At 38.5% G+C, this 72,089-nt stretch overlaps 2 protein-coding genes and 2 non-coding genes across 4 annotated transcripts; 2 read left to right on the top strand and 2 right to left on the bottom strand.

Moving 5' to 3' along the window:
- Positions 1-628: 628 nt before the first annotated feature.
- Positions 629-712, top strand: LOC142169347 (small nucleolar RNA Z159/U59). Its single transcript, XR_012699055.1, has one exon. It is a non-coding gene; the product is annotated as a small nucleolar RNA Z159/U59 (small nucleolar RNA).
- Positions 713-17,353: 16,641 nt separating this feature from the next.
- LOC107782490 (protein LIKE COV 3-like) lies at positions 17,354-20,567 on the bottom strand. The gene is made up of 6 exons (XM_016603372.2): positions 20,373-20,567; positions 20,059-20,111; positions 19,403-19,512; positions 18,741-18,908; positions 18,429-18,653; positions 17,354-17,828 (listed from the first exon to the last, which is right to left on the bottom strand). The coding sequence occupies exons 1-6, from the start codon at positions 20,520-20,522 to the stop codon at positions 17,722-17,724; spliced, it is 813 nt and encodes a 270-aa protein (XP_016458858.1). The 5' UTR covers positions 20,523-20,567; the 3' UTR covers positions 17,354-17,721.
- A 17,388-nt stretch (positions 20,568-37,955) lies between these two features.
- On the top strand, positions 37,956-38,027 carry TRNAE-UUC (transfer RNA glutamic acid (anticodon UUC)). The gene has a single exon. It is a non-coding gene; the product is annotated as a tRNA-Glu (tRNA).
- A 1,187-nt stretch (positions 38,028-39,214) lies between these two features.
- On the bottom strand, positions 39,215-45,918 carry LOC107782491 (proline-rich receptor-like protein kinase PERK4). Its single transcript, XM_016603374.2, has 9 exons — positions 45,809-45,918; positions 44,715-45,612; positions 43,982-44,530; positions 43,591-43,677; positions 42,504-42,574; positions 42,076-42,152; positions 41,116-41,263; positions 40,483-40,644; positions 39,215-39,496 (listed from the first exon to the last, which is right to left on the bottom strand). Exons 2-9 carry the CDS (start codon positions 45,502-45,504, stop codon positions 39,215-39,217), a joined length of 2,166 nt encoding a protein of 721 aa, XP_016458860.1. The 5' UTR covers positions 45,505-45,612; positions 45,809-45,918.
- Positions 45,919-72,089: the final 26,171 nt, after the last annotated feature.

The raw sequence follows: 72,089 nt of genomic DNA, 5'->3' as shown, positions 1-72,089 counted from the left end.
GTTTGAAAGTTGCAAAGGTGAAAGTGCTCAAATTTTAACCCCCCCCCCCCCCCCCAAAAAAAAGAAATCTGAAACATAAAAGGAGATGAAAGTGTTTGAAACTTAAAAAATTAATGATTTTTCCGTGTGTCATAACAAACTAACAAACAAAAAAATTAATCCTAAAATCTAAAAGAAACTTTTTTATAGACGTAAAAGGAATTGAAGATTAGGCGGCCGCTGGTTTTTTAGTTGTAATTGCTAGCCCTTGTAATTGATTTTGAGCTATAAATTGTATGGTGTATTTTGTGGCTACTGATTGTCATTAATTTTTTCCGGATGGCTAGAAGTGATAATTGCTCAAAATACACGGTGGTAGCCAAGGATGGGCCGAAATAATAGTAAAGAGCCCAAACAAAGTGTAGCCCAACCTGCCTAGGGCTCTAATTCTATAATTTCGCTCACTTTGCCCTTATAAATAAAGCCACCATGTCTCTGTATCTTTGCTCCTTCTAATGTCAATCAACTCTCTTCTCAAATTGTGCAGCTTAAGCTTTCTTATAATTTTCTTATATGAAGTGGATCTTTGGTTTATAGTTATTTGTTTTTCTTTTATTTTGGTTGCTGTTATGAAATAAAGACCTCTTTTGTCTCTGATGATGAACAAAATATAACTTTCGTTCTTCTGAGATTAACTATGCGGAAAGTTTATGGAGACCTGAACTGAAGAGACAAAAGAGGCATTAATTTTATTTTGTTTTAAATTTTCATTGCTAAAACGAGGTTGCTATTTTTCATATTATCAAAATTCTCCTATTTTAATAAAACATGTTGAGGTTCATTTTGATGCTATATAAAATGTGATTCACTTATAGTTATTATTATTACATATTTAAAAAGATGAAAATATATTTACTACATAATACCAAATTTATTTTATATATATTTTGGCAAGTGGTTAGGATAATCATTTTGGGTTAGGAAGGGATTTTCATCCTTTCATACCACATTAAAAAGTTTTTTTTTGTAAGTACTAGAGCTAATGGCCTACAATTCACATTTTGAACATATTCGAAATTGTAACATTATAGAGAAACGTTCCAAAGGTTCTCTGTTCAAGATTTGCTATGAAGCAATAAATAGATAAATATAATTAGCAAAAATAAAATATACGGACAAAACTATGTACAGTATGCTGTTTTTAACTTGTGTACCAATTAATATTTGTGGAAGATTGAAGCAATTTTAGCAGTTCAATTATCTCCGAAAAAATTTGGACAGAGTAACCCGTGGACTTGTCGAGTGAAATTTATATGGTTTATATCATGACGAACTGCAAATTTGTACAGTTTAATGTAGGAAACAATAATGTGAATTAGGTCAACGATCAAGTTATAACCTAACCTACAAAAGTAGCCAGTATTGTTTCCCAAAAAGCATGAATCCCATGTTTTTGTGGTTCAAATCCAATCAAAATTGAGTATAATAATAGTTAGTTTCTGCTTTCCTAGTCTTATGAGTATATGGGGAGTTGTGTACTTAATGGACAAAGTATCAAGAGCTAGGTTAGACCTTTGAGGGAGGGAGAGTATACCCAGTACTTTGTTCATCTATGACTTAAGAGAATAACTTTGTGCAAGCATCCATTCCTCGTTTTGATGGTCATTATGATCATTGGAACATGCTCAAAAAGGTCCAAAGAGTTTTGGGCAGTCGTTGATGATGGGATTCAAGAACCTGGAGCGTATGTTGTTCTAACAAATGCTCAAAAGACAGAGCTTGAAGCACACAAGTTGAGAGACTTGAAGGCAAAGAAATATCTTTTCCAATCCATTGATCGTTCGATGTTGGAAACAATTCTTTGCAAGGATACGTCAAAGCAAATCTGGGACTCCATGAAGAAGAAATACCAAAGGAATGCAACAGCAAAGCGAGCACAACTTCAAACTCTACGCGGTGAGTTTGAAACCCTGCGTATGAAGTCGGGAGAGTCGTCTCACGCACAATGGCAATTGCCGAATTCATGGATAGAGGCTTGCAGATGTTACCATCGTCTAGAAGATCCATGTTGCCTAAATTTAATTTTGTTATCTACTCCATTGAAGAATCGAAAGATTTTGATACTCTTTCGCTTGATGAACTACAAAATTCTTTGATGGTTCATGAGCAGAAAATTGTTAAGCAAGATACGGAGGAGCAAGCCTTGCAAGCAGTGGAAGGGAAGAAACTCAAACAAAGCTGAAGAAGAAACTCACAAAAAGAATGGTCAGCATGGTCGTGATCAACAACACTCATCAAATGGGAAGCCAAGGTCTGCAAATAAGTCCCACATTGAGTGTTATAGGTGTCACATGTATGGCCATTATCGTTCTGAATGTCGTACAAATTTGAAAAATGTACGTGGAGAACTCTAATTTTACAGAAGTAACTGAGACGTAGGAGGAGGTTTCTTTGTTGATGGTGTATCAATCCACAGAAAATCGCCACACGGATTTATGGTATTTAGATACAGATTGTAGTAACCATATGTGTGGAGAAAAATCTGCATTTTCTGAATTAGATGAAACTTTTCGCACAACAGTCAAGTTAGGTGACAATTCCCGACTTGCTGCCAAAGGTAAAGGGAAGGTAAAAGTTCAAACAAAATCTTCATCTGTGCATATTATTTCTGATGTGTTCTTTGTACCGAATTTAAAGAAAAATCTTATTAGTGTGGGTCAACTTCAAGAGAACGGCTATGATGTGTCTATCAAGCATGGAATTTGCAGAATCCTAGATTCTAATCTTGGGTTGATTGCTGAAGCTAAGATGACTGCAAATAAACTTTTCCCGCTTCATGTGCAAGATATTGGCTCTACCAATTTTTGTTTTTCGACGAAGTTGGATAGTCAAGCATGGCTCTGGCATTACAGATATGGACATCTAAATTATGGAGGACTAAAACTATTGCAGCAGAAGAAGATAGTTTCTGGTCTTCCTGATTTTGATATTCCAGCAGATATTTATGAATATTGTGTCGTTGGAAAGCAATCTTGCGATAGCTTTCCTAAAGGAAAAGCGTGGAGAGCTAAAGGCAGTTGGAACTAGTTCACTCAGATATTTGTGGACCAATAAATCCAATTTCCAATGGAGGAAAACGTTATTTTATAACGTTTATTGATGAATTTAGCAGGAAGAAATGGGTTCACTTTTTGCAAGAAAAATCTGAAGCTTTTATAGCTTTTAGAAGCTTCAGAGCTCTTGTTGAAAAGGAGACAGGATGTTCCATACAGATTTTTCACACGAATCATAGAGGGGAGTTTCCTTCACAAGAATTTATAAGTTTTTGTGAATCTCATGGGATACGTCGGCAACTTACAGCAGCTTATACTCCTCAACAAAATAGAGAATGTGAGAGGAAGAATCGGACAATCGTGAATGTTGTGCGGAGCCTTTTGCGAAAGAGTCATGTTCCTAGAGTTTTTTGGCCTGAAGCTGTTTTTCTGGAGTGTCTATGTTTTGAATAGAAGTCCTTCTCGTGCTATTCAAAACATGACTCGAGAAGAAGCTTGGAAAGGATAGCAACCAAGTGTTCAACACTTTAAAGTGTTTGGTTGTGTTGCACTTGCTCATGTTTTAGATCAGAAAAGAACAAAGCTAGATGACAAAGCCAACAAGTGTGTTTTCCTTGGTGTTAGCAAGGAATCAAAAGCCTACAAGTTGTACAATCCAGTTAGCAAGAAGATAATTATCAGTCGCGATGTGGTGTTTGACGAAGATAATTTCTGGCCATGGGAAGAAAATCCAAGCAACCGACAACTTTCTTTAGATCTTGATGACGGAGTCAAGGAGCAAGAGCAACAAGTAACTGAAAACGAAGGTTCTTCTACCTTGGTAAATCAAGAAGGCATCAAATCCCGACCTCAACGAGATCGAAGAACACCAGCATGGATGGCGGATTATGAGGTTAGTGGAATTCATCAATCTGAAAATGAAGATTCTCTTACCTATGTTGCTTTATTTTCTAATTGTGATCCAGTAAGATTTGAGGATGCCTATAAAGATTTGAAGTGGCAGAAAGCAATGGATGTTGAAATTGTATCAATCGAAAAGAATAATACTTGGGAGCTTATTGAACTTCCTAAAGGGCAAAAGTTGATTGGCACTCACTTGAGTGATTTTGATAGTTTTAAAATTCATTGCTCGCTTTTTCGTCACGAGATCCTTCATAAACTTTGCATAATCGGGTATTTGTTCCAAAGTTTCAACTAATGGCACATTGATTGAGAGACTCTTCGTCATTTTAATGAACTTTTTGAATTGATTCTCGCCATTTTGCTTGGCAAGTCTTTGAGGGTATGGAGGTGGAGGCTTAAGCAATGGTGCCTTAATCTTTTGCACTACCGCCTCCGGTATGTCAATAATGTGATTCCTAGACGGGTTCACCTCCTCTTAAGTATCTTCCACACTATCATCAATATCAATCCGAACTTCATCATTTGATTGCACCACATTGTTCAGGACCTCTTCATCTTGTACCACTTGTTCTCATCATCCACAAGTTGCTTGACTTGAGGTGGTGGGTGTATTCCCACCTCTTTCACTTCTTGTAGTTACGTCCATGGTATGCCCCGTGTTATTTTTACCCTTTGGGTTTACCACCGTGTCACTTGGTAGTGCCCCATTAGGACGAGAATTTAGAGCTTGAGAGATTTTCCCTATTTGAACTTCTAAGTTGCGGATTGATGTGTTGTGTGAGGCAAGTTGGGCATCCGAATCGGCATTCTTTTCCATCATTTGTTTGAATATATTTGTAATATGCCCCATATCGTTGTTTGAAGAACTTAAACCATGGGAAGGATAAAGAGGCCGATTGCTCGGTTGTTGATACATCGAGGACCTTTGAAAACCCGACCCCCGATTGCCTTAATTTTTGTTCCATCCGCTTTGCTTGTTATCCCCCCCCCCCATTTTCCTTCATTATTTCTACTCTAATTTCCTTAATTGTTGTTGTTATGCCAATTCCCTTGATTGTTGTTTCCGCTCCAATTGCCTTGATTGTTAGAATTCCAATTCCTTTGATTGTTGTTTCCGCTCCAATTGCCTTGATTGTTTTGAGGTCATCATTATTGTTGGTTTGGGCCTTGGAAGGTTTTTCTTTGCCCTTGAAAGTTGTTCACATATTGCACTTCCTCCTCTTTTTCATTATAGGAAGCATCTTGCTCAAAACCACTATCTTTTTGCACATAATTCTTCACTTGATTTTGTACTTGTGGACCCTTGGTCCTCCTCTTGTTCATCATCATGTTCACTCCCTCCATGGCATTGACTTGCTTAGGATTTTACACTTGATTTAGTTGGGCCTTTGCTAGCTGCGTCATGGTAGTTGTCAACTCGGAAATGGCTTGCCTATGGTCTTGCAACTCTTTGTGAAGGTGGATCATGTTTGGGTCACCTTGTGGAACATTGGCCCGGGATTGCCAAGCCGATGACGTTTCCTCCATTCAAAATCTCACACGCCTCCGCATAAGGCGTAGTCATGAAGTTCCCCATTAACAAGTTGATTCACTACACATTGGTTGGTTGTGTTAATCTCACGATAGAAAGTTTGTTGAATCATGTTCTCCATATCATATCGTTGTTGGTACATTCCTTAACCATTGTTCTATAACATTCCCATATCTCGTGTAGTGCTCTCCCAAACTTAAAATATGGAAATTTACTTGAAAACTTGTCTTGCTCCTAATTTGATGTTTTGGTATTGTTTAAGGCTCCCATTGATTTTATGATTGTCCTTCCTTGTGTTATCATTTGTTCTCTTGAGAGGGTGTTTAGTCATTCATACTAGTACTATTCTATATGTACTAACGTCCCTTTTGTCGGGGGCGCTGCATCTTTAATGGATGCAAGTGGTTCCGTAGCAGGTGACAGTGATTATTGATAGCAGTACGCCCTCTTCTCAGCAGATTTGGTGAGCCCCACTTCATTCGAGTCATGTATCTTTTGTCCCATATGTATTATATTTTGAAGTATAGTCGGGGCCTTGTTGCCGACATTACCATAGTATTTTTATCCGTAGAGGCTCTGTAGACACAGTGTGGATTGTATATGGGTGTTGGAAAAGTCAAACTAACCTTGTTGTATTTGAATCAATTTTGCACTTTAACTATGATTGTGTATGTATTTTGAAACTATAAAATGAAGTGACTAATGGTAATGGGATTAGCATTGTTCATGGAATCCACTAAATGTTTAATTAATGATATAAATGTATCTTCTCTTTATTCATGGGTGAGTTGGGTAGAAGACATTGTAAAGGCTTGCTTGACCAGGGTATCTTGGTTGAGCGCCGGTCGCGCTCCCCAAGGTCCGGGCATGACACAACATACTGCATTGAGTGACATGATATGTCTAGAAGCCTTTATTGATGGATGTACTTTGGTTGGAACAGGGGGCCGACCAACCCATAATATATATATACACACACACACAATATATGCTCAAAACCCTTGACCCGACAACTCTGAAGGACGTGAAGCTTACCAATCAAGCTGAACTCGGACAACACCTACTAAGGAGGTATACCCGTCTATCTATCTGAACCTACATGCATGAAATGCAACATCCCCAGAAAAGGGAAGTCAGTACGAAATAATGTATCGAGTATGTAAGGCAATAGAATAACTTAAAGCTGAAACTGAACTAATAATATAATAACTGAAAGTAACTAGGATTCAAAGAAGATCTGGAGGTATACTTACCTTCTGACACTGACTCAACTCTCTCAATATAGTAAGTAAAATAGTTGTCCGACCCTATAAGGCTCGGTACGTGTAACTGCTCGGCTTTAGAAGGCTCGCTCATAGGCGATTGGCCATACTACGCTCGGTATCTCGACCATTCTGAGCTCGCTCATAGGCGCTCGGCCATAATAGGCTCGGTATATAAATTACCATCTTATTAGAGGTTGCCCAATAGGGGCCTGCCCACCGATTATAACTCGATGGTGGTGAAAATACTGTAATATTGTATATGTATATATAGACCCTCTGCTCTCTTGACTGGAAAAAGACAATAATTAATTGAATATAATGTTTTGATAAGGGAGAATACTGTACATAAATTCAGGAGTATGAACTTCTCTTTATGTCTCGTTATCAAACACATGTAGTTATGAGATCATGCCAAAATGAAGGAAGGATTTAGCCTTAACATACTTTATCACAATCATTCCAATAACCACGTTGAATGCGTCTCTCCACACCTTAATCCACAACAACGATAATACTACTATCATTAAGTTACGAAAGGTACAACTATCGTACAACGAACGACACGCTTAATTTATATTAAAACGGGCATCATATTCCTCCCAATTCGAGACAACACCAAAAACATAGGAACACAAAAATAACAACATATATGCATCATTTTACAACCTTATATCCATCACAAAATACTACAAAACAGCCAACATACCCCTATAATTTCATGCACAAAACGATAATCATAGTAGTGTCAAACAATCCGAAAATGTTACGACGAATGACCAGCCCACCACCCCGACATTAAGTGGTGTTTCTCCGCACCCTTTCTCCTCCAAAACTGCATAAAACAGTAGCAAAATATGGAAATTTGGTAAAGGTCTACTTTTCTTTGTTGCAATGATATGTGTACTTGTGTAGGCTGTTTGGTATATAAGCTAACAAATGAAATAATAAGAACCAAAGAAAATGATGATGATTCACCCAAAAATTGAGCAGCCAATCTTTGTTTCCGGAGAAGGGACAGTACTCAGATGCCAACTTCCTATGAGCATAAGTGAATAGCACAAATCGTATGGATAGCGCAAGTTGTTGATGCGCTATGCAGTCCCATATTCTGAGTATATCGCATATATTATATGCGCTATATCTTAACGAACAAATGTGTCGTTATATAATAGCGCGGTTATTTACTGCGCTATATATAAAGTGGTAGTCAGTTGTTTTTTCACCTATTTTCATCGTTTGAGTCCAAAAATACCACACTTTAGTTCCTGACTCGTACGAGAAATCACCCTCCGCGAATGCACTATATAGGTTGCAAACGTGGAAGGCCAATTGTTGATCGCTTTCATGATAGCATATATAAGTATCTCGATCGCCATATATATCGACTGGTGAAAGGATAGATTGCATGAGCTAAACCGTGATAACAAAGGCCTCGTGACAACTGACAACAACTATTTTTGACAAACATGTGGATGGACCTGTCGATTTTGTTAGAAATCTGGAAGAAAACTAGATAAACACAAAGCTATTTTGGGAGATAAAATTACTGCTTTATAATTCAACAACGAACAAGTCTTTTATAAAGACAATACAGTTCCTACATTATTTGAAGCAGCAAGCCATAAAGGCAGTTAAAACAAACCCACTTAGTTAAGTACGTACACAACTCCCCATATACCCATAAGACGAGGAAAGCAGAAACTAACTAATTAAAATATCTAACAAACCCTCCCTTAAACTGAAAGTCTATGACTTTCAGCTTAATCACATCAATCACAAGAGCCCTCCCCTAACTTGCAAACTCCAAGTAGCTTCCTTAATTTTCTGAAAGTTGCTAGCTTGAGGGATTTGGTAAAGATATCAGCAGCTTGGTCCTCACTTCTGCAGTAGACAACATCAATGACTTTATCCTTTGTGAGATCTCTTAGAAAGTGAAATTTGACATCTATGTGTTTGCTCCTTCCGTGCAATACTGGATTCTTTGAAAGTTTAATAGCTGAACCATTGTCACAGTAAATTGGAATTGGTTCTTGCTGCGGGAAATGAAGTTCAGTAAGTACCTTCTTCAACCAAATTGCTTGAGTAGCACACACAGTTGCAGCAACAAACTCTGCTTCTGTGGTGGATGACGTAACAATTGGTTGTTTCTTGGAGCACCACGAAACAGCTCCTGATCCAAGCATAAACACATAACCCGGAGTGCTTTTTCTGTCTTCTTTATCTCCAGCAAAGTCACTATCTGTAAAGCCAATTAACTCTGACTTTCCTTCTTTCTTGTACAAAATACCATAATCAATGGTACCCTGCAAATACCTGAAAATTCTTTTAGCAGCCAACAAATGAGTCTCTTTTGGGTGCTCCATGTACCTGCTAACAAGACTAACAGAATACATTATCTCAGGTCTAGTGACTGTTGCATACATTAAACATCCCACGATCTGCTTATAAAGAGTGTTGTCAATTTGCTTTCCTGCAGAATTCTTCTCCAATTTCAGTCCCAATTCTTCTGGTGTAGTGACAGAATTGCAACTTTGCAATCTGAACCTCTCTAAAGTTTCTTGGACATATTTCTTTTGTGAAATAAAAAATCCACTGGCAGATTGCTTAACTTCACTACCGAGAAAATAGTGCATCAAGCCAAGATCAGACATATCAAACTCAGTCATCATTGATTGCTTAAACTTTTCAAGTAATGCAGAATCATTCCCGGCATAAATCAAATCATCTACATATAAACATACAATAACAAGCTTTTCATCTTCAATTTTTGTATAAAGTGTATGCTCATATGGACATTTAGTAAAACTTTCCATATTGAAATTTATCTTTCCCCTAACTTGACACCTTGATACTGATTGAATCTCTTATTGATTTCATGTTTTATTCTCTTATTGATTTCATGTTTTATTCTCCGTCTATTATTGCTCGTTCTATTGAGAGGGTGTTTAGTTTTACATACTAGTACTATTCCATATGTACTAACATCCCTTTTGTCGGGGGCGCTGCATCTTTAATGGATGCAGGTGGTTCCATAGCAGGTGGCATTGACCAGTGATAGCAGCATACCCTCTCCTCTGTTAATTTGGTGAGCCCCACTTCATCTCGGGGTCCTATGTCTTTTCCTTGTTGCCGGCACTGTCAAGACTCATTCGCCTCGGTCATGTTTGCACAAGGGTTTCTCGACTTTAAAGTCATCTGCAATTTAGCAGCCCCCGATTGAGCATTAGTCGCGCTCCCCGAGGTCGAGGCGTGACACACCCGGGAACTAAAGCCTCTCTTGGGCTTGCGGAGCACCCGCTTCTTCGATTTCTTCGCCTCAGAGCTCGGGGAGCCTGAGGGTTTTATTTTCCTCTTTTTTTCCCCTCTGTGGCAGCAACGTAGGGATCAACGGGCGGGAGCACATCTTCATCCACTTCTGAAGGCCTAAGTTCAGTGGTCTTAGGCAAACCTGCAATAACCAAGAAGGAAGAGGAGTTAGTATAAGAGAAGGTAAATAAATAGTGTTGGCTACTCGAAAATAGGCCTTACCATGAGAATGAGCCTCTCATCGGCCTTTCGAGAGTCTGCGCCATGTGCGCTCGAAGTAGGACATCTGAGTACAGATGCCCTCGATCCACTCCTTTAACCGGGGATCCGCATTCGGAACCCGGGTGACATCTGCACAGCCACAAGCATAAATAAGAAGATAGAAATTAAAGGAGAAGAATTATTTATGTTGAGAGAGGGAGTTGCACTTACGAGATGCATTCCACTTCTCAGGGAATGACATGTATTCCGGAGGGATCAAATCCTCGGTCTTCACTCGGACAAAGCGTCCCTGCCAACCCCGGTCTCGGTCTTCGTCGATATTGGAGAAGGACACCTTGCTGGCCCGATGAGTAAGCTTGATCAGTCCACCTCGAAACATCCGGGGATTGTATAGTCGAAGCATGTGGTTGATCGTGAACCGACAAAACTCGGTCTTGTTCACCAAGTAACGAAGGAGGGTCACGATCCTCCACAATGATGGGTGGATTTGCCCGATGCACACCTCACACCTCTTACAAAAATCTAGAACGATCGGATCCATCAGGCCCAACCTGAAGGGATAAGTGTAAACACTTAAGTATCCCTCCACGTGGGTAGTAACGGCGTCCTCGGGCCCGGGGACTACTACATTCTTGCCTTCCCAATTGTAGTTCTTACGAACTATGGGAAGAACTTCTTCGGTCACAAAACACATATATCTCTAGACTCCTTCGCCTCGATCATGTTTGCGCAAGGGTTTCTCGACTTTAAAGTCATCTCCAATTTAGCAGCCCCGGGTTGAGCGTTGGTCGCGCTCCCCGAGGTCGGGGCGTGACACACCCGGGAACTAAAGCCCCTCTTGGGCTTGCGGAGCACCCGCTTCTTCGGTTTCTTCGCCTCAGAGCTCGGGGAGCCCGAGGGTTTTATTTTCCTCTTTTTTTCCCCTCTGTGGTAGCAACGGAGTGATCAACGGGCGGGAGCACATCTTCATCCCCTTCTGAAGGCCTAAGTTCGGTGGTCTTAGGCAAACCTGCAATAACCAAGAAGGAAGAGGAGTTAGTATAAGAGAAGGTAAATAAATAGTATTGGCTACTCGAAAATAGGCCTTACCATGAGAATGAGCCTCTCATCGGCCCTTCAAGAGTCTGCGCCATGTGCGCTCGAAGTAGGACATCTGAGTACAGATGCCCTCGATCCACTCCTTTAACCGGGGATCCGCATTCGGAACCCGGGTGACATCTGCACAGCCACAAGCATAAATGAGAAGATAGAAATGAAAGGAGAAGAATTATTTATGTTGAGAGAGGGAATTGCACTTACGAGACGCATTCCACTTCTCAGGGAATGACATGTATTCCGGAGGGATCAAATCCTCCGTCTTTACTCGGACAAAGCGTCCCTGCTAACCCCGGTCTCGGTCTTCGTCGATACTGGAGAAAGAGACCTTGCTGGCCCGACGAGTAAGCTTGATCAGTCCCCATCGAAACATCCGGGGATTGTATAATCGAAGCATGTGGTTGATCGTGAACCGACGAAACTCGATCTTGTTTACGAAGTAACAAATGAGGGTCACGATCCTCCACAAGTGGATTTGCCCGATGCACACCTCGTGCCTCTTGCAAAAATCTAGAACGATCGGATCCATCAAGCCCAACGTGAAGGGATAAGTGTAAATACTTAAGTACCCCTCCACGTGGGTAGTAACGGTGTCCTCGGGCCCGGGGACTACTACATTCTTGCCTTCCCAATTGTAGTTCTTACGAACTATGGGAAGAACGTCTTCGGTCACACAACACATATATCTCTAGACTCCTTCGCCCCGGTCATGTTTGCGCAAGGGTTTCTCGACTCTAAAGTCATCTGCAATTTAGCAGCCCCCGCTTGAGCGTTGGCGCGCTTCCCGAGGTCGGGGCGTGACTGTCGCGACCCAAAACTAACCCCCTGTCGTGATGGCGCCTATCGTGGAACTAGGCAAGCCGACTCATTTCCAAAACAAAATGATATTTTTATTTCAAGGTTATCTAACATAAAAACCTCCATTTAAAGAGTTCAAATCAAAGAAAAACAGAAGTGCGGAAAAGAAAAGCCCGACATCGGGGTGTCACTAGTCATGAGCATCTACTATGATCCGTCTAATAATATCAAGGCTAACTCAGCCTGGAAGAATAGCTAAATATTACTAGAGGAAGATAAGAGGGAGAAGAGCAGGGGCTGCGATCGCCAAACAGCTACCTTGCTATCTCCAAGAAAATCTGCAACCAGAACACTCAATAACTGCTACCGTGTCCAGCCACACCTGGATCTGCACACAAGGTGCAGGGAGTAACGTGAGTACGCCAACTCAGTAAGTAACAACAATAAATAAAGACTGAGCAGTAGTGACGAGCAATAAAGCATATAACGTTCATATCAGAAAATCTCAGTAAAATACCACATGCCCTTAAAAATCAGGATTTGAATCAAACATCTCGTTTAAACCCATTTCCAATAAAAATCATTTTTTTATTTTCCAATAGTTTTTCAAACAAAGGATCAATGCAAAGGTGATAAAAAAAAATGATGAAATCATAAACATCCACTCGGGCAGACCTCACAGTCACTCGTGCTACTCGGGCATATCTCACAATCACTCTTGCCACTCGGGCATACCTCACAATCACACTTGCCTCCCAGTCACTCAGCACTCGGCACTCAGCACTCAGTAGGTACCTGCACTCACTGGGGGTGTGTACAAACTCCGGAGGGGCTCCTTCAGCCCAAGCGCTATAATCTGCACGGATAACTCACGTGCGATAATAATAAAGTATGCTGCAGGCGGGCAGCCCCGATCCACACTCATCCTCACAAATCAGGCCCTCGGCCTCACTCAGTCATAAGTAACTCAAGCCTCTCGGGCATTTCAGTAAAATAGGGCATTCGGCCCAAAACATTTATATACATCAAAATAGAGTCATTAAACTGAGTTATGCGGTAAACAAGTATAAATATGACTGAGTATAAATTTTTAATCGAAAATAATGAGAGGATGGTAAGAAACAGCCCCTAAGTGTCCAAATAGCATTGGCGCAAGGCCCAAACATGGCATTCAGCCCAATTTACAAAAAATCTTTCTAAATCATATAAGTATCAATGGTTTCAACAAAGTATGCAACTTTACAGTGGCTACGGGATGGACCAAGTCACAAATCCCCAACAGTGCACGCCCACACGCCCGTCACCTAGCATGTGCGTTACTAAAAATAGTAGAATGATACAAAATCCGAGGTTTCATACCCTCAGGACTAGATTTACAATCGTTACTTACCTCAAACCGGCCAAATCTCTACCCCACAATGCTCTTGCCTCTGGACTCGGCCTCCAAATGCTCCAAATCTATTCACAATCAGTATAATACCATCAATATATGCTAATGGAATGAATTCCACAAGAAAAGCTTCAAAATTAGACCAAAACCCGAAATTGGCTCAAATATCGCCTGTGGGGCCCACGTCTCGGAACCCGACAAAAGTTATAAAATCCGAAAGCCCATTCAACCACGAGTCTACCCATACCAATTTTACCAAAATCCGACCTTAACTCGACCCTCAACTATACAAATCAAAATTCCAAATTTCTAAGTTTCAATCTCTGATTTACACCTCAAAATCATGTAATCTAGTCGGATTACTCGATGATAATTCACTATTATGGAGTAGAAATGATCACAAGGGGCTTACCTCAAGTTTTCCTTGAAAATATAACAAAAATCGCCTCTCCCCAAGCTCCAATTTGTCAAAAATGGCAAATGGGACGAAGCCCCCATTTTTATAATTCTGCCCAGACATCCTCGGTTCTGCCTCGATCTTGGCCTTCGATCGAGGTCCTCGATCCTGGTTCTCGGTCCTGGCCCTCGATTATGTCTTCTTCCCAGCCTTCGAACGTGACCCTCGACCCTGGGCTCGATCGTGGCCCTCGACCTTGAGTTCGATCTGGGCTTCGATCGTGGCCATCGACCATGAGCTCGATCTGGGCTCGATTTTGGGCAGAAGCAAATTTCCAACAGAAGGAAATTGCAGCAGCTGTTCTAGTTCAATTTTTGATCCGTTAACCATCCGAAACTCACCCGAGGCCCTCGGGACCTCAACCAAATATACCAACAAGTCCTAAAACATCATACGAACTTAGTCGAATCCTCAAATCACCTCAAACAACGCTAAAACCATGAATTACACCCCAATTCAAGCCTAATGAACTTTGAAATTTCTAATTTCTACAAACAACTCCGGAACCTATCAAATCACATACGATTGACCTCAAATTTTGCACACAAATCCTAAATGACATAACAGAGGTATTCCAATTTTTAGAATCAGATTCCGACCCCGATATCAAAAAATTAACCCCCCGGTCAAACTTCTCAAAATAAAACTTTCGGCATTTCAAGCCTAATTCCTCTACGGACTTCTAAATAATATTCCGGACACGCTCCTAAGCCCAAAATCACCATACGGAGCTATTGTATTCATCAAAATTCAAATCCGAGGTCGTTTACATATAGGTCCATATCCGGTCCACTTTTCTAACTTAAAGATTTTCAATTATGAGACTAAGTGTCTCATTTCACCCCGAGTTTTTTTCGGACTCGAACAACTAACCCGATATAACATAATATAGCTGAATAGCACAAAAAGAAATAGGAATGGGGAAAACAGGGTTATAACTCTCGAAATGACCGGCCGGGTCGTTACAGTGACACACCCAGGAACTAAAGCCCCTCTTGGGCTTGCGGAGCACTCGCTTCTTCGGTTTCTTCGCCTCAGAGCTCGGGGAGCCCGAGGGTTTTATTTTCCTCTTTTTTTCCCCTCTGTGGTAGAAACGGAGGGATCAACGGGCGGGAGCACATCTTCATCCCCTTCTGAAGGCCTAAGTTCGGTGGTCTTAGGCAAACCTGCAATAACCAAGAAGGAAGAGGAGTTATTATAAGAGAAGGTAAATAAATAGTGTTGGCTACTCGAAAAGAGGCCTTACCATGAGAATAAACCTCTCATCGGCCCTTCGAGAGTCTGTGCCATGTGTGCTCGAAGTAGGCCATCTGAATACAGATGCCCTCGATCCACTTCTTTAACCGGGGATCCGCATTCGGAACCCGGGTGACATCTGCATAGCCACAAGCATAAATGAGAAGATAGAAATGAAAGGAGAAGAATTATTTATGTTGAGAGATGGAGTTGCACTTAAGAGACGCATTCCACTTCTCAAGGAATGACATGTATTCCGAAGGGATCAAATCCTCGGTCTTCACTCGGACAAAGTGTCCCTGCCAACCCCGGTCTCGGTCTTCGTCGATACTGGAGAAGACGACCTTGCTGGCCCGACGAGTAAGCTTGATCAGTCCCCATCGAAACATCCGGGGATTGAATAATCGAAGCATGTGGTTGATCGTGAACCGACGAAACTCGGTCTTGTTCACGAAGTAACGAAGGAGGGTCACGATCCTCCACAATGATGGGTGGATTTGCCCGATACACACCTCGTACCTCTTGTAAAAATCTAGAACGATCGGATCCATCAGGCCCAACATGAAGGGATAAGTGTAAACACTTAAGTACCCCTCCACGTGGGTAGTAACGGCGTCCTCGGGCCCGGGGACTACTACATTCTTGCCTTCCCAATTGTAGTTCTTACGAACTATGGGAAAAACGTCATCTGCAATTTAGCAGCCCCGGTCATGTCTGCGCAAGGGTTTCTCGACTTTAAAGTCATCTGCAATTTAGCAGCCCCCAGGGATGAACGCTGACAAGGGAGGCTCGACGGCCGGTTCGTTAGCAGCCATGACGGGGGAAGCTGTTTCGAGGGCAACCACCTCAGGGTTAACCGGTTCAGTACCAGCGGCCGGTTGAGAAGATAAAAAGGCAACTTGTTAAGGAACGGTTTTCGATGTTTTGCCATTGTCATGTGGGGGAGTGTTTAAAAATTTGAGAAATCTGGAAATTGCTATGGAAATTGAAGAACAAGGATGAAGATATGAAGGTTTGAAGAAGGTTTGATGATGGCTAGAAAGCTCGAAGGTAGTGATTTGTTCGAAAAGTAGAAAAAGGATAAAAGGAGGAAGCTTTTATAGGGAAATAGCCGACGCTTCGTATTCGGATGCAACCTGCCGGTGAGCGACACGTGTCCGAAGTCAGAACGACGTGATTGATGGGACGTTTCGGCTCCCTCGTCATAACGTACGAAGGAAGGAACCAGAGTCATCTGTCGTTTCCCATCGTTTCGGCAAACTTACTCTCTGAGAAACGGGGGGACTATCTGTATACGGGTAAAATAGGACCCGTTGAACACCTCGATCTCCCGGTAAACCAAATGGAGCAGGAACGTGACCGTAATGAATCGGAGTCAGAGCGAGGAGCCCTCGTATCGGGTCTCGGGCAAAACATCTGCCCTTGGGGGTATCAGGGCTATGTCCTCCGGGTCCGGTTCGAGGATTAAGACTTCGGAGGGCATTATCAAATAGCTGCACATAACTAACAGAAGAACGTGATGTCCATGCCCAACCGGATATCACGGCATGAATCTCGGCCCGTATCGGCAGAAAATCAGTAATTAGCGAAATCGAAGATTTTTACCTTCTTAGAATTGTACTTAGGGTAAAACTCCTCTACTATATAAAGGGAAAAGATTATTATTCAGGGGACACATTGTAACACGCATATCAAGATAATTTATTTTAATTCTCTTTGTTGTTCAAAGTTCTTATTATTGTTCTTAAGTTCTTCATAAGTATAAGCTTGGAATCGAGGGCGGGTTCTTCATCGAGCCATCAAACGAGCTCGGAATCACCCCTATCATTGGTTTGGTCATCTAGTACATTTTTCATTTGCTTAGTCTAACGACATTAATCACTCGTATTGAATTAATCCACATATCATTAAAACCACATATAAATTCAATTGTTATCTATTTTTTAGGGTAAACACGCAAATAGTTTATTGGCACTGATGATGAAATTAGATGATCGATATAACAAATAAATAAACAACAAGAATATTAATTGCGCCTCAATTTCAAGTAAGTTGAAATTGGCCGTATGAATCTTCACTGTTCATATTGCTCCATTTAAGCCCATCAAACTCCAATAATATCAAAAGACTTATTTGAAGGGAGAGACAAAATTTACAAAACAAAGCTTCTAATAAGCATTGTGTATTTAAGTTAAGCTTTCAGTTCAAAATACATTGCAACTCGCACTCTAGTCGATGTGGTATATTTCTTACTCATTATATGCTAGCTCTTAAAAGGGCAAACGATGCACAAAACATTATGCATTCACGTAGGGACCACAAGAGAATCAGGAGAAGCAGAGCTAAAAGTATTATCTACTGGGAGGCTATCTATTAAATAATATTAACAGCAAGTCAAGGTAGCCAACATCCAATTTACTGGTCCAGTTCATCCTCCCCAACTCTAACATTTGTCAACGGATACTGATGTAGAAACAGTTTGATCATCAAACTTGAGGAATAGCAAATTTTCCAACTCTTGGAGATAGAATAGATTGCACATCCACTATGGTCAAAATCTTGGGTACAGACATGCCTCCAGAGATAACAATTTCTGCAACATTTAAAAGTAAAGGTGACCACTACATATATCATCCTGAGATATAATTGAACTGTTTGGTATGACATAAGTTATTTTCTAAGAAAATAATTTTTAGAAAATAATATTTTCTGGTGTTTAGTTAAAGGGCAATCCGATGCACAAGACATCTCATATTTTTTCAAGGTTCAGGGAAGGCCCGCACTCCAAGGAATATGATATAAACAACCTACCATAATACAAGCACTAATGACTGCTTTCACTGTTCTAACCTGCGACTTATAGGTCACACGGAGCCAACTTTACCGTTGCACCAAGACTCCCCTTCCATTTTGTGGTGTTTGGTTATTAGAAAATATTTTCTACATGGGCGCAAGTCATTTTGGTTACAATTTATTTTAACTTTTAACTTCTTAATATTAGTTATAACTAATATCTAGACATTATTGTTAATACTCAAAAATTCCATCAAAAAATTGGTAAATTCTTTCGAAAGTATTTTGCACTCACCAACGAAAAGCCTAATATGTTTCCAAAAATTAAATTTTACAAATAAAAAATGACTTTTGTTTTACCAAACAGACTTCACGAGAAAGTTGAAGTTTAAACTCTTACCTATCCCCTCCCTAACAGAGAGATTGGGCCTCATAATATCCTTAGAATTGACAAGGAATATATCTCCAAGGTAAAGGTGATTAGTGGGAACATAAACACAGCAAACTTCCTCTGCACCTGTACTCTTACGAAGAATAATAGTTGAAGTAATGAAGCCAAATGCATATTCCCCAAGTCGTGGATGCCTTATGATGGCCACTTCTTTAAAGGCATGTGAATCCTCATCTGAAACAATTTATTTACTGCATTCTGTTTAATATAATTTGGAATATTCATAATCAACTTTTAATTAAAAAAAATTGGTTTAATTACCTGGTGAAATTGCTCGACTAATTTGCTTTGAAGCAGTGTAGATATAACTCATAAGGGGCATTTTTTTGATGAACCATTCTCCTAAACTAAGAAGAGAAGAACCTAACCATGAGGACATGGACACCCCAACCAAGAATATGAAAATTAAGGAGGTCAAAAATCCAAGACCTGTGAATAGAAATAGTTATGTGAGATACAGCACTTGTTCATAAAAAAAAATAAAATAAAAATCAAACTATTCAAGTATTGAACAAACGTACAAAGCATCTCGTGTTCACACAAGGTGCGGAGAAGGACCGCACCGCAAGGGGTGTGATGTAGACAGTCTCCCCTAATGCAAGCATTAGAGGTTGCTTCCACGGTTAGAACTCGTGACCTATAGGTCACACGGAGACAACTTTATTGTTACTCCAAGGTTACCCGTGACCTTGTGACCTATGGGTCAACTGAACTATTTTCCCTCAAAATTAAACAAGTTAAATACTCCATTCATTCAAATTTATGTATCACTATTTTTTTATTGGTCTGTCCTAAAATGATATTAAAACAATTTAACTTTAACTTCACGTTTTATGCTTAATATGTAGTTTTTATAGTTATGCACATATTATAACATGTTTAAGATCTTAAATTTCTAAAAAGAATAGGAAAGTAGTACTGACCAAATACATCAATTCCAAGATGATTATAGATTGGAGAAAAGAAGCCATCCACAAAATTAATGAGTTTCCAAGTAAGGTAGAAGGTTATGGCTATGGGAAATAAGATGACACTGCAAAAGACAATAAAAGACAAAATAAGATTTTTAAGAGTTTATATTTCTTATTCATGAAAGAAGTTAAACATAAGACAATAATACAGCATTTATCAAAATTATGTCAATATTTCAAGAATGGAAATCTGTACAATATTCTATCAGTATAGAGAAGATTAGGTGATGAGAGATAAGAGAGTTCACAATATAAAATGTGGCCTACCTCATTTTACCTATCCTACTGCTATTTATTTATTTTCCCCTAACTCAATTCATGTCTAACATGCTCCTACCTGAATCCCACATAATTTGATAACTTCCAAATGTTGTGGTATTTGCTATGAATAGTAAGAAAAATAAAAGAATGTTTCTTCACTTTCCCAATTCTCTCCAGAAAAATAAAAGAATGTTTCTTCACTTTCCCAATTCTCTCCATGTAGCAATAATGCAACATCTACAAAGTAATACATTATGCGAGTATGCACAAACAAAACCAAAAAAAAAAAAAAAAAAAAGAGACTTTAAGGAATTAAAGAGATATTTTAGCAGAATTAGGGAACTAACCATCCGCTAATAAATTTTTTTGAAATCCAGCTATGAATTACTTTGCCAAATGCCTGCCAAGAAAAACAATTTAGAGGAAAATTAAACACAAAAAACAAACTTAACGGAAGGGTCCCATGCATATCATACCAATCCATGATTAATATTTATAATCCAACAACACATAATTATAGTAGCTTACACTATTTTCGATAGAATTAGATATACATTTTAGAATCACTGGCTCAACTCAAAATCCACAACGTCTAAATTCTGAATCCGCTACGTATATTTATTATGTGTTCGAAAGGGTGAGAAGAGAGAGATAAAGCGACCTCTTTGCCGGAGGAATGAGAAAGGGACGAGGAAGCTGAGGGAGATTCAGAAGGCGAAGAGGATTTAGAACCATTGATCTCTAAGGCTAAGGTTCCCACCGGAATCAGACGTTCCAGATCTCTATCCTTCTCTGATCTCATCGTTCCCATCTCCGGTAGTTGGGATGTACTGTTGGTAAAATTGCCGAGTATAAGAAAAATATTATTATTCCATATATCGTGCTAATAAAAAAAAAAAAGAAGGAAATAATTCATATCGGAAATTGGAAACTTTGAAACTTTAATTAATTAGTAAACATTAATTCTTGTGTAAAACCGTAAATAACATCTCTTGTGACACTAACCCTCTTTTGTAATGCAATTTATAAAATATTGAAGGACCACAGCAATATAAAATTCCTCTTTGCATTGTACAAAAAATTTATAATTAATTTGAAATACAAATTTCAGCACAATAGATGTCTCTGAAGCTTTTTTATATTATTAATATGTTATAAAAAAATTAACCCCTCATTTCTAGTATTTGTGATTTATATTTGCGTTTCGAGCATATACATAAGTTGGTATAACTGTTTGAGACTTGTCTGAATGGTTTAGTTGAATCCCAAGACTTAAAGGTATTTCAGCATACATTAAACCCAAAATGAAAATGCATATTTTTGGTGATATTTGGTGTCTCGTGATCACGGGACACTAGCTTGTGTAACGACCCGATCGGTCGTTTTGAGTATTATAACTCTGTTTCCCCATTTACTGTTCAAATTTTAATTTACAATTGTTATTTGACTTGCCAAGGTACTTGGTTCGGGTCCCGTGAGGTTTTGGAATGATTTAGAACACTTAGTTCCAAGGTTTAGAATTTAAGTTGAAAAGGGTTGACCGGATGTTGACTTATGTGTAATGACTCCGGAGAATTTTTGCTAAGTAAATTAAGGTTTTGTGGTGCCGAGGTGGATCAATTGGTACAAAGGTTATAGAAATTTCTCGCGGCGAGCTTGCTCGCCGCGGCTCGAACTTTTTGGGTTGAACAATGGCACTGAGGAGTAAAGAAAAATTTTCGGCAGAAGAGGACATTTCTATGGCCTACTATGCGGTCGTAGAATCACTTTGCGGACCGCATAATGGCTGCAGAGTGAAGCCGATGTGAGGCAAGATTTCAGAAAATATGCGGTGCATTATGCGACCACAGACCTGTTCTGCGGTGCCACATAATCACCGCAGACCTATCCAGGCGACCCTCGTTATGGAGCTTCAATTATGCGGTTAGTTTGCGGACCGCATACGTGTTATGCGATCGCAAATTTGCGTCGTGATTTCAATTCTTTCTAATTTTTGACCCGACCCAACTTCGATTTATAGCCCTTGAAACTCATTTTGGAGCAAAAAACCGACATTTTTAAAGAGAAGGGAGAGTGTTCTAGAGAGAGGAAGAAACTCAAGTGCTTTGTTCATCAACATCTTGTTCAAGCTTTGAAATCCAACAAGGAAATATCACAAGATCTTCACCCAAGAGAAAAGGTTTTAATCCCTAGTCTTCAATTTCGAGTTTGGGTAAAGATGGGTGATTAAGAGTATGATTCTTGGGTATAAGAGTATTATTTATACGTATCAATAAGGTTTATGGAAAGATTGTTGAGTTCAAATGGGTAAAGATTGGTTTGAAAATGGTAGAAATCTTCAAAGACTTTAATTAAAGATTTGAGGGTCGAGTTGATGTAGGAATTTGGTGAAATTTGTATGGTTGGACTCGTGGTTAGATGAGCGTTCATATTTTATAACTTTTGTCGGGTTCCAAGATGTGGGCCCCACGGGCGATTTTTGAGTCAATTTCAGTTTTTTATTGAAAAATTAGTATTTCCTTATGGAATTAATTACAATAAATGGTATTGACTGAATCGGATTAATTGTGACGAAATACGAGACTTTCAGAGACCAATTCTCGTGGCAAGGGCATAGCAGAATAAAGAATTACACGAGTTGAGGTAAGTAACAGTTTTAAATTTGGTTATGAAGGTATGAAATCCCGAATTTTTGTGTTATGTGATCGGTTTTGAGATGAAGCACATGCTAGGTGACGGGCATATGGGCGTGCACCGTAGAAAATTATGACTTGGTCAAATTTCATGGAACTGTGTAGTTGAATAATCTGTTGTTATCTATACATTCTCCATGTAGTAGAGAAATTGCACCACAAATCATGTTTAGATTATATGTTGGCACTGTAGAGATCCACAGAGGTCGTGTAAATGTTGAACTATCTGCTTAATTATTATTTTGTACTCAGTCACAGTTTACTTGTTTATTTTATTTCAGTCTCTATTGTTCATTATTGATGCATCATATCATTGTTGTTTGGGTTGATTCCATGATTATTGAGAGCCCGAGAGACTAGAGAGATTTATGATTGAGTGAGGCCGAGGGCCTAATTGTGAGATATTGATACTATAGCACGTGAGTTGTTCGTGCAGCACGTGAGTTGGTCGTGCGGATCCAGATATTGATACTATAACACGTGAGTTGTCTGTGCAACACGTGAGTTGGCCGTGCGGATTATAGCGCTTGGGCTGTAGGAGCCCCTCCGGAGTCTGTACATCCTCAATGAGCGCAGGTACTTACTGAGTGCGAATGTGAGTGCTGAGTGAATGAAATGACTGAGTGACTGTGGTCCTGAGAGGATGCATATGATTTCATGCTTATTGCACTACAATTGTCATATATTACTATGTTGAAAATTTCTGAAAGATATTATCTTCTTTTTCAATCGAACTTGATATAAAATTACTGTTGAGGGTTAAATGTTGAACATGAAAGCATGCCCTAAATCTTATGTTGGAAATTACTGTAATTGGACTCAGCTGTGAAGCTCGTCACTATTTTCAACTCTTTATTTAATTTTGTTACTTCCTGAGTTGGTTGTACTCATACTACACCTTGCACCTCATGTGCAGATCCAAATACCTTCGGACACAAAGTTGCTAGTTTTTTTTTGGAGCTTTATTTGTGGAGACTATCGAGGTAGCTACTTGGCGTCTGCAGACCTTGACTCTCTTCTTTTCAGTTGTTGTACTGTTCTACTTTTTTTTTCAGACAGTGTTTTTATCAGTTAGTCTTTGTTATCATTTAGATACTCATGTATTAAGTGACACCAGGTTTTGGGAATGTATTTTATATCAGTGATTTGTGTGATTTTCTAAAAAATTCAAATATTATATTTTCAAACTTAAGAGAAAATGTGGCTTATTGAGGTTGTCGGCTTGCCTAATATTGAGATAGGCGCCATCACGATATGTTAGGATTTTTGGGTCGTGACAGGTTGCGATCGTGCTGATCTAGGAAGTCTTTGCAAACACTAAGCGCTTGTCGCGATAACTAGGGGTGTACAAACTGAACCGAAAAACTGCACCAAGTCGATTAAAAACCCCGATTAGGTTTGGTTTGATTTGGTTTGTTATTGAGTAAAAAAAATCCGAATCAAACCGACATATAAATATATAATTTTTATATATGCTTGAAAGATTTTTATAGAATTTTCTTTTAAAATGACTAGAAATATTTGTGATTCTCTTATGGAAAGTAATATTTAGTTAAATATGAAGTGCTCCATATTTATTAACTTTAAATAATGGGTCGTATAATCACTTTCTTATCAAGTGTTAGTGAAATGCGTCAATCTCTTTGTTCTTTCATATTTATATGTCAATATCTATTAAATTCTTATATCTTTTTCGAGTTTGAAATAGTTTTTCGATAATTTAAAATTAAATATAACATATCATTATATAAGTTCATATTTATTTTTATGTTTAATTATTAAATTCGGTTAACCTTGAAAATGTACATCAATGTAAAATTATTGTTAGACGACTAAAAAATAACTATCATATGTTACTAAGAAAATTCTTCCATAATACTCCCTCCGGTCCACAATAAGTTATCAATTTGCCTTGGACACACCCATTAAAGAAATACAAAATTCTAGACAAAAATAGTTAGTATGACTAAACTACCCTTAATTAAATATTGCAGCATAGTTAATGTGAGGAGTAAAAGACTTTAGGGATATGTACATAAGAGTAATTTTGAAAAAATAAATTGAATTTTTTCTTGATTATATAAATGGACACTTATTTTAGACAAAAATAAAAGGGCAAATTGGTCACTTATTGTGGACCGGAGGGAGTAATATTTTAATATATCATATATTTGTCATTTTTTTAATTTTTACTGAATAATATTTACTTATAAAAAATTTATCAAAGTAAGATTGAAATAATATTCACATAACGAAAAAACCCGAAAATCCGATAAAATCGAATCAATCTAAACCGATATAGTTGGTTTGGTTTTGATAAAAATAAATCAACCCGATCCATCTACACCCCTAGCAATAACGATGAGTTGGTGGGTTGGCCAGTATGAGGAAGAGTCCGGAACCCAAATATTGTCTAATTAGACTCAAGCGACCAAACTATGGCAAAAAAAAGAGAGACAAAAATAGGTATAACGTATCTATTTAATGCGCTATGTCCCTTTCTTTAAGGACAACGTTAATGCCCCTCTTTCTTTATTCTTGAAATCCACATGGCGCCGGTAAACAATAAAGAAAATTTAATGTACAAATAGAGGAGCAGAGTGTTAGGTGGTGCAATGGTTAAAGGTTAGATATGAAGTTGGTTTTGGCCTTGAGGTCTAAGGTTCGATTCCTTCCACCAACAATAATTTGTTCTTCTCTTTTCTTTTTATTTTCATTTCTTTTCATTATTTGGTTTAAGTATTTAGATATAAATACTTTAAGATTTATAATTACTTTTCAGGTAATTAAAATAATTTAATATTTATTAGAAAATTATGATTTTTGAATTCATTTAAAGTAAAAAAAAAAAGAGAAGCCTTTTATTATTTCGTTAAAAAATCTACAGATATTTTTAATAGTTGTTATTTTTTATTATACGTAAAACAAAATTATTTTTTTCTCTTTTTATTTTCAAATTAGAATTATGAGTTTTATTTTATAGTTAAAATTTTCATAAGAGAAATTTAATTAATATATACTGTTTAATCTATTGCTTCAATATTTTTTATTTTTTGATATTTTTCTCTTTAAATTTAGTTATTTTTACACTATATGAATTTTATTAATCAAAATTTTGATTATAAATCTTATAATTTTGGTAAATAACAACTATTAAAAATATTGCTATTAAAAATAGCATTTATTTCAAGAGACCACACTTTGGTTCCAGACTTGTAATTGACGGGTTCTAAAAGAACTATGTTAATACTATCCTAGAAGGAGTAAAAATATAAAATTCATGTTAAAATCAGAATTACAATTTATTCTTTCAATCAAATTTCATGAATTTAGTTTTTAGTTTTGTTGTGTATGTATAATACATACTCATTTAAATTGAAACTTTTTAAAAGTAAGTCTGATTTAATTAAAAGAATATTTTAATTTTTTATATTTTTTCAAAACATTTTATGAGAAATAATTTACAAAAATACTTTTCATGTTTATTTTCTAAAAATATTTTTGTATGATTTTTTTATTGTAGGCGAATGTTTACAGGTATTCCGTTAAACTTTAATAACAAAAAGGAATGTGTTAAACTATGAGGAAAGAAAAGACTTCAAAACATAAAAGGAATAGAAGGAAATCCTAAATAGTAGGGAAGTAATTAATTATTTATTCATAAATATAAGAAAAATAATTAAATATTTATTCTTAGATATTAGGATTGGATAAAAGTTCTTAATAGCCTGCTTCCTACCCTATAGAAAAAGAGTTGTTGCTGGAAAAATTTAAGTTGCGATATCTTAGCACCGATACACCATCATGTTTTAGCACGGAGTTCGATCTCAACCCGACCGGCTAAGCCGTCTCACCCTGAGGTGTACACTCACAATACCACCATGTGCGCGGCATGGCGTCCGATCTCAGCCCGATCGGCTAAGCCGTCTCACCACAATACTGTGTGGGTTGACATCACATCACATCTTGCTAGGAATAATCTCATCCTATTTAAGGGAAAATATCTCAATACACCAATCTCATCCCATATGAGGAAAAATAGTCTCATCACATTAACACGGGGATTTAACCCTCAATCACTCCTACACCGGCACATGTAGTTTTGGGGTTAGGTTGTTCCGACCTACCCTTCCTCGGTGGCTAGAAGATACACCCAAGGCATTTATTATCAAAAGTATTTACCACTCAGTTCATATTCTTTTACAAGTCATTCATTTTATTGGCATCATTGGCCATAACACAATAACATTCTTGGCACATTGGTTGTACTTCATAATTCATGCTCACAATTCCACTTTCAATCATTATCATGGATAATCAACAACAAGGCCTTTCAAATTAAGACTTTAAACACATACTTGAGCAAATTAGGGTCTTATACAATTTGATGTGATCACTTTTATTTGGACTTGACTTGAAGTCACAACATTTTAATACATAGTCATACTTTAAATACTCTCTCGAAGAATAGCACAATATGATAAGAATATTCAAGAACGCTTTTTGAAAATATTCATATATATATACATCATCCGAAGCCAAACTTATTCAGAAAAGTCAATTCATAATGGACAACTCAGGACTTACAAAATCATCGTAGGAATTCAATTCTAAGAGAGGAGTTTAGCCAACATACCCTGCCTTGAACTTTTTAATTTACTATAATGTTCTGAAAATCCTAGCCACTTCGATCTATTTAAAGATATAGCAAAATTAAACATAAATTAGGAAGGAGTTTATAGTTCCAGCTCACTTGAGTATTTTATCAAATACTAGGTGTGCATTAAGGTTTCAAGGTCCTCCTATGGTGGATTCTTTCACCTCACTACCCAAAGTTCACCCAAAAGAACTCAATAATCCTCCTACTACCCTAGATGGTACATGCATATAAAATAAACAACTCCTACATCCAAGAATTGCTTTACTAATTGCCCATTTTTAGTTAAATTCTAAAATTAAGGGTTAGGGTGTAGAATCTTAACTTTTGGTTGAAGACCTTGTGAGTTACCCTAGAGAAATCTTTAAGGTTTGAGCAAAGATTGATGAACAAATGACTTAGAACTCCTCTTCTCACCCTACACCACCTTCCTCTCTCTCTAAAATTTAAGTTTGAACCTTCTAAAATGACCCTTAATATTGTTTTATAAGGATGGGGTCGAGTTTATAAAACCATAAAAATGAAGCTCCAAAACACAATCTGCGGTCGCAGAGTGATCGCATAATGGATATGCGGTTCGCAAAATGGGCCGCATAATGGCCCTCCGGAACTGGGCATAACTGATCCACTCTGCGACCAGTGTGTGGTCCACAGACCAATTCTGCGGTCGCATAATGCGCCACAGAACTCCCTTCCGGAAAATCCCATGCTGGATCCGCGGTCGATGTGCGGCCCGCGAAATAATTTTGTTGTCGCATAGTTGATCGCAAAATATCATCCAAACTTGCCCAATTACCTGTTTCACTTTGCGGCCATTCTGTGGCCCACAGAGTGATTCTGCGACCGCATAGTGGGCCGCAAAATGTCTTTTTCTGCCAAACATTTTCCTGTACAATCGTCAACACATAAGCCTACTTCGGCACGATGAAACCCCGGGTTTTTAGGCCAAATTTTATGGGGCCTTGCATTCTCCCCCATTTAAGATCATTCGTCCTCGAATGAGGGCTAAAATCTGCCATTAGAAACCAATGCGACTCAGCTGCTGTGACACACACCAATAGTTCTCAAATTTCGACTAACTCTCAAAATTTTCAAAATTTTTGCCAGAGTTTCCCCTGTAACTGGGCCTATCTACCTGTCAGAGAATCCCAGAAACCAATCCTAACATCACAACCACAACACAATGATGCAAAATAATACGGAAACAACACCCGTAACAACGCCATAAATATTGCTTTACCAAGAGGGAGTATTCTTAATATAAGTTGTACAGGGAAAATTATGATTTACAGAATACAATTGCATAGCTATTCAAATTCTTAGGGTACTTCTTCTTAATTTCTTCCTCGGCCTCCCAGGTGGCCTCTTCGGTACCACAAAACCCCAGATTTTTAGGCAAAACTTTACGGGGCCTTACAAGGTGCCATCCTCCGACTCCCTTCTCTGGCTTAGGGACGAGCCACAGGAGGATGAATCTATTTTCGTAACCCACAGGACGACCTATCATGGGGATTGGGATTGATCCGAGGGGAGAAACGTGAGATCGACCCCCCTCAATCTCAAAAAGCCATCATGGATACCCGGGGTGAAACTTCCCAGGATGCCGGTTATACACAAAGAAAGTGCCCGGCATAATTGAGATCTCAGGGATGTCCTCCTACACCGAGTCTATGCTCGAAGAGGCCCAAGAAAAGAAGGAGAAATTAAACGATAGGGGCCAGGGTGCGGAAGATCTCCTTCATTCCTTTTTTAATGGAGTGGATTCGTCCGCTTTGGAAGACTTCTTCGGTCTGGGTGACCTGGAAGTTCTGAAGAAATACACTTTATCGGAATCAGGCGGGTCGAGCTCGAGCCCTAAATTAGTCAATCAGTTCCCCGCTCCAAGCGTGGACCCTGATTGCAAGAGGTCGATTATACTGACCGTCCCGGAGGATGCCCGAGTTTTGTCCCCTCCTGTGGGGGTAGCTAGCTACCTCCAATTCCTGGTGACCGAGGAGGACCAGACAAAAATAAATGCGGTGAATGTGCCATGCCTTTTCAATGAGGCACATCAGGCACTGAATCGGGTAAGGAATTATTTTCTTTTATCTGTCTATAATTATCTGTGCTTGATGTTTCTCACGTTTTCTTTGTCTTTTTGCAGGCCTCGGTACTTCACCACGGGAGTTTCCACTGATACCGGGTTGAAGCCAATCAACTCGAGCTCGAGATCAAGGAGCGTTCCCAAAAAAAGGACATGTACAAGCTTCTTAGCGAGCAGCAGGAGGGGGTCGCCAAGAACCTCCAGGCCAAGCTGGACACAGCTCAGAAAGAGGCATCGACCTTAAGGCAGGAGCATGCCGACTTGGTGGAAAAGGTAAATGTTTTCGAAGTTAGAAAAGAAGGTCCAGTCGTAGAAGCTAACAACAATACTTCGCAGGTCCAGCAAAAGATCGACTAGATCGACCAACTCCGCAAGGAGATAGAGGAGATCCAAGTGATGGCCGACGGGTGAAAAAATAAGGTGGACTTGTTGCCCTCAGAGAAGGAGACTGCCCAGGCCAAGCTGTCTTCGATGGAAGTTTAGCTTTGGGTGGCGAAGGAGAAGGCCGATGCACATGCTCAACAAAATGAGGACCTCCAAGCTCAACTGGGCTCGGCCATCGCTGAACGGGATGCCCTTGGCAGGGAGCTCAAAATAACAAGGTCCAAGTTGGAAGCAACCTCGACTGATGCTGATGAGATAGTGGCCCGATATAAGGCCGATGTTGAAGAGCCCGAGGCTCGCCTGAAGACTACTGTTGAGTATGCGAGGCAGCTTTCCCGAAATGAGACCCTCGAACAAATACATGCCCGAGGCTTCGATCTATCAGCCGAGATTGAAGAGGCAAAAAGACTCGAGGTCGAGGCTAAGGGGCTAGCTGAACCCCGAGGTGAAGAGGGCTCTGAGGGTTCTGAAAAATTCGAAGGCCCGACGGTTCTAGTGACGAGTCGGGCTCCGGTGAAGACCAGACGAAAATGCCTTAGGATTGTTTTTTTTTTGTATCTTGTACATATATTTTGTTGAGGCCGTTATTATCGGCCTTTGTAAAGATATTCTGGAATATATAAAGTTTTTCCTTTTGGCAATTTTCAAGTCTATTATCTTCAACATCTTTTTACAATTGCAAATATTTCTAATGCCTTAGCACAAAATCAAACATAGTAATAAGTCATTTTTCGGAGGTCCGAATAAGACCTGTCCTCGATGCAATTTTTGTTTGAACTTATAGAAGCTCGGAATGACCGGAAGTTTCCCCAAGATGCTTGTTTAAATATTTTTAGACTATATCTTTGCCGAGGATAACCTTTGAACATGTTTAGAATTTTGTTGAAGGCCTTATGTTTTGATTACGGGCTTTGGACGTCTCCGAACTATTTTTAGGGTGACCGTATCCTTTTAGATTTGGGAACTGCCTAATAGGTTTTGTGCCTCCGGGTTTCGATAACCCGAGCCGCTCGAACTTGTCTCGGACGACAGTCCCCGAGTGGGGGTAGCCCTTTGGGCTCGAATAAGGGTGGCCCTTGGGCTCGATAGTTCCCAGGTAGGAATAGACCTTAGGCTCGATGCTTTAAGAAGCAAAAAGAAAATGTTTGTTAGCAAGGTAGAAACTTTCTTTCATTTCTGTGTGTAACATACAAGATTGTAAGCTTGTAAAAGCTCGTATTATGGCTGAGGTGGCCTATGCGGGCACGGTTCATTTGACCGTTTGGCCCTTATAATAAATCCTATCCACCGAGCCTAAACTGTTCAAACACAAAGTTTCCTTCCTTGCTAAAAATCTTGACCCGAAGGTGATGGCCCCTAGTATTCGAGGTCGATCTTCGAGAGTGTTCATATATTATTGATGTGACTGTTGACTCCGAATTAAAACCGGTCTTCGACTCTAAGTTAGTACTATTTATTATTTCCTTGTTAAAAACCTTGCCAGAAAATCCATTTGGGACAAAATCGGTTCAATGGAAAAATAGTGCAACACGTGATTTCAGACCTAACAACTACATTCTTCTTTGGCTGTTGCCTGCAAGTGTTAGCCCAATTCATAATATAAAAAATAAAGAAAGTGAATGAGGTCGTACCTTAGCAGTAGTATCGTTTTAAGTAAGTCACGTTCCACTTATTTGGTAGCTGTGCGCCGTTTCCTACTTCGGGTTTATATGAACCTTTACTGGTAATACCAATGACTCGATATGGTCCTTCCCAATTCGGTCCCAGTTTCCCTTCGTTCGGGTTCCGAGTGTTCAGCTACTCTTCTCAACACCAAGTCCCCGATATTAGAGTGTCGGAGGTTGGCTCTTCAGTTATAATATCTTTATATCCGCTGCTTCTGGGTGGCCAGCCGGACTAGGATGGCCTCACTTCTCATCCAGTAATTCCAAGCTCGTGCTCATGGCCTCACCGTTTGATTCATCGGCTGCATATCGAAACCTGAGGCTCGGTTCTCCCACCTTAACCGGTATTAGTGCTTCGGCACCGTAGACCAACAAAAATGGAGTGGCCCCGGTATTAGATTTTGAGGTCATGCAGTATGCCCACAAGATTTCTGACAGAATTTCCTTCCATTTTCCTTTGACATCGGTCAACCTTTTCCTAAGTTTTGGCATGATGGTTTTGTTCGTCAACTCCGCCTGTCCATTCCCACTAAGGTGATAGGGTGTTGACAAGATCATAGATCTTATGGTCCTCGAAAAATTTTCTTACCTTGATGCCGATGAATTGCTTTCCGTTATCACATACTATCTCGGCCGGTAAATTGAACCGACATATTATGTGGTCCCAAACAAAGTCGATGACTTCTTTTTCCAGGACCTTCTCGAACGGTTGAGTTTTGACCTATTTAGAGAAATAGTCAGTCATAAATAGTATAAATTGAGCCTTACCGGGTGCCCATAGTAGGGACCGACGATGTCCATTCCCCATTTCATGAACGGCCAAGGCGACATGATCAAATGTAGTAACTCCTCAGGTTGATGGATCATTGGTGAGTGCCTCTGACAGCCGTCACATTTTCGCACAAAGTCCTTCGCATCTTTCTCCATGTCGATCCAGTTATAGCCGGCTCTAATTATCTTACGAACCAACGACTCTGCCCCCGAATGGTTTCCGCAGGTACCTTAGTGAACTTCCCTCAAAACATATTCGGTGTCTCCCATCCCCAAGCATATGGCGAGTGGGCCATCGAACGTTCTTCCGAACTGAGTATCTTCGGACAGGCTAAACCTGGCTGCCTTCGTGTGCAGAGCTCTCGATCTTTTGGGATCCGAGGGCAACTTCCTAGTTTTTAAGTAGTCTATATACTTGTTTCTCCAGTCCCAAGTTAAACTCGTTCAGTTTATCTCGGCATGGCCTTTTTCCACTACTGATTTCATGAGTTGTAAGACCCTTCTCGAGCTAAATTCTTCGTCATCAACCGATAACCCCAAGTTAGCCAGAGCATCGGCTTTGCTATTTTGATCCCGAGGTACATATTGTAGGGTCCATTGCTTGAACCGATGCAATGTTACATGTAGTTTATCCAAGTATCTTATCATTCGTTCCTCCCTGCCGCAAGCATATGGCGAGTGGGCCATCGAACGTTCTTCTGAACAGAGTATATCTGGACAGGCTAAACCTAGCTGCCTTCGGCGTAGAGCTCTCGATTCTTTGGGATCTGAGGGCAACTTCCTAGTTTTCAAGTATTATATATACTTGTTTCTCCAGTTCCAAGTTAAACTCGTTGAGTTTATCTCGGCATGGCCTTCTTCCACTACTGATTTCATGAGCTGTACAATTGTTCCCGTGCTGAATTCATCGTCATCAACCGATGACCCCAAGTTAGCCAGAGCATTGGCTTCACTATTTTGATCCCGGGGCGTGTTGTATGGTCCATTCCTTGAATCAATGTAGCGTTACCTGTAGTTTATCCAAGTATCTTCGCATTCGTTCCTCTTTCACTTCGAATGTCCCATTGACTTGATTTACCACAAGGAGGGAATCGCATTTCGCTTCGATCACTTCGGCCCCCAAGCTTTTAGCCAATTCGAGACATGCAATCATGGCCTCATACTCAGCTTCATTGTTAGTCAATTTCATAGTTCTTATAGATTGCCTAACTATGTTACCCGTAGGCGGATTCAATATGATGCCGAGTTCGAACCCCTTTGCGTTCGAGGTATCGCCCGTAAAGAGGGTCCAGATTCCCGATGAGGTCCCTGAGGTTAACAATAATTCCTTTTCGACTTTGAGTATTAAGCCGACATAAAGTCGACCATGAAGTCTGCCAAAATTTGAGATTTGATGGCGGTTCAGGATCAATATTCGATATCGTACCCACTAATTTCCACGACCATTTGTCCAATCGTTCCTAGAGCTTAGGTTTGCGCATTATGTTCCTCAAAGGGTAAGTAGTTACGACACATATGAGATGGCATTGTGAATATGGCTTTAACTTCCTGGAGGCGCTTAGCAAAGCGAGCACCCATTTCTCTAGGTGAGGGTACCTTGTTTCGGCGTCGCCTAGAGTCCTGCTAACATAATAAATAGAAAATTGCGTAACTTCCTCCTCCTGGACTAAGACTCCACTTACCGCTATCTCGGATACCGCTAAATATAGGTACAACTACTCGTTTGCCTTAGGAGTATGAAGAAAATATGGACTCGAAAGGTACCGTTTGAGTTCTTCCAAAGCTTGCTGGCACTCCGAGGTCCACGAAATGTTATTCTTCTTCTCCAATAATGAGAGAAGAACCTATGGCACTTATCGGAGGACCTTGATATGAATCAACCCAAGGTGGCTAGGTGTCCGGTTAGCCTTTGAACGACCTTGACATTGTCCACCACGGTGATGTCTTCTATAACTTTGATTTTGTAGGGATTGATCTTGGTCCCCCAGTTGGACACCATAAATCCAAGAAACTTTCCGGACCAGACCCCGAATACGCAATTCTCCTAGTTTAACTTCATATTGTATTTCCTCAGTATGTTGAAGGTGTCCTGTAAATGTTCCAAATGGTCCTCTGCTCGTAGGGACTTAACTGACATGTCGTCAATGTAAACCACCATTGATTTTCCTATTTGTTCTTCGAACATCTGGTTTACTAGGCATTGGTAAGTGGCACCAACATTTTTTAGTCCGAATGGCATTGCGTTATAATAATAGGTGTCAAATTTAGTGATGAACGAAGTTTTTTCTTGATCGCTCGGGTCTATCCGGATTTGGTTGTACCCGGAAAAGGCATTGAGAAAGCTGAGTATCTCGTGGCCGGCCGTCGCATCGATCATGCGATCGATGTTAGGCAAAGGAAAAGTGTCTTTAGGGCATGCCTTGTTCAAGTCTTTGTAATCTACGCACATTCTTAATTTATTTCCCTTTTTAGGCACTACCACTACGTTAGCTAACCAATCCGGGTACTTTAACTTCCCGAATGGAACCTATTTTAAGGAGTTTGGATACCTCGTCTTTGATAAATGCATGCTTGACTTCGGACTAAGGCCTCATTTTCTGTTTAACCGAGCAGAACTTCGGATCTAAGCTCAGCTTATGAGTAGTTATTTCTGGCGGGATCCCTATCATATCAAGATGGGACCAAGCGAAACAATCTATGTTAGCTATAAGGAATTCAATGAGTTTTTTTCTGAACTAGGGAGTTAACCTCGTGCCTAGGTATACCTTCCAATCGGGCAAGTGTTCGATCAATATGACTTGCTCCAGCTCCTCGACCATTGACTTGGTGGCATCAGAATCGTCAGGGGCGATGAACGACCTGGGAACTCCGTAATCATCATCCTCGCCTGCTTTTTGCTTCTCCGGTTCGATCGGGGCCCGTGTCGGTGATTGCTATTTAGTTTCTTCCTTCCTAACTGACTCTGAGTTCTTTGATTTCGAGAGGGCGGACATCGGGATCACCTCATCGACCGTGAATATTTCTTTTGCGGCCAACTGTTCTCCGTAAACTATTTTAATCTTTCCCGGTGTGGGGAACTTCAACGCCTGGTGCAGTGTCAAGGGTATTGCCCTCATGTTGTGGATCCATGGCCTTCTGAATAGAGCATTATACCTCATATCCCCCTTGATGATGTAGAACTTTGTTTCCTGAATGGTTCCGGCAGTGTTCACCAGCAGGGTTATCTCCCCTTTATTGGTCTCGCATGCCATATTGAATCCGTTTAAAACTCGGATTGCTGGCATTATTTGGTCTTGTAGACCTAGCTCCTCTATGACCCTCGATTTGATGATATTGGCCGAGCTACCTGGATCAATCAACACACGCTTAACTCGAGATTTATTTATGAGTATAGAAATTACCAGGACATCATTATGTTGCAAGTTGACTTCAACGTCTTCATCGTTGAAAGAGATGGTCCCCTCCGGTATGTAATCTCGAGTTCGTTTTTCCCTTGTAATGGACACCTTAGTACGCTTCAACATTGGCCCCTGAGGGATGCCGAATCCACCGATGATCATGTTGATGACGTGCTGAGGTTCCTCTTGCTCGGTCTGCTTGTTGGAGTCCCCATTCCTGAAGTGGCTTTTAACTCGATCACTTAGAAATTCCCAGAGGTGTCCGTTATTGAATAACCGAGCCACTTCTTCCCTTAGCTGTCGCCAGTCTTCGGTCCTGTGGACATGGGTGCCATGATACTTACACATCAGGTTGGGGTCTCTTTTGGCACGATCAGACTATAATGATCGAGGCCACTTGGTATCTTTGATGCGTTCGATGACTGATACGATGCCGACATCATCGACGCTAAAATTGTACTCTGATAATCTCGGTGCCTCAGTGGTCCCGATTGGCCTGTCGAAACCGTTTTTGCTCATGAGTCCCTAGTTATTATGACCTCGATCGCTCATCACGTCATTTTCCTTGATGGAGGTCACGTGTTCATTCGAATCCGTGGTCTCGTTATACTTTGGAATTTCGGGGATACGAAAATTCTTTAGGATCAGTTTCAGAGTTGCGCTCGGAGGGAAAGGTTTTTGGAAGAACTTCTTGGAATCCAAGCCTTTCAATACCAGGGGTCCTCCTTGGATTTGATCAACCATGGATTTATAAGTCTCCACTTTTTTCGTCATTGGCTTCTATTTTCGTTTCTATAGATTCCACCCGTTTTGTCAGTTTCTCAAGCATCTTTATTATCCCGGGGTTGGTCTAGGGTTCAACTTCACCCGACCTTTCTGTGGCCGGTTCATTTTTGTGAGTGTTTTCCCGGGATGGTTCGGGCTCAACTCTGCTAGGGGCGCAACTTTGGTTCTGCAACTGGGCTATCACTGCGTGTTAATCCTGTAACATTTCGAAGATCACTCGCAAATCGATCCCATCACCTTCGCCGTCATGTGTACTCCGGGGCATCGATCAGGCTTCCCGACGAATGTTATTTTCGGAGTCGGTAGACAAGTTTCCATCGATAGATACATGTGAGTTAGCATCGATCGAGTCCACGACTGGAACTCCGTTGGGGTCAATATGGGACACCTCGTTGCTGGGCACTGCATTATTGTTCTCGCCATGGTGGCCAGACTCAGCATCAACATTCAAATGAGCAGATTGAGAGTTCGACATTTTAAATTTGACCAGAAACTAAAATCTCAAAGAACAAGTGTAAAATAGAGTGCGTTATGGAAATTTGTATCAAATTATCAGTATTATCCCTAGCCCCACGGTGGGCGCCAAACTGTTTACCCTAAAAAATGAATAACAATTGAATTTATATGTGATTTTGAAGATATGTAGATTAATTTAATACGAGTGATTAGTGACGTTAGATTAAGAAAATAAAAAATATAATAGATGACCAAACCAATGATAAGTGTGATTCCGAGCTCGGTTGATGGCTCGATGATGAACCTGCCCTCGATTCCAAACTTATACTTATGAAGAACTTAAGAACAAGAATAAGAACTTTGAACAACAAAGAGAATTGAAATAAATTGCCTTGATATACGTGTTACAATGTGTCCCCTGAATAATAATCTTTCCCCTTTATATAGTAGTGGAGTTTTTTCGTAAGTATAATTCTAAGAAAGGTAAAAATCCTCTGTTTCGCTAATCACTGATTTTCTGCCGATATGGGTCGAGATTCACGCCGTGATATACGGTTGGGCACAGACATCACGACCTTCTGTTAGTCGTGTGTAGCTATTTGATAATGCCCCTCCGAAGTCTTAATCCTCAAACCGGACCTAGAGGACATGGCCCCGATAGATGTTTTGCCCGAGACCCGATACGAGGGTTCATCGCTCTAACTCCGATTTATTACGGTCACGTTCCTGCTCCGTTTGGCTTACCGGAAAATCGAGGTGTTCAGTGGGCCCGATTTTACCCGTATACATTGTGCACATTCAGTTTTTGTGCTCTTAACTTGGCATCCCCGTTAGATGATCATACTAAAGTTTGCAAGATAGAACCATTCATGTATAGACTAAAGCAAGCTTCTTATAAAAGTTGCAATTTCGCATATTTAACGATTCTATATCATATAGTAGCTCCTTGAAGATGTCATAATGGAATAGAAAACATAATGTCTAGTGTACCAATTTCATAAATCTAAGCAAGTAGTATAGTGAAACAATCACAATGAGCTCATCATTTCTTTTTTTATTGAAGGAAAAGAATGGCTACCAGATACAGGATTTCCATTTTATCTCAATTTAACTGCATCTTAATTGTTTTAATTAGCAATTGAATTATTAGTTATTTGTCTCAAGTCTTGAAGGGTTTTAGTTCCTCTGTTTGAAATTTATATTATTTAGAAATGATATGGATCTATTTACTATATATACGAAAGCACATGTTCTAACTTTACAGGTTTGGATATATTTCTTTGTGATGGCAAGTTCTATCCAATACCCATCTGCAGTTATATAGGCAGCATTGTTACCAAATGCAACAATGATCCGTTATTGTCCAGCGGTTATGATATCTGGCTTTCACCCAGGAGACCCGGGTTCGATTCCCGGTAACGGAATCCATTTTACTTTTCTTCTTTTTTCCTACTCGAAGTTAGATAGTAATTGAGATTAATTGTTGATAGCTGCTTGCGAATGTTAGATTAATCCGAGTTCAAACCAATAAGAAAGCTTAGGGATATTATACTCCTTTTATATCTTGATTTATTTTTTATTAGCACCTTACTTTACTTGGATTGTTTAATAGTTATTATAAACTACACCATAATCATCGCTTTGTCGAGTGAGTACAGAGTGATCCAAAAACATTACTGCACGAAGAACTACTTAGCTTGAGCAGCCGTCCTTAATCAAAAGTCTCGAGTTCGAGCCATAAAAGTTGAATTGCGTTTGGTGAGGAGCGCTTTACTTCCTAAGTGTAACTTTCCGGCTCGAATCCAGATTTGTCAGGACCCAAAACGGGTACCGGACACAAGTAGGAAGACTTAAAAAATAAAAACACTTCCATGGTGCTGGTGGCATTCGCCATTCAGGGTCGAAGCTATGTATGACCAAGGGTGGTCAACTGAACACCCTAGGCCGAAAAATTATATTATGTATATGATAAACTATTACTTGTTATTGATTAAAAAATAAATTTTGAACACCCTTGCATAGCCCACTAACAGAGAGTGTTCAATTTTGAACACCCTTATTGAATTTCCTAGCTTCGCCACGGGTGGAATTGATTGTTATTGTCACAGGACTAACTATTTGGAATCAGAGGCAGATCTAGGGCGATAGATTCAAATGAACTCATTGCTTTTGGTTCGGACTATACATATGCTAAAAATATTTAACTTTACATTCATTTTGAATAACTTCGACCTTGAATTTGCTTTGATTCGAAGTACAGTCTCAAATTACATGTTTGCAGTTCTCTCATGTTGATAAGGAAAAAGAAGCAGAGCAATAAATGTCAAAGTCATATATAGTAAGTTTTTGACATTTGATAAAATCCTCATTTTCTTTAAGTAATAAGTTATGATACATAGATTTCATCTTTCATTAGTCTTCCCTACAAATGTAAAAAAATAAAACTTATGTCTTTTTTTTTGGATAACGTGCATATGTTTAAGATAACCATATGCTCATTAGAGTCTTATAGAAGTATATATCTATATAACATACTCTTTTAGAACAATATAACTGAAACTAAATCAGTCATATTTCACTAACTTGAGCCTCCTTTTTCAATAAATTATTTTCATTTTGTTTGCTTTTGGTGGCCTCCTGAATAACCGTACTCAGAACTGAATTCACTGCTTGAGGAAGAAGGATTGAGTCCATAATCACTTGTAGCTCCATATTCACTGCTGTTGAAGTCTTGGCTTGTCATTACCATTTGCCTAAACTTCATCATATCAGCATTGTATGCACGAGTATCGTAAATATCAGAGGCCGCCCCATTGCCAAAGTTAGCTGTATTTTTGCCAGTTTTTTCATTTAAGTCCTCCAATGAGGAATCACCATCCAAGGCACGTACTATCTGATCATAATAATAAAGAATTAACCTAAATAACCGTATATAATCCGTGTATGGAAAAGTAAATAGTGAATTCGACATGCTATTTATAGGAAGATCCCCATAATAATGTGTGTAAGTAAAAGTATTATCTCTCAATTTTACTCATAGGAAGAAATACTGATAACTAATTTCATGTATGGTTACCTGATAGTTATCCACTGTAATAGTAAACTTACGATAATTTTTCATCATATTAAAGAAATTGAATTATGTGTATAGCGCTCAGAAAATAGAATAACAGGAAGGTCAAATTTCTGGCTTAGAAATAAAAAATGACGAAAAAATAAATCACTATGTTAAAATTAATTACCCATATTTTATAAATCAAAAGACAATTGAAAAAGCATATAAATAAAGAAGAAAAAGAAAAAGATATTTACTGTGAGCAGGAAATTTGACCTTCTGGCCATTTATATTTTTTGAGCAATTCATATATAGTTCAATTACTTTTATGTGACAAAAATAGTTATGTGATTTTACTAATACATGGTTAAGTTTCGTTAATTTAATATGACAAATTTTGGCTTTTTTTTTTACGTCATATCATAGGGTGGATCTGGAAAGACATGAAAGATCTTCCTCCAAACCGTACATACGATTTTCATTCAGTAGCGGAGCCACATACACCAAAGGGGTGTCAACTGACACCCTTTCGCCGGAAAATTATACTGTATAGCTTGGTAATGATTTTTAAAATATATATATATATATATACTATATAATGACACCCCTTGACTTCTTGATAAGTTTATTTCTTTATGTTTTGACTCTCGTTAATGAAAATCCTGGTTCCGCCACTGTTTTCATCGAATACATCTTTCCGTAGAATTCTATATATATCTATGAGATGGAGTATGGAATTTTGTTTACTCACGTTAAATTGAGTATCCCAAAACATAATTTGATAATTTTACTGTTATATAATAGATAGAGTTTAGAGGACTTGCCTGGCTCATTCTTGGACGTCTTTTGGCAGAATGGCGAACGCTAGCGGCAGCACAAGCTACCATCCGATGCAGCTCATCGGAATCAAATTTTCCTTCCAGTCGCGCGTCTACCAATTCATCGTATTGATTCTCTTCCAATGCTTTTGCAAGAAAGGGTCTAGCCTGAGGAAATAGTACAAAATTAACAGTTACAATTTTTTTTTTTTTTTTTTATATCATCAATCTCCTACGTCTAACACAAAGATCTCCTATGAAATGGGATAATACAACTTAAAACACATTTATAATGGGCGCATAACCACCAATCCCTCGTATATACTAAGATCAATGAGGGGAAGACAATATGAAACTCTAAGGACACTTTAAAAGCTTGATAAAAAAGGTCTTTTTTCATTTTTGTCCCGGTTGCCCAAAATAATTACAAGCAGTAGCCCAAATATACAAAATATATACACTGATTATATATGATACGTATATAAAATATATATTATATGCATATTTGTACTTGATATACAAATTATATACAATTATTGGCTATTATTTTTTGTACTGCCCAAAAATATAATTATTCCTATAAAATATGATCATTTATAATGCAGGGGAATTAGGAAGTTAATATAAAGAACAAATTACCCAGTCTACTAGGCAGTCTTCCATGAGTTTATTGGTAGTATCCAGAGGTCTCCTCCCTGTTATGAGTTCCAATAGCATGACTCCAAATGAAAACACATCTGATTTCTCTGTTAGCTTACCACTTGATGCATATTCTGGCGCTAAGTACCTGTTACAAAACAAAATGATCTTCTTGCTTAGATATTCTAGTCTGCAACTTTCATTTTATGTGATGGTGTTTGACAAAAGTTTAAGATACAAAGAAATATATATACATTCAAACTTCTTTATAATAATCGTCCTCTATAACAACATTTCACTATAATTACCAAGTCTCCTTTCGAATCGATTTTTTATGTTATATCATATTATATATTCTATATAACAATATTTCGCTATAGCAATCAAATTTATTTTTAACAAATAGTAGAGGTTTGACTTTACCTTTGACACAAACTAAATACATGTAAAGTATCAAAATTGCTCTTATACTATTAACAATTTAATGAGTGATGTTAAGAGTTCCATATGTCGTTTTATATGTCTCTCTTCTCATAAAAAAGTAAACTTTTATATGAAGTGGGTCCCAGCAACTCATGTTATTAAGGGTGAATGAAGAAAGATATAAGATATAAGAAAATACGAGAAAGTAAAATGTGACAGGAGTATAATTTTTCCAAAAATGCTTATGTTTCTGAGGGATGGAATGGATTCTACTAGCTTTTCACAAAGAATCTCCCAGAAAATTAAAATCAAACTGATTTTAAACACACTCAAGATTGCTCAAATTTAGCATTGTAATAAGACTTTAAATTATTAACCTGGCAAATGACGAAATTCTTATGAATAACAAGTTATGGAAAAATTTTAAGCAGTATTATTTGAGGTTAAGTTAGATCCAAAGTTTACTTTTTTTAATAAAATTCATTCCTAGCTTAATCTGGCCTATCAACAAATAGAGAAAAGTAAATCTGGACTCACCCAAAGGTTCCCATAACACGGGTCGACACATGAGTATTGGTGTCTTCTGTAAGTTTAGCCAATCCAAAATCTGCCACCTGATAAACCATAAAATCATTCTTCTAAATCTCAGTTCAATATTATTAAGGTCTAATCAACTCTTTAAGCATAACTATAATGGAGGTCATACTAAAAGAAAACTATTAAAGAAGGCTGTCTGGTATACAAAATATTTCGCGTTTATGCAGGATTCGAGAAAGGACAACATCTCAAGGGGTGATGTAGGCAGCCTACCCTGATGTAAGTATCACTGGCTGATTCCACGGCTTACCCGTGACCTATAGGTCACGCGAATACAATTTTACCATTGCTTCAAGGCTTTCCTTCAACTAAAAAAACTATTCCCCTAATATTTTTGGCATATTCAAAAAGCTAATATCTCATTTTACCATGGCTTCATAATTGTTATCAAGTAGAATGTTTGCAGCCTTAATGTCACGGTGGATAATGCGAGGATGACCTGCATGTACAAAGCAAAGAGAGAGAAAATTAGAAAGAAAGAAGCTATTTATATAATTTTACTATTATACAGTCAACCCTCTCTATAACAGTCTTGTTTGTTCCAATATTTTTTGGTTTTTATAGTGAATGGCTGTTATACACCTATAACAACATTTGACATTTAAATATTTTTTTGGATGTTATAGATAAAAATTATCCAAAAATCAATAATTTTTCCTTTTTTAATGTTACATATAAAAGATAAGAAAATTATTCAAATTTAAAATCTCAAAAGATATGTTTATTTCACTAGTTAAATATTGAAGAAAATTAATACATTATTAATAAATTCGTAACTAAAAGTATAATGATTAAAACTCTAAGGCAGATATTTTAAAGTTGGCTAAAAGAATAAAATATTTCAAGATTGATGGAAGAACTTTATACTTGTAGCTTATTTCATAAATTTCATTCTCTTACTAGCGATATAACGGTTGAATTGGTGAAGATTCGTATCCAAATTTTCCGCAAAAAGATATCCAATAGATTTTTCTTGAATATAATCTAATAACTTAATAGTTAAATTTTCTATCTAAATATTTTTTGAAATTTGTTCGATGGAAAAGATATCATGTGAAAATTTTCAAATCTTATATCTTATGCAAGATAGAAACTTTGTTTAATGGAAAAGATTGTATGCATATTTTAGAATTATTATTAGTAATCTTGAAGCTTCTATATAGCTGTTATAGAGGGGTAATTTTACAAATAGCGTTCTGCTATAAATATGGTTATTGATGTTATAGGTAAAAAGCTGTTATAGAGGTAAAATATAACTTAAAAAATTAATTCTAAGCAAAATTTGACTTTTATAGTGAATGACTGTTATATATGGATGATATTATAGAGAGGTCTGACTTAGTAGATGAAATTTAACTATATCAATACGAAAAATAATAATTATGCGACATTACTTTCACATGGGTAATATTCAGTTATTTTATAAATGGAAAAGAAAGGGTAGAAAAACCATACAATCTTCGTGGAGGTAAGCCAGTCCCTTGGCTGATCCCAACGCAATTTTAAGCCTTGTTTCCCAATCCATGACAGGTCGACCTTTGCCTGCAATGGTACATTTCCATTAGCAAGAATTTGATTTCACAGTTTAAAGTTAAGGAATTTTTATACGTAAGAATATATCATACTTTTGTAACGAACTAAAAAAAAGAATATTATATGATATACTCCCGCCGTGATCACAAGGATTCTTTAAATTATTTTTTGAAATAAAATATTTATATTTAAAAATTAAATGAATCTACAATTATAAGTTAAAATAGTTAATAATACAAAATACGTATTTAAACTATGGTCCAAGAGAAGTCTTTTTGACTCTCCAAAAACAGTAATAATAGAGGGAAAGTACCATGAAGATGAAACTCCAAGGTTCCATTTGGAACAAATTCATAGACCAACATTCTCTGTCCATCAGCAATGCAAAATCCAACAAGAGAAACAAGATGCCTATGATGAACTCTGCTAATAATCTCAACTTCAGCTTGAAATTCTCTTTCACCTTGTCCACTCCCAGATTTCAAACTCTTTACCGCAACAATAATTCCATCAGTCAAAACACCTTTGTGTACAAACCCAAATCCTCCTTGTCCTAACAAATTGGCTTGAGAAAATCCACCTGTAGCTGTTGCTAAGTCCTCATAAGTGAATTGAATTTTTGCAAGTCCACCAAGATTAGGTGATTTTGGTGGGATTGTCCCCCCAGGTACATGGCTTGAATAACCTGAGCTAAATTCACTGCTCGTGTTGGCGGCCGGAGGCGGCGGTGGCGGGGCCCACCCGCGTGGTCCTTCTAGAGGAGTTCCCATTACACCTGGTGGTGGAGCTAGCTTAACAATGTGGTCAGTATTTGGTTGAGGACTGGTTGAATAATTGGCGGTATTGTAATAGGGATCACCACCTACACTAATGCCAACAATATACAGTTGTTATTCAGAATAGAAATTGATTTACCTTAAATACACTAACAGTGTAAACGATGACTTACTTTGGTAATAGTAAGAAAAGCAATATATATAAATGCTTGTAGCAACAACTAATTAATTATATGAAAATGGAAAGACCGAGCTAATAATTCAACGTACCATGAGGTGGACGTGCAGGATCCACATAGTAAGGTTGTTTCTTCTTCTTTCTATTGCATAATAGGCAGACAATTACAAGTGCAAGAATCAATAAACCTGCCACAGCTATTGCAGCTACTATTACCACATTTGAGGTAGATGAGGAATTATTAGATGGTGGCGAGTTATTGCTTCCTGAGGAACCATGTGATTTATTCGATGGTGCATCTCGCGAAGGTGGAGAAAGTGGAGGAGGAGTTAACTTTTCAGGAGGAGGTAGAGGTGATTGTGGAGAAACAGGAGGTGGTGGAGAGAATATAGGTGATGGAGGAGAATTAGGTTGAGTAGTTGAGGCATTTTTGGGAGGAGGGGGTGTTGTGTTCGTGGTAGGTGGTGGCGGTGAGGGTGAGGGTGAGGGTGAGGGTGATGAGGGTGGTGGTGATTCCGTAGGTGTGTCAGAAGGAGGAGGAGGAGAATCAGATTTCGGTGGTGGAGGAGACTCTGTGGGTGGTGGCGAAGGAGATTCTGTAGGACGTGGTGGTGATGCAGGAGGAGGAGAATCAGATTTCGGTGGTGGTGTTTCGGGGGATGGAGGGGGAGGAGAATTGTCAGATTTCGACGGTGGCGCTTCAGGAGATGGGGGCGGTGGTGAAGAGGGAGGAGGTGAAGAGGGAGGAGGCGAAGATTCAGGAGGAGGAAGAGAAGATGAAGGAGGAGGCGAAGACGGAGGAGGAGAGGACTCTGGAGGAGGAGGAGGAGGAGTAGAAGACGAAGAAGGCGAAGGAGGAGAAGATGAAGGAGAATTGTCCATATTCACCGACGATGAACTTCCGGCCAAGATTGAGCGTGAAGATACACGCAACCGCCGGAATATCAACCTTTCCCGTTAACTATTTGTCTCAACAACTCCCACAATGCCCTTAATAGATTGCCATGCAAAGAAAGAAAAACGATTACCTTGGCATTGTCAAAGAAAAAAGTGGCAGCTGCATCATTTATTTGCATGTAAAAAGAACAAATCAGGGCTATACATTCTTTAAACTCTGAAATTAATTTGTTATGGAGTTTTGTAGTAAAGAAAAAGAAAATGAAACACAAAAATAGAAAACATGTACCTGAATGAAGACCGAGAAAGAAGGGTTCTCAAAGGGGAAAAGAGAGAGAGATCTTTATTGGGGCAATGTGATTTTTCCCGTCATAGGGAGAACGTCTCTTCCCCCCCTCTCTCTTCCTCTCACTCGAAAATCTTTGGCTTTTAAACACCTCTAATTTGGGAGAATGTGAGGTGATCTTATTCTCTTATGACCTGACAATTGTCAATAATTTCTAGTTAGACTAAGGTTGTTTTACTTGTAACTCTAGTTTATCCTCACTCCATGGTGAAGTCGGCATATTTGGAAGGAGAAAAAAGAATTAGGAATAGTCAAAAACAAGTTTTAAAAAATGATAGTCTAGTGCACAAGGTATCCCGCATTTACATAAGGTCCGGAGAAGGGCCGCATCCAAGGGGTGTGATGCAGACAGTCTACCGTAATATAAGTATTAATGACTACTTCCACGGTTCAAACCTGTAACCTATAGGTCACACGCAGACAACTTTAAGTATTTTATACAGCCTCTAGTTTTCGATATAAAATCGTGCATAATTAATTATAATCTCCATATAACTAATATAATATTTGGTTTTCAATATTAAACTCCATAGTTATGCAGGGTATGATACTTGAATCTAAATGTTGTATTACTAATTTCGGTGTGACTTATATGAGAATCTATATTTATTTTATACGGAATAAAATACGTGGATATATACAAGTGTCTAAAGAGAAAATTTCCTTAAATTAGACAATCCCATGATCCATGTATATTATTCACTGCTTAATAATCTTCGCATTCTTATTAATTACATATATTCTTCTTCTTCTTCTTATTATTCTTCTTCTTATTATTATTATTATTATTTACCTCATAAACATTTTTGTCAATTATAATCTTGTATACCTAGAATAACTTTTTATAAAGGCGAAATTCGTTACAATGTGTTTCAGGTCTATCAAAGATTTAAATGCAAGCAAAATTAAAGTGCAGACTTTAGTTTAAAAGGCGCAACAAATACAAAATAAAAATATAAAAAAGTAACAATTTCATTCATAATAATTTTCTCAGGAATTAATATATATTTTTGTCAATCATATTCCTAAATCCTAAACCCTCAACTAATAAAGTTCGTATTTTTCAACATGTTATTTTTTGAAGGATTGAAATATCCCAAGAATAATTTAGGCACAAGCAAAAAATTCAACAAAGACTATATAGAAGAAATTTATTAAACTAGGAAGAGAACGTGGTAGGAGATTTTTTCACAACTCATAAACTCTTGAATCTCTCTACATTATAGCTACCTCTCCACAATAGAAAATATGTAGTAGCACCCCTATTTATAATACTACAAACCGAATTTGACTAGACTAACAAAATCTATTCCAATATGAATTTGGTAAATAAAACTTAACAAGACATGAATTAAGTAAACTAGTAAATACCAAATCCTAGACAACTTAGAAATACTAATTAATCTTGGTTTAATTTTCAACCGCCTCCCTTAAACCAAGATATTTAAACTTGAGCATGTCATGAGTAACATCAAGCCTTGTAGAAGTCAAGTACCTTAGACTTTCTGCCAATTCCCTAAAATATGTTGAACCAACAACGTCGCGAGTATCGTCTTTAGTTAACATCAATTCCCCTTCAATATTGGCCATATATAATTTATCTTTAACTATGATAAATTCCTTCAAAATATTATTAATATATTTTTCCTTTACTTTGAAACCATCTACTTCTCCAACTACTTTGTGGGTAGTCTTGTACATCCAATCAACTCCAATTGGCAATTTTATAGGTTGTAGAATAATGTCGTTAACGAACACTTCGTTATGCTCCTTGAGACATGTAATTTCGAACAATGGCACGAAATTGATTGCATCTTCAATATCTATTGTTATGCGTTGTTGTGGTTCGGGATCCCAAGCTATTTTTGCCTCAAATTTGGGTGGATCATTAGAAACTTTCTCTTGATGAACTATCTTGCTTCTTTCATTACTCGGTTCATCTTCAATACCACCTATTAGTATTCCTAGTATTCCTAGACAACTTAGGAATACTAATTAATCTTGGTTTAATTTCCAACCGCCTCCCTTAAACCAAGATATTCAAACTTGAGCATGTCATGAGTAACATCAAGCCTTGTAGAAGTCAAGTACCTTAGACTTTCCGCCAATTCCCTAAAATATGTTGAACCAACAAAGTCGCGAGTATCGTCTTTAGTTAACATCAATTCCCCTTCAATATTGGCCATATATGATTTATCTTTAACTATGATAAATTCCTTCAAAATATCATTAATATATTTTTCCTTTACTTTGAAACCATCTACTTCTCCAACTACTTTGTGGGTAGTCTTGTACACCCAATCAACTCCAATTGGCAATTTTATAGGTTGTAGAATAATGTCGTTAACGAACACTTCGTCATGCTCCTTGAGACATGTAATTTCGAACAATGGCACGAAATTGATTGCATCTTCAATATCTATTGTTATGCGTTGTTGTGGTTCAGGATCCCAAGCTATTTTTGCCTCAAACTTGGGTGGATCATTAGAAACTTTCTCTTGATGAACTATCTTGCTTCTTTCATTACTCGGTTCATCTTCAATACCATCAAATAATTTTTCTTATGAAATACCAACTTCTTTTGGACTGGCATCCCTTGCAACTAAATCATCCTTTTTATCAATCACATGAATTTTTGAAAGATCAATTTGAATATTATTTAACTTTCCTTTGCATTCAATATAATCTCTATCATAACAAAAAATACATGTACCTTTTCTTATTTTCTCCTCTATTTCTGAATTTTGGCCTTCTTGATTTATTTTCACCATTATTGGTGTTCCTTTGTTTTTCTTTTGGTTAATCATCTTTTTCTTGTGATGCCTCCTCCAATGTCTCATCTTTTTGTTGATTCAATGATCTCTCATATGTCACCAATTTACTTTCTAAATCATCAAGTCCGAGAGTGCTAAGATCTTTGGTGGCCTCAATAATAACTTTCTTGTTGCTAAACTTTAAAATTAGAGACTGCAATTATTTTTTAACCATTTACTATTTCTTCAATTCTTGTAAAAAATTCTTTGACAGACTCTGTTGGTCTCATATAAGCCAACTCAAATTGACTCCTAAACTCTTGTAGTTTCTCCTTCTTTATGTCAGCAACTTTTCGATATGACTTCACCAAGATTGTCCAAGCCTTTTTTGATGACTTTGCATGCAAATATTTTTTAGATACATACAATTCGATCTTGATGGCGAGATAGCAGTGTGCCTTATAATCTAAATATCTTTTCTTCTCCAATTTCGTAGCTATATCACCCGTCAACATTGTACCTTCCGGGAGTTTCTCAAATTCTTCATCAATGGTGGACCATAATCTAATAGCCTTAAAAAAAATTTCATCTGTTGATACCAAGTTTCAAAATTATTTTTGCCATCAAATACAAAAACGGGACAATTAGGTAATAGAGTATCCATATTTTTATGTTGGATCTCACATAGGCTCTAATACCAATTTGAAGGATTGAAATACCCCATGAATAATTTGGGTACAAGCAAAAAATTTAACAAAGACTATATAAAAGAAATTTATTAAACTAGGGAGAGAACGTGGTAGGAGGCTTTTTTCAACTCATAAACTCTTGAATATCTCTACATTGTAGCTACCTCTCCATAATAGAAAATATGTAGTAGCACCCCTATTTATAATACTACAAACCAAATTTGACTAGACTAACAAAACCTATTCCAATATGAATTTGGTAAATAAAACCTAACAAGACATGAATTAAGTAAACTAGTAGATACCAAATCCTAGACAACTTAGGAATACTAATTTATCTTGGTTTAATTTCTAACATTTTTGATAAAAATATTTTTTCTTACACTCATTCCAATGAAATGTCCATACAAGAAAATTTAGAAATCGCGACATTTTCATATTCAGATGCAGGGAGAAAGAGAGAGATTGCCTTCAAAATTTAAAAAGGGAGTGCACCACATTCGAAAGATACTAAAGAAATAGATATACATTAGATTACTTTGCCCGTGGTTACGCACGGGCCGGTAACGACCCGGCCGATCGTTTTGAGAATTTAAGTCCCGTTCGGTAGTATAAGGTTTTGAGCAGCTTCGTTTTATGTGTATTGACTTGCGTGCATGGTCAAGTTCAGTTACCAGATGATTCAGAGTCAAATCGGAAGAAGGATTCTAGTTTTGGAAGCTTAAGCGGTAAGAGTTGACCGGAATTTGACTTTTGTATAAACGACTCCGAAATGGAGTTTTGGATGATTGCAACAGCTTTGTATGATAAATTTAGACTTAGGCGTGCGTCCGGATTTGGATTTGGAGGTCCATAGGGTGATTTGAAGCATTTCGGCGAAGGTTGAAAAAATGAAAGTTTGGAAAGTGGAGAGGTTCGACCAATAGTTGACTTTGGTGATATCGGTGTCGGAATGAGATTCCAAGAGTTGGAACATCTCCATTATATTATTTGGGACTTGCCTGCAAAATTTAACGTCATTCCGGGTTCATTTGATAGGTTTCGGCACGAGTTTTAGAAGTTGAAAGATTTGAAAGTTCATAAGTTTGATTCATGGTGCGATTCATAGTTTCGATGTTGTTTGATATGATTTGATACCTTGAGCGAGTCCGTGTTAGGTTATGAAACTTGTTGGTGTGTTTAGACGGGGTCCCGGGGGCCTCGGGTGTATTTCGGATGGGCTACGGGCCATTTTCTCATTGTTTGGTATAGGTGTGCTAATATCTGGTGTCCCCTTCTATGCGATCGCATAGCTGAAGCCGCGATCACGAAGGATTGTTTGGTGGGCTGACCATTCCTTTTTTGCGTTCACATAGTTCTGTTCGCGATCACGTACGTGTGCTTCTGCCTTCTCCGCGTTCGCACTTCATTGCCCGCGTTCGTATTGCTCAGTTGTAACAGCTGGTGATTTTCCCCTTCCCCTTTTGCGATCGCATACGCACTCACGCGGTCGCGTAGTTCAGTACCTGGCCCCAACATTTTCCCCTCTTCGCGATCGCACTGTTCCTTACACGATCGCGTAATTCATTTCGGCAGTTGCTATTTTCTTCTTCCCGATCACACTATTTGTTCCAAGATCGCGATGTGCAAATACCTGGGCAGAATATAAAGTTCTCTATTCTGAGGGTTAGCCATTTTTAACATTTTTGGAGTTCTAGAGCTCGGTTGTGAGCGATTCTTTGTGGATTTTTCAAGAAAATCGATTGGGTAAGTGTTCTTCACCTAGAATTTATTATATTTCATGATTTTATCTTTATTTTTATCATTTAATTTGTGTTTTGAGTTGAGGAAAATGAGAATTTTTGAAGAAAATTTTCAAAATGAAAAATCATGATTTGAGGGACAAATTGGTATCAGAATTTGATAATTTTAGTATAGTTAAACTTGTATCGTAATGGGTGTTCGGGTTTTGTAAAATTTATCAGGTTCTGAGGTGCGGGCCCGGGGGTCGACTTTTGGGTCGATTTTTAGATTTTGATAAAGATTGAAGCTTAATGACCCGAAATAGTTTATCATGAGTTTTATTTGTGCTTTGAAGTTATTTTGATTAGATTTGAGCCGTCCGGAGGCCATTTCACTGAAAAGTTTATTTTAGAGTATCGGTTTGTCTTCTTTGAGGTAAGTATCTTGCCTAACCTTGTGTGGGAGAACTACCCCCTTAGGATTTGAGTCTTCTATATCGATTGTAGTCCGTGCACGCGAGGTGGCGAGTACGTGCTCGAACTTATTTGTTGGAGTTGGCCTTTTAGGGTTCCTAGGTCCTTGTATTCATTGAATATGCAGTTGTACTTGTTATGATTACGTTCTTTAATTATTAGTTTCACCTTTACCTGCTTAATTAGAATCAATTGCTTCATGATCCACTGTTACTGTTTACTTGATTCGTATGTGCCTTAATTGAAATTGTTATCTCTTCCATTGCCATGTTATCTTTTCTCTAACTGCATATCTTTATTTGAAGTTGTAGTTGTTCCTTTTTGTAGATGTTCACCCTTAATTGAGGTTATGGTGATTTTCTCGCTGCCCACTTTTATTTGAATTGGTTGTATCTCTTCCGTAGTTGTCCAAAGTTAAAAGAAGCTTAGATATCCTATGCCTTAGTAGACTTGCCCTTATTTGAAATTATTTGACTCGTGTTAGTTTCTTGATGTTGGACCGTATATTGTGGGATCAATGTTACATATTATTTTCTTCCTTGTTGAGATGTTCTTATTACGCCTAGTATTCTTTATTATGGCTATTCCTTGTGAACTAGTCTTACCGTTTCTTGCGATCGAAGGTTCTTGATTTGATTTACTTGCCGTACCTTGTTTTATTATCATTGTTGCTGTTGTACTTGTTGTTGTAATGCACGAGGTTTCTGCCGTGTGGTTGTTATTATGATGCACGAGGTTTCTATCGTGCGGGTGTTATTGTGATGCACGAGGTTTCTGTCGTGCGGTGTTAGCGGGTTACACGAGGTTTATGCTGTGCTATTGTTACTATTGATATTTGCACATGCGACGTGACAAGGCGGGATATATATATGTGGGTTGCGCATATGGCGAAACAAGGTGGGAACATTATTATGCACGTGTGGTGAGACAAGACGGGCATTTACTTTACTATTGCACACGTGGCGGGATAAGGTGGGCTATGTCAGGGATAGATTTGTGATGACTTGTGATGGCACTGGGGGCATTGTTGTTGTTGATGTTTGTGTAGTGGTACACTTACCTGTGTGAGCTTTATCTTGTAGAAAGTTGTGAGGAAACATTATACGTGCTATCTATTTCTTTTCCTGCACTTACTAGCGAGCATAAACTATGTTAGGACACTTGCACAAACATACACGTAGTTGAGCACTCTTATCGATTAAGAGGTTTTCTTGATATTGTTGAGTATAGATGCATACCCTTGTTTATGTCACGACCCAAATTTCACCTATAGGTCGTGATGGCACCCAACATTACAGCTAGGCAAGCAAACTAATAAGTCAATCGTACATTGGTTAAACTTTTATTCCAAGAAAATAATAAAATACCAACTTCTACCAATGTGTGTGCCAAGACCCGGTGTCACAAGTGCATGAGCATCTAGTAGATTATACAAAACTCCAAATACTGTCTGAAATGAAATAGACAGAATATAAATATAAGAAGAGACACTGGTAGCTGCAGAACGGCTCAGAAAGGCAGCTCACCACTATGCCTCGGGATGACGTGGGTATGTGATGATAGGTCCTCCACTAGTACCTGTCTCAGATCCTGCACAAAAAGTGCAGCAAGTGTAGTATGAGTACGTAAACAACGTGTACCCAGTAAGTATCAAGCCTAATCTCAAAGTGGTAGAGACGAGATGGCCGACTTTGACACTCACTATGGGTCAATAATAATTGAAATAAAATTAGGATATTCAAATCAGCATGATTTACAGAATTTATAAATAATTTATTTAATCAGCGAAAATAATCAAATTCCTTCAAATGTAACAATTCTCAATACATTAATTAAATTCCTTCAACTCAAATAATTTCCAATTTATCAATTAAATCTCATTTACAGGAGTAACAATTAATTCCTTAACAAGCAAGAATAATAATTTATTAAATTTTAAGGATTTTCCAATTTATTAATTAGCTTCACAAGCTGAAATAATTTATTAAAGTATCGCGTAATTATTATTATTAAGCACGATTTCTGCCGAGGACGTACGGCCCGATCCAGAGTGTCGTGTACCCTGTCGAGGGACGTGCGGCGCGATCCATAGATGCATCTATCCCGCCGAGGCGTTCGGCCCGCTCCACAAGAAAGGAGGACATTTTTATGTACCTCCGGAAGGAGAGTATATTTATTATGAGATAAATTTGGGAGGAAGAATAATTTCTTTTAACAATTAATAATTTAAACAGAGAATCAAGTATATGAGGTTTTCATCCTTTAATATCTTTATCTAACAATTCACAATATATATTCATATATATCAATTAATATTAATTAATCAAAGAATACAATTTACACAAGTAATGCATGCTTTGAGTCCTAAACTACCCGGACTTTAGCATTAATAGTAGCTACGCATAGACTCTCATTACCTCGTGTGTACGTAGCCCCCACAATTAGCAATAATTATTTAATTTTTAATCACCTATGAGGTAATTTCCCTCTCACAAGATTAGACAAGAAACTTACCTCGTCTTGTTCCAATTTAATCCACTATAAGGCCTTTTCCACGATTATCCAACTCTGTCTGGCTCGAATCTAGCCAAAATAATTCGATACAATCACTAAAAATTATAGAAAATAAATTCTATAAGGAAATACTACATTTTTAATAAAAATCTCGAAATTAATTAAAAATTCGCCCGCGGGGCCTACATCTCGGAATCCGGCGAAAGTTATGAAATCCGACAACCCATTCAATTTCAAGTCCAACCATACCAGTTTCACTCAAACCCGACTCCGAATCAATACCGAAATCTTAAAATTTCGTTTCTATGAGATTTCTAAACTTTTCCAAATTTCAATCTCAAAACACTAATTTATGGTGAAAACAATGATATACTTGTATATGTAGACCAAATCCGAGTTAGAATCACTTACCCCAATATTTTTCCCTTGAAAATCTGCCAAAAGTCGTCTCTGCTCAAGCTCAAGTTCGTCAAAAATGGCAAATGGGACGAATGCCCTCTTTTTATAAAATGGCCCAGCAGCCTTCAGAACTGGGCCTCGATCGCGGCATCGAACATGTGCCTTCGATCAGGGCATCGAGCTTGGGTCTCGATCCTAGCCTCGAGCCATACCTTCGATCATGCCCTTGAGCCTTGCCTTCGATCGCGGCTTCGATCACAGGCTCGAGCCTGGACCTCGGTCATGGCCTCGATCAGGGTATCGAGGTTGGGCCTTCGATCCTATCCTCAATCATGGCATCGATCTTGAGCCTTCGATTGTGACCCTCGATCTTGGGTCTCGATCCTGGCCCTCGAGCTGAACCTTCGATCATGGCCCTCGAGCTGAACCTTCGATCATGGCCCTCTAGTTGGACTTTCGATCATGGCTTCGATACACTAGCTCGAGCTTGTACCTCGATATCTGGGCTCGATATCTGGGCTCGATATCTGGCTCGATATCTGGGCTCGATCACAGCCCAGAATGTCCAGCAGAAGAGGAAAAATTACAGCAGCTTTTAACTCAAATTTTTGATCCGTTAACTATTCGAAACTCACCCGAGGCCCTCGGGACCTCAACCAAATATACCAACAAGTCCTAAAACATCATACAAACTTAGCCGAACCTCTAAATCACATCAAACAACGCTAAAACCATGAATCATACCCCAATTCAAGCTAAATGAAACTAAGAGTTTTCAACTTCTACATTCAATGTCGGAACTTATCAAATCAACTCCGATTGACCTCAAATTTTACACACAAGTCATAAATTACATAACGGAGCTATGAAAATTTTCAGAACTGGATTCCGACTCCGGTATCAAAAAGTCAACTCCCCGGTCAAACTTTCAAACTTTAAATTCCTATTTTAGCCATTTCAAGCCTAATTTCACTACGGACTTCCAAATAAAATTCCGATCATGCTCCTAAGTCCAAAAATCACCATACGGAGCTGTTGGAATCATCAAAATTCTATTTCGAGGGTCGTTTTTCTAAAAATATTGACCGAAGTCAAACTTAGCACATTAAGGCCAACTTAAGGAACCAAGTGTTCCGGTTTCACCTCAAACACTTCCAAATCCCGAACCAACCATCCCCGTAAGTCATAAATCATTACAAGCACCTACGAAAAGTTTTATTTTAGGGAACGGGGTTCTAAAAGTTAAAATGACTGGTTGGGTCATTACATTCTCTACCTCTTAAACAAACGTTCGTCCTCGAACGGGTTTAGAATTATACCTGAAGTGCTGAATAAGTCTGGATATCTGCTCCGCATGTTTTCCTCGGTCTCCAAAGTCGCTTCCTCGACTGGTTGGCCCCTCCACTGGACTTTTACTGCAGAAATTCTCTTGGATCTCAACTGGCGAACCTGTTTATCAACAATGGCAATTGGATCCTCTTCATAACCCAAACTATTATCTAGCTGAACTGTGCTGAAGTCTAACACATGTGATAGGTCGGCATGATACTTCCGGAGCATAGATACGTGAAACACCGGATGAACTCCGGATAGGCTGGCAGGCAAGGCAAGCTCATAAGCAACCTCCCCAACTCGTTTCAACACATCAAATGGGCCTATAAACCTTGGGCTCAATTTGCCCTTCTTCCCGAATCTCATAATTCCCTTCATCAGCGAAACCTTCAAGAGAACTTTTTCACCTACCATAAATGATATATCACGCGCTTTCTGATCTGCGTAACTCTTTTGTCTGGATTGTGCTGTACGAAGTCGCTCCTGAATCAACTTTACCTTTTCTAAGGCATCCCTTACCAAATCAGTACCATATAACTTAGCCTCACCTGGCTCAAACCTTCCGATAGGTGAACGACATCGCCGACCATATAAAGCCTCAAATGGAGCCATCTCGATGCTGGATTGGTAACTGTTATTATAAGCAAACTCGGCCAAAGGCAGAAAACGATCCCACTGACCTCCAAAGTCAATCACACATGCCCTGAGCATATCCTCCAAAATCTGAATTGTCCTCTCTGACTGTCCATCGGTCTGCGGATGAAAGGCTGTGCTGAGCTCTACACGGGTCCCCAACTCACTCTGTACTGCTCTCCAGAAATGTGAAGTAAACTGAGGGCCTCTATCTGATATGATGGAAATTGGCACACCGTGCAACCGAACTATCTCCTGAATATAAATCTGGGCCAACCTCTCTGAAGTATACGTAGTCACAACAGGAATAAAATGTGCCGACTTGGTCAACCTGTCAACAATCACCCAAACTGCATCAAACTTCCTCAAGGTCCGCGGCAACCCAACTACAAAATTCATAGTAATTCGTTCCCATTTCCACTCTGGTATGGTCATCTGCTGGAGTAGGCCACCTGACCTCTGGTGCTCATATTTAACTTGCTGACAATTTAGACACCGAGCTACATACTCAACTATGTCCTTTTTCATTCGTCGCCACCAATAATGTTGCCTCAAGTCGCGATACATCTTAGTAGCACCTGGATGAATAGAATATCGAGAACTGTGTGCCTCTTCCAGGATCTTTTTCCTCAGTCCATCCACATTAGGAACACATAGACGATCCTGGAGTCGCAGAACACCATCCGCTCTAATAGTAACTTCCTTGGCATCACCTCGTAGTACCGTTTCACGAAGAACCACCAGGTGTGGGTCATCATACTGGCGAGCCTTGATCTGCTCAAATAGTGAAGATTGGGCCACAACACATGCAAGAACTCGACTGGGCTCTGAAATATCCAGCCTCACAAGTCTGTTAGCCAAGGATTGAATATCTGAGGCTAATGGCCTTTCCTCTGTTGAAATGAAAGCCAAACTACCCATACTCTCTGCCTTTCTGCTCAAGGCATCTGCAACCACATTTGCTTTGCCCGGATGATACAAGATAGTAATATCATAATTTTTTAGTAACTCCAGCCATATGCGATGCCTCAAATTTAGATCCCTCTGCTTGAACAAATGCTGCAAGCTGCGATGATCAGTGTAAACTTCACAAGACACCCCATAAAGATAATGCCTCCAAATCTTAAGAGCGTGAACAATCGCAGCTAACTCCAAATCATGTACCGGATAATTCTTTTCATGGGGCTTCAGCTGACGTGAAGCATATACAATAACTTGCCCTTCCTGCATCAATACACAACCCAAGCCAACGCTCGAAGCGTCGCAATACACTGTATACATCCTCGAACCAGAAGGCAACACTAACACTGGTGCTGTAGTCAATGATGTTTTGAGCTTCTGAAAGCTCACCTCACAATCATCGGAATGGAGCACCTTTCTGGGTTAATTTGGTCAAAGGTGCTGCAATAGATGAAAAACCTTCCACGAACCGACGATAATAACCTGCCAAACCCAGAAAACTCCTGATCTCCATCGCCGAAGTGGGACGATGCCAATTCTAAACTGCCTCAATCTTTTTGGGATCAACTTTAATACCTTCGCCCGATACGATATGTCCCAAAAATGCTACAGACTCTAGCCAAAACTCACATTTAGAGAACTTAGCATATAGCTTTTGTTCCCGCAATGTCTGAAGCACTACTCTCATATGCTGCTCATGCTCCTCCTTACTACGTGAGTAGATCAAAATGTCATCAATGAAGACAATGTCAAATGAGTCAATATATGGCCTGAATACCCTAATCATCAGATCCATAAATGTTGTCGGGGCATTAGTTAAACCAAAAGACATTACCAGAAACTCATAATGACCATATCTAGTACGGAAAGCAGTCTTCGGAACATCCGAATCCCGAATCTTCAACTGATGGTACCCCGACCTCAAGTCGATCTTAGAGAATACCCTAGCACCCTGCAACTGGTCAAATAGATCATCAATACGCGGCAACGGGTACTTGTTCTTAATAGTGACTTTGTTCAATTGGTGATAATCAATACACATCCGCATTGTTCCATCCTTCTTTTTCACAAACAATACTGGTGCACCCCAAGGCGATACACTCGGTCTGACAAACCCTTTGGCTAGTAACTCTTCAAGCTGTTCTTTCAATTCTTTCAGAGCCATGCGATACGGTGGGATAGATATAAGCTGGGTATCTGAAGCCAAGTCAATACAGAAATTAATATCACGATCAGGTGGCATACCTGGAAGATCTGACGGAAATACATCGGGGAACTCCCGAACTACAGGCACTGAATCAATAGCTGGAGTCTCTGCAGTAGTATCCCGAACATAGGCTAGATAAGCCAAACAACCCTTCTCAACCATGTGTTGAGCCTTTATAAAAGAAATAACTCGATTAAATGAACTAACAGGCGAACCCTTCCACTCCAGCTTAGGCAATGCTGGAATAGCCAAGGTAACAGTCTTGGCATGACAATCTAGAATAGCATGATATGGAGATAACTAGTCCATACCCAGAATAATTTCAAAATCGGTCATCTCAAGCAATAGGAGATCTGCTCTAGTTTCATAACCACAGAATATAATAATACAAGACCGGTAGATCCAGTTCACAACAACAGAATTGCCCACATGAGTGGACACATAAACAGGAGTACTCAAGTACTCATGAGAAACACCCAGGAATGGAGCAAATAGAGATGACACATATGAATACGTAGATCTTGGATCAAATAATACTGAGGCATCTTTGCCACAAACAGAAATAATACCTGTAATCACGTCATCAGAGGCCTCTGCATCTGGTCTAGCCGGAAAAGCATAGAACCGAGCTGGAGCGCCAACTGGCTGGCCTCCGCCAGGCTGACCTCCACCTCTAGGACGGCCCCTACCCACCTGTCCTCCACCTCTGGGTGGTCGGACTACTGGTGGAGCAATTGGTCCGGTAAGCATAGGCTGCTGACCCTGCTGTACTGTCTACCCCGAAGCCTGGGGCAAAACCTCCGCATGTGACTGGGATCCCCGCACTCGTAATAACTCTTCGGTGCGATGGGCTGCTGACTAAGTGTCTGGCCTTGGGGACCTGAATACCCACTGGGAGGACCCTGAATAGCTAGTGGGCGGTAAGAACTCTCTGGGATAGCATTGAGATAAGGTCGCACTGGAGCACCTCGAGGAGGTGGTGGTGCTGGATATGGGGGTCTGCTGGACTGTCCCCTCACGAACTGACCTCTGCCCCCGGACGGAGCACCTCTGAACTCTCCAGAGTACCTGAACCGCTTATCTCTCATAATCTGCTCTCGGCTCCGCTGACGTACACCCTCAATCCTCCGGGCTATCTCCACAACTCGCTCATAAGAAGTACCCATCTCAACCTCTCGAGCCATAGTGGCCTGAATACCAGTATGTAAACCGGCTACAAACCTCCGCACTCTCTCCGCCTCAGTAGGGAGTATCATTAGTGCATGGCGAGATAATTTAGAAAATCTCGCCTCATAATCGGTCACTGACATCTGACCCTACTGGAGCTGCTCAAACTGAAACCGCAACTCTTCCCTCTGGGAGGGTGGAATATACCTGTCCAAGAAGATACGGGTGAACCTGTCCCAAGTCATGGGAGGAGAATCTGCTAGTCTGCCAAAAGCATAAGACTGCCACCATCTACGGGCTCTACCTTCTAGCTGAAAAGTAGCAAAATCAACCCCATGGGACTCCAATATCCTCATGTTGTACAGTCTATCCTTGCAACGATCAATGAAATCCTGTGGATCCTCATGTCGCTCACCCCCGAAGACAGAAGGATGTAGCCTAGTCCATCTGTCCAATAGTTTCTGAGCATCCGCGGCTACAGCTGGCCTGGGCTCAGGTGTAGCTGCTGCCACTGGCTGGACTCCACCCATGGGTAGTGCACCCTGGGTCTGATATACAGCAGCTGCTTGTCCATGAGCCTGCGCGGTAGGGGTCTGTGCTCCCCCGCCCGCCTGAGATGTGGCTGGGTCTGCCGGAAATAAACCGGCCTGAGTCATATTATCCATGAATCGCATCATACGACCCAAGACATCCTGAAATCCCGGTGCAGATGTGAAGTCCACCGGAGCTGGCTCTGTCACAGGCACCTCACCCTGCTCCTCAATAATGGGATTCTCTGCTGGATCCACTGGCGGCATAATCGGAATAGTCCTGGGACGTCCTCGCCCTCTACCACGGGCTGGAGCCCTCCCTCTGCCTCGGCCTCTAGCAACTAGGGGAGTAGCTCTTCCCTGGTCTGGAATCTCATTAGAGCGTGTTCTCACCATCTGTGAGAGAATAAGAGAAGGATATTTAGTACTACATCAATTGCACGATAGAATATGAAGAAAGGTAGTTTCCTAATACCATATAGCCTCTCGAAGATAAGTACAGACGTCTCCGTACCGATCCGTAAGACTCAATTAGGTCTGCTCATAACTTGTGAGACCTACGTGAACCTAGTACTTTGATACCTTATTTATGTCACGACCAAAATTTCACCTATAGGTCGTGATGGCGCCCAACACTACAGCTAGGCAAGCCAACTAATAAGTCAATCGTACATTGGTTAAACTTTTATTCCAAGAAAATAATAAAATACCAACTTTTACCAATGTGTGTGCCAAGACTCGGTGTCACAAGTGCATGAGCATCTAGTAGATTATACAAAACTCCAAATATTGTCTGAAATGAAATAGACAGGATATAAATATAAGAAGAGACACTGGTAGCTGCAGAATGGCTCGGAAAGACAGCTCACCACTATGCCTCGGGATGACGTGGGTATGTGATGATAGGTCCTCCACTAGTACCTGTCTCAGATCCTGCACAAAGAGTGCAGCAAGTGTAGTATGAGTACGTAAACAACGTGTACCCAGTAAGTATCAAGCCTAATCTCAAAGTGGTAGAGACGAGATGGCCGACTTTGACACTCACTATGGGTCAATAATAATTGAAATAAAATTAGGATATTCAAATCAGCATGATTTACAGAATTTACAAATAATTTATTTAATCAGCGGAAATAATCAAATTCCTTCAAATGTAACAATTCTCAATATATTAATTAAATTCCTTCAACTCAAATAATTTCCAATTTATCAATTAAATCTTATTTACAGGAGTAACAATTAATTCCTTAACAAGAAAGAATAATAATTTATTAAATTCCAAGAATTTTCCAATTTATTAATTAGCTTCACAAGCTGAAATAATTTATTAAAGTATCATGTAATTATTATTATTAAGCACGATTTCAGCCGAGGACGTACGACCCGATCCAGAGTGTCGTGTACACTGCCGAGGGACGTGCGGCGCGATCCATAGATGCATCTATCCCGCCGAGGCATTCGGCCCGGTCCACAAGAAAGGAGGATATTTTTATATACCTCCGGAAGGAGAGTATATTTATTATGAGTTAAATTTGGGAGGAAGAATAATTTCTTTTAACAATTAATAATTTAAACAGAGAATCAAGTATATGAGATTTTCATCTTTTAATATCTTTATCTAACAATTCACAATATATATTCATATATATCAATTAATATTAATTAATCAAAGAATATAATTTACACAAGTAATGCATGCTTTGAGTCCTAAACTACCCGGACTTTATCATTAATAGTAGCTACGCACGGACTCTCGTCACCTCGTGCGTATGTAGCCCCCACAATTAGCAACAATTATTTAATTTTTAATCACCTATGAGGTAATTTCCCCCTCACAAGATTAGACAAGAGACTTACCTCGTCTTGCTCCAATTTAATCCACTATAAGGCCTTTTCCACGATTATCCAACTCTGTCTGGCTCGAATCTAGCCAAAATAATTCGATACAATCACTAAAAATTATAGGAAATATATTCTATAAGGAAATACTACATTTTTAATAAAAATCCCGAAATTAATTAAAAATTCGCCCGCGGGGCCCACATCTCGGAATCCGGCAAAAGTTATGAAATCCGACAACGCATTCAATTACGAGTCCAACCATACCAGTTTCACTCAAACCCAACTCCGAATCGATACCGAAATCTCAAAATTTTGTTTCTATGAGATTTTTAAACTTTTCCAAATTTCAATCTCAAAACACTAATTTATGGTGAAAATAATGATATACTTGTATATGTAGACCAAATACGAGTTAGAATCACTTACCCCAATATTTTTCCCCTTGAAAATCTGCCAAAAGTCGTCTCTGCTCAAGTTCAAGTTCGTCTAAAATGGCAAATGGGACGAATGACCTCTTTTATAAAACTGCCCAGCAGCCTTCGGAACTGGGCCTCGATCGCGGCATCGAACATGTGCCTTCGATCAAGGCATCGAGCTTGGGTCTCGATCCTAGCCTCGAGCCATATCTTCGATCATGCCCTCGAGCCTTGCCTTCGATCACGGCTTTGATCACAGGCTCGAGCCTGGACCTCGGTCATGGCCTCGATCAGGGTATCGAGGTTGGGCCTTCGATCATATCCTCAATCATGGCATCGAGCTTGAGCCTTCGATTTTGACCCTCGATCTTGGGTCTCGATCCTGGCCCTCGAGCTGAACCTTCGATCATGGCCCTCGAGCTGAACCTTCGATCATGGCCCTCGAGTTGGACCTTCGATCATGGCTTCGATACACTATCTCGAGCCTGTACCTCGATATCTGGGCTCGATATCCGGGCTCGATATCTGGCTCGATATCTGGGCTCGATCACAGCCCAGAATGTCCAGCAGAAGAGGAAAAATTGCAGCAGCTTTTAACTCAAATTTTTGATCTGTTAACCATTCGAAACTCGCCCGAGGCCCTCGGGACCTCAACCAAATATACCAACAAGTCCTAAAACATCATACGAACTTATTCGAACCTCTAAATCATATCAAACAACGCTAAAACCATGAATCATACACCAATTCAAGCTTAATGAAACTAAGAGTTTTTAACTTCTACATTCAATGTCGGAACTTATCAAATCAACTCCGATTGACCTCAAATTTTACACACAAAGTCATAAATTACATAACGGAGCTATAAAAATTTTCAGAACTGGATTCCGACTCCGGTATCAAAAAGTCAACTTCCCGGTCAAACTTTCAAACTTTAAATTCCTATTTTAGCCATTTCAAGCCTAATTTCACTACAGACTTCCAAATAAAATTCCGATCATGCTCCTAAGTCCAAAAATCACCATACGGAGCTGTTGGAATCATCAAAATTTTATTCCGGGGTCATTTTTCTAAAAATATTGACCGAAGTCAAACTTAGCACATTAAGGCCAACTTAAGGAACCAAGTGTTCCGGTTTCACCTCAAACACTTCCAAATCTCGAACCAACCATCCCCGCAAGTCATAAATCATTACAAGCACCTACGAAAAGTTTTATTTTAGGGAACGAGGTTCTAAAAGTTAAAATGACTGGTTGAGTCATTATAGTTTAGTTGCCTTATATGTGAGAATGGCTCTATTTGGCACGTGAGTCGTCGGTGCGGTTATGAAGTGTAATGAGGGCACAAGATGCCAAGTGTTAGGGTTCAGGTATTGGGACCCGTGAGCTGTGAATAGTATGAGGTTCGGTACCTCGTGGATTTTATTGACTAAAACCTAGTGTGAAAGTGGTTGTTTTCATCTAGCTGCTACCTGCCCTGCTTTTAATTGTGTTCATCGGATTTATGCTGTGTTTTCGTTCGTTCCTCTATGTCATTTCTATGGTGTTCCGCTGATAGTTGTTGTTTTCCTTTCTTACTGAAATTACCGTATTATTTGCCATTACGCATAGTCTTTATGTAGAACTATACTCTGTTGTTCCTATACTTATACTTGTTCAGGTTATTTAGTCCAGTAGGTGTCTTGACTGTTCCTCGTCACTACTCCACTGAGGTTAGTCTTGATACTTACTAGGTACCGCCGTGGTATACTTATACAACACTTCTGCACATTTTTATGCAGATCCAGGTATTTCGAAGTCAGTTGATCATTAGCTAGCTGTGCGGATTGTTGCTGCGGAGACTCAAGGTAAACCTGCTGTTGCGTTTGCAGGCTTCGAAGTTACCTTCTGATTCGTATTCACACTGTTTAATTTATTTCAAACAGTTGTATTTAGAAAATTATAACCTTATGACTTGTACTACCGATTTTGAAAATTGTAAATTTTATAGAGATTTTCATTTCAAAAATTGTTAGATGTTATTTAATTATTGTTGTTATTTAGTAAATGTTAGGCTTACCTAGTCCCTAAGACTAGGTGCCATCATGATACCCAACAGAGGAAAAATTGGGTCGTGACGGGGCCCAACAATTTAAACTTTGACCAAGTTTGTTTTTCACTTGTTAGTAATTTGTTCTTTGTATATAATTTACTGTTGTATTTTAAATTCAATTAACCTAATTAATTATTTTATCTTTTTACTCCTAGAGGAATAAAAATAATCATAGGAACATATATGTATTTCTATTGTCAACTTTTTAGAACATTAAGATAAAATAAAGAAAGATAAAGATACATGAAAGTGAGGAAATAAACATGTCTCTCAAAGGCAACCAATTCTACTTTTTTTCTTCTAAAAATATTCTCAAAAGAAGTAAAATGCTTGAATTAATAATGTGAATTTTGTGTGCTCATTCTTGGTTTTAGCTCTCTTTCTTTTAGATACCTAATTTAATTATGATATTTTAATAAATTTTGTTATTTCAGTTTGTTGCTTGATAGATGTTATAAAAGTTTCAACCTTAGATATTTGGAAGATTCACTCTCATTTTTATGTATTTTAAAAAGTTATTTTTTTTCGTTAGCTTTATCTTGCTTACCTGAGCAAAGTTACAAATTATGAACCTTTAATACCTTTTTGTGTACTTCATTCATCTCATTTTCATTCGATTATTTAGAAAGTACACTCTTAGTTAATACATGTTAGTAATTGCGAAGTAAACAAAATTTTAAAAACCTTATGTATTCTTCAGAGCTTACTTAAAGATTTATTTGGAAACCTTTTGAGAATTTTGAATAGATAAAAATATCTTCAAATGAAATGTAACTTTATAATAGACAATTAAACTAAAATATGACCCAAAAATAAAATATGACTTTTGCAAAATATTTTTCTTCAACTTGAATTTACCAAACTATTTCATAAAATATTGTGCACGTATTGTTAGTAATATTTGATACAGTTGCCATATCAAGAGCTTTTAGAACTAAAATTACCAAAGTTAACCATAGTAAAAGGTATTACAAAATGATTCGATAAATCTTTTCCTGTAAAATAATTTAATTTATTATAAAAAGAAAGTCTCTATTGAAATAAATTAACATCTAGTATAACTTTTTGTGCATTACAATCTCAAGTAAAAAATCAATCACCACATAAAATAATTTTAGTATGTGATCTACCAAATTAATTTAGAGAAAATTTATAAAATTAAATTACCATAATATCTATAATTAGCTTATGATATACAAATTTAGTTCTTGAGAATTTCTAAACAGTTTGATAGTGGCAGCTATGAGCTTTAGAGTTTAGAAGTAGTCATGAATATATACAGTTTAAAAATGTACCTTTTATTTGTCTAATACACCATTTTATACATAGAAATATAAGCAAAACACGAATGAAGGCTATAATGGCTTCAAACACTTTAGATTTTCCTCTAATAAATAATGGGTTGAATTGAATGAGTTAAAAACCAAACATTTGTCTCCTCACAAACATAAATAAAAATGAGCAAGTTTATATATAAGAAGTTGCCAGGCATGGAAATGTATTTTTCAGCCGTAATTGTAAGGGGAGATGGACCCACTTGAAAGCATACATGGTTTCCTTAAAGGGCTAAAAAGTCTGTACAACAAAAATTAATAAAGTTAGTATGGTAATCAACTTATTTGAACCAATCAAAGTTCAGAGCTACTTTAAATGATCAACAAATAATAAAAGCTAAACATGAAATGATAAAAAGAGGCCTTGGTCGGCAAGCTGGCAAGACAACGACCAGCTGCTTCCAAGGCTCTTCTATATATTAGAAAATTTAAAAGGGGGATTGTGCACTCTATGTGATTAAGATCATGTTATCAAATCTCAAAAAGAAAATAAGAAGAGAACTCAGCTGTACGATTCAGGGTCAGAAAATAACACAATGCTGGAACTCAATGTTGATTTGGATAATGCAACAGAAAATCTAAAAATTCATGCAGCAGAAAGCGAACAACTCCTGTTAACAACGAAATCAGAATCATCGAGTAATGGACATATAATTGATGTCGTGCTACAATTTCATATATTTTGACGTTATTTACCCTATTTGCTTGTTGTTTGAATGCTAATTTGTGCGACAATTAAGCTTAATAGAGCTTATTTCACGTGTAGGAATGTGTGGATATGAATTGAAGAAAATTTGTACGAAATGGTACCTCAGAACCACAAAAGGGAGCAATAAAAGAACACGCGCAAGGCTATGAAAAGTCATGGCCATAGACAGTGCAAGGCATAGTCCAGGGCACTGTCATTGGCACCCCAGACAGCGCCTCGCGCAGAAATATTGGCGCCCCTGACAGTGCCTCGCGCAGAAATCTTGGTGCCTCTGACATTTCCTCGCACCGACGATGTTATCCGAGCCACTTTTATTTCCTCACAATTTTTAGACATGTAGACTTCGGCCCCAGCCCTATAAATTCCTGCTAAACTTAGTTTTTAGAGGGGGAGACATTATTCGAGAGGCAAAAGGCTACGAGAACACTTGGGAGCAACAAATCATAAGAGTTTTCTCTTCCGTTCTTCCTTAATCTGTATTTTAATGCTTTCAATTATCATCATCATTGTTAGCATGACTATGAATAGCTAATTTGTTAACTAAGATTTTGATGAAACCTTTGGTAAGATAAATTCTTGTTATATTTTTATATAATTGAGCCGTTAGATTTCGCTCCTTATTCAACTACGTGTTTGTTGCTGTTGATTGAATGGCCATCAATTGACTGTGCCTATTTAGTGTGTATTGCTTGAGAGAGGGTACTGTAACGACCCAATCAGTCGTTTTGGCTTTTAGAACCCTGTTCCTTTAAATTAAACTTCCCGTATGTGCTTTAATGATTTATGACTTGTGGGGATGGTTGGTTCGGAATTTGGAAGTGTTTGGGTTGAAATCGGAACACTTGGTTCCTTAAGTTGGATTTAAAAGGTCAAGTTTGACTTTGGTCAACATTTTGAGCAAACAGACTCAGATCAGTATTTTGACAGTTTCGGTAGGTCCGTATCGTGATTTGGGACTTGGGCGTATGCCCGGAATCAAATTCCGAGGTCCCTAGCTGGAGATATGGAATTTTGATGAAATAATTAAAATATTTAAGTTCAAATAGTGACCAGATATCGAATTATGTGCAAACGACCCCGGAATAGAATTTTGATGATTCCAACAGCTTCGTATGGTGATTTTGAACTTAGGAGCGTGATCGAAATTTTATTTGGAAATCCGTAATAAAATTAGGTTTGAAATGGCTAAAATAAGAATTTAAGTTTGGAAGTTTGACTGGAGAGTTGACTTTTTGATACCGGAGTCGGAATACAGTTCCGAAAATTTTTATAGCTCCGTTATGTCATTTATGACTTGTGTGCAAGATTTGAGGTCAATCGGAGTTGATTTGATAGATTTCGACATCGAATGTAGAAGTTGGAAATTTTAAGTTTCATTAAGCTTGAATTGGGGTGCGATTCGTGATTTTTGATGTTGTTTGATGTGATTTGAGGCCTCGAGCAAGTTTGTGTTATGTTATGGGACTGGTTGGTATGATTGGACGGGGTCCCAGGGACCTCGGATGTATTTCGGGGTGGTTCCGGATCATTTCGGGCTGTTTTGTAATACCCGATGCTGGTATCTGGTGTTGTTCTTCGCGTTCGCAAGGATCCTCTCGCGTTCGCGAAGAAGGATTTGGCTTCTAGGATTTTGTTTTTCGCATTTGCGAAGAGATTCTCGCGTTCGCGAAGAAGAAAATTTTTGTTCCGCAGGTCTAACTTCAGAGGCTCATACCTCACAATCTATAAGGAATTTGGAGATGATCCAAAAATAAAAATTGTAGCCCTTTGTGTCTTATTTTACAAAAAGTGAATCATTTAGTATTTGGAGTGGTTTACAAAAAGTTATGGCTGATACACTATAGGTTATCCGGAAAGATGAAGAAATTTATATTTCACAAGGCTGACTTTGACAGCTTATATCTCAAAATCTATAAAGAATTGGGAGATGATCAACATATAAAAATTATAGTTCTTGATGTCTAGTTTCCATAAAGTCAAACCATTTATAATTTGGAGTTCTGTACAAAAGGTTATGACCATTATACTAGAAGCTGTCTGAGAAGCATTTGAAAATGGCTTCTGAGAATTTTGGTCATCGCGAACGCGATGGGGGTCTCGCGAACGTGATGAAGGGTCGCCTGGGCAGTGTATAAGTTTGAAAAAAATGGGTTTGGATCATTTCATCTCATTTCCTCCATGGGAGCCGACCTAGGAGCGATTTTGGAGCTCCATTTTTATCATTTATGTCAAGGTAAGTGATTCCTACTTATTGCAAGTTAAACACTTGGTTTATATATGGATTTAGACATGAAAATTTGTAGAAATTTGGAGTTTTGAAGAAAATCTAGAAATTGGTATTTTTGATTTTTCACCACAGAAATGGTTATGGAATTGGATGGAAATTATATATTTGAGTTCTTGAGATTATGGGTAACGATTCCCTCCAAATATTTCCGAAATTCGGGCGCGTGGGCCCGAGGTGAATTTTAGAAATTTTACCATTTTGGATAGGGTAATTTATTTAATAGATAAATTTCGAATCATTTAGCATATATTAATTATTTTGTATAATAATTGGATAGTTTCGAATTTTTCGGCGTCGAATCGAGAAGTCAACGCGACGTGGTAATCGGAAAGTGGACTTTGAGACGAGATAAGTCTCTTGTCTAATCTTGTGAGGGGAAAATTACCCCATAGGGATTAAATTAAATAATTATTGCTAATTACGGAGGGAGGGGGGATACGTATGCACGAGGTGACGAGAGTCCGTGCGTAGCTACTATTATTGATAAAGTCCGGGTAGTTTAGGACTCAAAGCATGAATTACTTGTGTAAATTATATTCTTTATTAATTAAATTATTTGATGTGTATATTGAGAATTGCTATGAAAGGTAGTAAAAGATAAAATTTTTATATGCTTAATTTTTGTTTAGATTAAATAAATTATTAAAAAAAATTATTCATCCTCTCGAATTTATCTTATAATAAACATACTCTCATTCCGGGAGGTACATAAGAAAAATGTCCTCCTTTCTTGTGGAGCGGGCCGAACACCTCGGCAGGATAGATGCATCTATGGATCGTGCCGCACGTCCCTCGACAGTGTACACGACACTCTGGATTGGGCCGTACGTCCTCGGCAGAAATCATGCTTAATAATAATAATTACACGATATCTTATAGTTTATTTCAGCTTGCGAAGCTAATTGATAAATTAAAAATCTTTAAAATTTAATGAATTATTATTCCTGCTTGTTAAGAAATTATTGTTATTCCTGTAAATGAGACTAATTGATAAATTAAAAATTTATTGAAATTGAATTGCAGCTTGTAAAGCTATTTGATAAATTGGAAGTTTTATTGAAATTGCATGATTTAATTAATAAATTGGAAAATTATTGCATTTGAAGGATTTTATTATTTCTGCTAATTGAATAAAATTATTGTTAACTCTGTGAATCATGTTGATTTGAATAATTATAATTTATTCCAATTATTATTATTGACCCATAGTGAGTGTCAAAGTCGGCTATCTCGTCTCTACCACTTCGAGATTAGACTTGATACTTACTGGGTACACGTTGTTTTCGTACTCATACTGCACTTGCTGCACATATTTTTGTGCAGGACCTGATATGTATTATGGGCATAGCGGTATGGTTAATAATTGTGGGGACATAGGTGAACTGCATTCTATATTACGATCCGCAGCTAACAGAGTCTCCTTCAGAGTTATTATATTTTCCTGTCTAATTTGTATTCTGGACATATGCTGTATTTTATTTTTAGTTCCCTAGTAAATGCTCATACACTTGTGACACCGAATTTTGGGAATAGTTGTGAATTGTTTAGAAATTTAGTTGCTAAAAATATTTATCATTTACTCTATGAGTTTTATCTTTACAATTTTATTGAAGAAATTTTTATTTCAAAAATACTAAAATGGGTAATTAAGTTAATTGATTATGGTTGGCTTGCCTGACAGTGGTGTCCGGCGCCATCACGGCCTTTTTTGGATTTTGGGTCATGAAAGGTACACATTTAGGTACTTGTTGAACAATATCACTCCTAACATATGTGAGAGATCAATACAGAGGGTTTAAATGCAGGATTAGAGATAACAAAGTTTTGACGTGATCATAGTGAGCGGTGAAAAAGTGAGAGCTAGCGCAATTCAAGAGAATATGACTAGTATATTTTTGTAGTTGCTCGAGAGAAAATTACGATAAGTCGAGTGCTCACGATCAGTAAATAATACTTAGGCAAAATTATAAAAGATATAGCGAGAAAGATTCTGACAATTGGAGAAATCATAACTCTAGATCTCTTTAATTTTGTCTCCAACCCTTAATATCCATGTTTATAAATTTACTACTTTACTTTGTTAGTTAATTAGTAAGACATAAGAATCTTAATATTTATAACTTTGGAATTGTTCAAACTTGTCTTTTTAGTGATATTGAACAGTTATAGTGAAACCTTAGTTCTATGTGGGATTCGATTCCGGACTTTTAGGCCGAATTATATTTGCAGCGACCACTTATCCTCTTTAGGACTAGAGTTGGGCGTGACCAAATTTTGGCGCCGTTGCCGGGGATATAACGGTGTATTTGTAGCTGTAAATATTGCTTGGTGTCAAGTTTGAACTTTTATTTTATTTTATTTTTATTTTGTTTTTATTTTTGATTTGAGACACATGGCATCTTAGAATTATGACAATTTTGATGTTGGTAATTTTACTTTTGATCCGCCTTATGCATATTGTGGAGGAAACCACCCATGGCAAAATTATCAAAATATTCCTGAGAGCGAGTTATGTGCCCCAACTCAATCTTATATGTGAAATGTGTGTGAGATGTGTGGTGGTCAAGATAATCACTTTCATGGTTGTGCTTATATTTCTTATCCTCCCCCAACCCCTTACTATGATGGTTCTACTTTTTCTGGTGAAGTTAATAGGAACAAAGAACCCATGGATGATGACCTGAAAGAGATTAAGGATATGCTAAGGTGCCTTGTGGAATAAAATAATGAGAAACAACTGCACATACAAAGGCAAGATGCTACTATTCGCAATCTGGAGGCACAAATGAGTCAATTGATTGAAGCATTTAATACTTAACAAGCCAATATTGGGGATAGTAGCTAAGAAGAGCATGAAGTAGATACTAAAAATGAGGTGCTAATGCAGGAGGTCAGAGTAGAACACCGACAATCTATCCAACTAGAATTTGAGGATGCCGATGTTGAAGAAGTAATACTAGAGTAAGCCAAGGTCATTGAAGATACAAATTTAGTTGGCTCTAGTGTGATTGGTGTTGAGGAGGTCAAAAATTTTAAAGTTCAGATATTTGAGCATGTCAGACCTCATTCCAAACACTTCTCTACATTATGTTCTGTTGGAAAATGAGAATTGATCCGTATGAGCATAAAAAGGAGTCAAGAGAAGAGGTAGATAAGCCTTATATTT

The sequence above is a fragment of the Nicotiana tabacum genome, chromosome 14 (assembly GCF_000715075.1).
Source record: "Nicotiana tabacum cultivar K326 chromosome 14, ASM71507v2, whole genome shotgun sequence".
NCBI lineage: Eukaryota > Viridiplantae > Streptophyta > Magnoliopsida > Solanales > Solanaceae > Nicotiana > Nicotiana tabacum.
Note: the sequence above shows the minus strand (reverse complement) of the source record. Positions and strands in the feature narration are given on the sequence as shown.

Excerpts from the sequence above, each read along its gene's own strand:
- LOC107782491 (XM_016603374.2), bottom strand. The coding sequence starts at position 45,504 with ATGGACAATTCTCCTTCATCTTCTCCTCCTTCGCCTTCTTCGTCTTCT. Across the intron at positions 44,531-44,714 it reads TCCTGCACGTCCACCTCATG|GTGGTGATCCCTATTACAAT; the intron begins GTACGTTGAATT and ends GCATTAGTGTAG. Across the intron at positions 43,678-43,981 it reads CTTGGAGTTTCATCTTCATG|GCAAAGGTCGACCTGTCATG; the intron begins GTACTTTCCCTC and ends GTACCATTGCAG.
- LOC107782490 (XM_016603372.2), bottom strand. The coding sequence starts at position 20,522 with ATGGGAACGATGAGATCAGAGAAGGATAGAGATCTGGAACGTCTGATT. Across the intron at positions 20,112-20,372 it reads CTCATTCCTCCGGCAAAGAG|GCATTTGGCAAAGTAATTCA; the intron begins GTCGCTTTATCT and ends TTTTCTTGGCAG. Across the intron at positions 18,909-19,402 it reads TCTTGGAATTGATGTATTTG|GTCTTGGATTTTTGACCTCC; the intron begins GTCAGTACTACT and ends TTCTATTCACAG.